We start from the raw sequence: 72,089 nt of genomic DNA on the forward strand, positions 1-72,089 counted from the left end.
TTAGTTTCAGTGTCTTTGTGCTTTTCAATTTAACATGTTCCTTTAGTAGAAGCATATACTTGAGTTTAGATTTTTCACCTAGCCTAGAAATCTCAGCCTTCTGAGAGTTTAGTCTACTTACTCGTACAGCACTGATTTAAATGTTTGAATTTTTATTTATTTTATGATTTTTATTAATAGACCATATTTTTAGAGCAGGGTTTTTTTTTTTGACATATTATTTATTTATTTATTTGAAAGAGAGCTGGGGAGGGGCTGAGGCAGAGGAGGAGGGAGAGAGAGAATCACAAGCAGGCTCATGCCCCATGCACAACCCAATGTGGGGCTCAGTCTCAAAACTCTGAGACCATGACCTGAGTTGGTATCAAGAATCGGAAATTTAACAGACTTAGCCACCCAGGCACCCCTAAAGCAGTTTTAATTTCACTGAAAAAGGAGCTGGAAGTACAGAGAGTTCCTATATACCCTTCACCCCTCCATGTACGTCGTTTCCCACTATTAATATCTTGCATTAGTGAGATACAACTGTTAAAATGATGGGCCAATACTGTTACATTATTATTAAAGTTCTTAATTTACCTTCTTCCTATTGTCATTTCTATTGCTTTTGACAAATGCAGAAATACATGTATCCACTGTTACAGTAATGTACATGATACTTTGCCCTAAAAAATGCCATTTTCTGCCTATTTTTACCCTCTGTCCCTCCCTTCAACCCCCTAGCCACCGTTGGGCTTTTTTACTACCTCCACTGATTTATGTTTTCCAGAATGTCATACAGCACATAAACCTCTCAGATTGGCTTTTTTTTTTTACTTAGCAGTATGTATTTAAGTCTTCCCCATGTCATATCCTGGTTTGTTAGCTCATTTCTGTTTAGCCTTGAACAATATTCCATCACTTGGATGTGTCATGGTTTATTTACCTACTGAAGGACATCTTGGTTGCTCCCAAGTTTTGGCAATTATCAGTGAAGCTGCTATAAACATTCCTATGTAAGATTTTGTGTGGATATTTGTATTCCAGATTTGTTCTGTATGCAAGTTTTCAGCTTATTTAGGTAAATGCCATGAAGTACACATGTTGGACTGTAGGCTAAGTTTTGTAAGAAACTGTCAAACTGTCTTTCAAAACAGCTATACAATTTTGCATCCCATCAACAATCAATCAGAGTTCCTAGTGATCTCTATCCCCACCAGCATTTGGTGCTGTCAGCGTCTTGGATGTCTGGTGTTCTAAAAAGCTGTGGAGTGGTATCTCAGTGTTTTGTTCCTCTGTTTTGAGAGAGCATGTATCTGCACATGTTGAGGGAGGGGCAGAGGGAAAGAGAGAATCTGAAGCAGGCTCCCTGTGGAGCGCAGAGTTTGACATGGGGCTTGAACTCACATCATGACCTGATTCAAAATCAAGAGTCAGAGATTTTCATTTTAAAATTGTAAATAAGTACTTTTATCTGCTTTTAACCAACTGAGCCACCCAGGTGCCTGTCTCATTGTTTTAATTAGCAATTCCCTGGTAACTTAAGATGCTGAACATCTTTTCAAGTGCCTACTTGCTATCTGTATATCTTCTTTCGTGAGGGATCTATTCATATTTTATCCAAGTTTTAATTAGGTTATTAATTTCTTAGTATTGAATTTTAGGAACTCTTTATATATATTGGATACCATTCTTTCACCATAGGTGTTTGCACATATTTTCTATCAGTCTGTGCCTTTTCATTTGCATAACAGTGTCTTTAAGATTTCATTTTATTTATTTGACAGAGAGAGAGAGAGAAAGAGAGCAAGAGTGGGAACATAAGCAGGTGGAGTGGGAGTGGGAGGCAGAGAGAGAACCAGACCTCCTGCCAAGCAGAGAGCTTGGACCCTGGGATCATGATGTGAGCCAAAGGCAGACGCTTGATGACTTAGCCACCCAGGCACCCCTGTGTAACAGTGTCTTTCACAGAGAACACATTTTTAATTTTAGTGAATTCCAATATATTAACTTTTTCATGGATCACTCATTTCAGATTGTAACAAAAATGCATCACCAAGCTCAAGATCATCTAGATTTTTTTCTTTCTTTCTTTTTTTTTTCTGAGTTTTATCCTTTAGTGTTATATATTTTGGTCTGTGGTCCATTTTGAGGTAATTTTTCTGAGAGATGTAAAATTTGGGTCTAGATTCATTTTTTGCATGTGGATGTCCAGTTTCAACACTATTTGTGTTAAAGAGACTTATCTCACTTCATTGTCTTGCTTCGTTGTCAAGGGTCAATTGAGTATATTTGTGTGAATCTATTTTTGGGCTCTCTCTTCTGTTCCAGTGATTTATTTACTCTTTTACAAACACCATACTGTCACTTTACATTAAGTCTCAAGTTGGGTAGCGTCAGTCTTCCAGTTGTGTTCTTCCCCTTCCCTGTTGTGTCAGCTATTCTTGGTCTTTTATCTCTTCATGCAAATTTAAGAATCAGTTTGTCAATAATCATAAAAATCTTGCTGGAATTAGGGTTATATTGAGTCTGTATATCAAGTTGGAAAGAACTGACATCTTGACAGTGTTGAGCCTTCTCAAATATGAAAATGGAATATCCTCAGATTTCTTTAGTTCTTTGATTTCACTCACAAGTTTTACATTTTTCCTCATGTAGCTTTTATACTTTTTTTTTAGATTTATAGGTATTTCACTTGGGGTATGTTAATGTAAGCGCTACTGTGTTTTTAATTGCAAACTCTACTTGTTCATCGTGAGTAGTCCTTTTCTTTTAATTGCTGTCTTTAGAAAGGATATTTTCTAACAATCTGTCTTTGATTTCATATATGTTTTCTTCTAGTCTGTTGTTAAGCCCATCTACTGAATTTTTGACAATAATATTAAAATTCTCAAATTGAAAAATCCCATTTGTTTTTAATTTTTATTTTTTGAGATATGTATGCTTTCTTTACATATTTTAATGTGTTTATAATAGTTTATTTGAATTCCTTTTCTAGTGGGTACAACATCTTGATTACTTCAAGTATTGATTTTTTTTCTTGAGTATGAGTCATTTTCCTGTTTGTTGATATGTCATTTGCTTATTTTTAATTTGAAAATTTTAAAAGAGTTATATATTTATTTTAGAGAGAGAGGGCACACGCAGGAGGAGCTAAGGGAGAGGTAAACAGAATGTCAAGTAGAGTCAACAATGAGCCCAGAGCCCAATGCAGTCCTCAATCTCATGATCCTGAGATCACAACCTGAGCTGAAACTAAGAGTTGAGTACAACTGACTGTGCCACCCTCGTACCCCTTAATTTCAGATTTTGAACAATAGATTGTGTAGTGTATCTTGCATATTTTGAACAAGGTATTTAGAAGTTCAGGGTCTGTAATGTCTCTGAAGAGTGATTTTCTTCCAGCATACAGTTATATTCCCTCGAAGATAATGGTAACTGAAATCTCTGCTGAGATTTTTTAGTTTCTGAAGGCTGCTTTTTCTTTGTTGAACCCCACCACCTCCCCCCCCTCACTGCCACCCCTGGCCCTTCCCTATGTTTATATAATTTAGTGGTCAGCAAAGGATTTGGATAAATATTACATGCAGATTTTGGCATTTACCTCACTTGATTTCCTTCTCCCCATGTTCTTCATTTAACTCTAGATTTGTACTGTGCTCCAAACTCTGTGCTCTGACATACCAAGCCAGGAAGGCTATAGCTTTCTGCCTTCCCAAGAAGCACATAGATTTGGAACTATAATTGAACAAAGACTTATAAATTTGTTATTTTGACAATATGGTTTCTTCTTTCAATTATAGACTCTTCTTTAGTATTAGTTTGCTTTTGCTTGCTTTTCATTGCCTATAAGTGGACTTTTCTGAGATTTTCTCTTGGAACATTAACCTAAATTACACTATGTTGATAGTGAAGGAGCTCAGGACACAGTATCCTAACACATGGCCCTTTGGAATAGAGATTATTTTGAGTTGAAGTTTCTCTCTGAATTCCTCTCATCTACCTAAAGAGAGATACTCCAAAGATCTCAATCATGATAAATCTCCCCCGGGTGTTTCATCACCCAGAGAAGGTTAATTATTGTCACAGAAAGAAAACGAGAAGTTGACACCAGTTTGGCACAGACTATCCTATCTCCCATCCATTCTTCATCATTGTTCAAAATCATTGGCTCTCCCCTAAGGTGCCTACTATTCTAGGGAAGAAAGTAGTGACAGGTTAGGTAGAGAAGGCAGTCAGAGTGACTGGAAGTTTGGTTACATTGTGTCAAGTTTGTTGATTGGGTAAATAAGTCAATACATTGGAAATAGTTGGATTTACACTTAGGTAATGCACTAACAAAGGATTCATAAACATGGCAGGGGCAAAGTCCAGTTTGAACCTTGAGATTTGGGGTTGAAATTGAAAATATGGGTATGAACTCTAATCATCTTTTTAAATATACAACTTAATCCCAATTATTCATGGATTACATGTCTCAGGATTCATTTGCTTGCAAGAATTTATTTGTAACTCCCAAATCAACCTACTCTTTTCATAGTTAATTGCAGACATGAATAGAGTCATAAAAAAATCAGAGTTGTCTAGCTTGCATGTTGCCAACTGAGGGCAAACAAAGCAATGTCCTGCTTATCATTTAAATGCCCATAGTGTGAACAAATTTTGTTTTTTCAGTCTGCTTGGTGCCATGGTTTTCATATTTCTGTATTGGGGGGGGGCAGATTTTGTTGCTTAAAATGGCTCCCTGAACATAGTGCTGAAGGTCTGTCTAGTTCTTTTATAAAAAGTTTTAATTAATTAACTTACTAATTAATTAAGTGCTGAAGGTCTGTCTAGTTCTTTTTTTAAAAAGTTTTAATTAACTTACTAATTAATTTATTTTTACTTTAGAGAGGGAGAGAAAGGGGTCAAAGAGACAGGGAGAGAGAGAATCTTAAGCAGGCTGCATGTCCAGCATAAAGCCCAAAGCAGGGCTCGATCTCACAACCCTGAGATCACGACTTGAGCCAAAATCAAGAGTTGGTCAGGTGCCCCTCCACCTAGTGTTCCTGGTACGAAGTAACTATGATGTGCCTTATGGAAAAAATACATGTTTTAGATAATTTGTTCAGGTTTGACTTACACTGTTACCATGAGTCTTATGTTAATGAATTAATAATATATATTTAAAAATAGGTTTTCAACCAGAAACATGCAGAGAATGTGGTCATGTATTGATCAATTGGTGGAAATGTGACTAGAGGCTGCCAGGGAATTAACCCTATATCCACAGGAACAATGATTCAGTGTTTCCTAATTTGGAACTTGCAATGACTTCATAGAATAAAGTCTATTTTTATTCTATAAATAATGAGAATCAGGTGTGTGTGTGTGTGTGTGTGTGTGTGTGTGTGTGTATTCACAGATGAGTATAGGCTTACTGATAGCCACTTACCATTATTTTTGGCTTCTAAATATCATCTTCACTAAGAAGACTTCTTGTCCAGGAATAACTTATATTAGAAAGTGAAAATGTGCTCAAAGAATGATAAACACATGTCAAGGTATATAAAAGCCTACTTGATGGTTCTGTCACTGAGTGTTATCTAGGACAATTGGGCATCAAAATAATTAAAACTATCAGATTATATCCCCTTTCATAAAACAGGAACTCATGAGTCCATACTAACACAAATATATAAGGGAGAAAAGAAAACTCTTCTTTAATAAAATAACAAAATAAAGAAGTAATTCTAGGCATTAATAACTGGGAAAATAATGCTGGTGGCCGAAGCTTTGTTAAGGAACAGTATGTTGGTGTAATACTGAAATAGCTCTCTTCACAATGATGATTTTACCACAAAGAAATCAGAGTCCGGTTAGGAGGAAACATCCTCCAGACCCAGGTAAGGGATCATTTTATAATGTGAAAACTTGCAAAAGTTCAAGATTGTTAAGGATATAAAATACAGGCCAGATTAAGCAACTCTCAGACTGAAGATTTATGAAACATGAAAATCATAAGCAACTATTTCCTGGGCAAGCAGCTGGACTAGAAATGGAGAAGGCACATTCATGTGATGGCTGGGAAAATTACAGTGACATCTCTGAACTGAAACATAACATCATAGGAATGTTGATTTCCTAAATGGAGGGTTGTATGAAGGTGCACACTAGAGTACTTTAACAGTAGGGCATTATACAGGGCATTATAATAGAAAAAGATTCCCTTTCTCTCTCTCTCTGTCTCCCTCTCTCTATTTCAATCTCTCTCTCTCTTTCTTTCTCTCTTCTATGTTCATATATTTGTATATATGTAATAAATCTATATAATCTATAATAGAGAGCAGTATTTCTTAATCATTTCACTCAGGGGAAATTTCTGGAGTAATTTTTAGGTTTATCCACATAAGAAGTTGTTATAGTCACAGCTTTTAGTAACTTAATGAGGTCGCTAATTTGTAGATATAATATTCCAGAAATAATTTGCAGTGCAACTTTAAGGAGAGAGTGCCATTTTCCTGTGGATGGGCTTATTTCGGCCAATTCATTAGCTCACTCTCTCTGTGTAGCTTACCGTCCCTATGAACTATATCCACATTATGTCACAAAGGCAGGTCATTGAAATTACAGTTTTTCCATGCCAAAAATGTATTCAATTAGATCTTAAATTCTTATCACAAATTTTTTCTGCGCCTAATAAAGCAGATAAATTGTACATGATTTATTTAGCGTCAGTTTGAAGGTTCCCCATTCTTAAAAGGCAAACTTCTTGGGAAGAACAAAAAAGGCTCTTAGGAAGAATTGACTTTTCTTTAATTTTGTTTCTTTGTATAAATTTTTAAAATTCATAAGGTAAATTTTAGTTTTTGTTAAATTACTGAAGTAAAATCGAAGTTGATTTTCATTAATGTCCTTGACAGTGTTCAATAGCAAATTTTAACTCAGCCATTATTCAAAACAATATGAAAATGAATTAGTCTAAGACACAGATTTATATGACTTTGAAAAAACATTCCTTACGGAGTGGCATCATAGAAGTGAGTTGTTAGACATAGTAATTACAGAATTACCATATAAAGGCTTTATTTCCTTGAACTCCTTTTACAAGCTTGTGGATGTATAAAAAGTATTTTTATGCTACAAGTAAAGAATTGAAATTTCTTTAATGTGAGACCTGCGCCTAGTTTTTGCTGCACAAAATACTTAATTCTCAGGCAAAATTGAGTTAAATGCAAAGGGATTTATTTTCAATTGAAGTGAAATAAATTCTACTCTTGCTCAGGATGCTTGTTAAACACAGCAGCTTGCTCACACATAAAAGAATGGGAAATGCAGCAAAATATTCACTGCTTCCTTATGAACGGCAAGACAGTCTTAACAGGAACTGTGACAGAAATACACTGCTGGCTTAGGACAAAGCAGTCATCTCAATTAGAGTGTCATCAGACTACATACTACGACTCACTGACATTTTCTTCTCAAAAAGTCCACTACTCTGGCCAAGCCAAAAGTTCAGAAAAAGGATTATACTCATTCAGTCCAGGAAGGAAGCTAAGTGTTCATTTTGTCCTGTAGTGCTTCCAATCCTTCAATAGGACTTAAGACTTGATTTCCTTCCTCACTCAAGCCTAAGCACAAAAAAACAGTTTCCCAGTGGTTATTGGTCAACATGGTTTTCCATAAGATTCCGTTTCCATTTAAATCAGAAGATTTTGCCATCTGAAGCCAAAACATTTTCTCCAAGGCCTTGCAGAGACTTAATTGGCTTCTGTATTAAAAAATGTCTCCTAAGACTAATATTGTAACAGAACTAATGTAAGTTCACTTCTTGGTGAGTTACAGAGAGTGACCATACCCGATAAACTTGTCATAGAAAGGATGCTTTTTGAAGCAAAGAAGATGTTGCAGAGGAAGTTACAAAGCTGTGAACCCCAGTTGGGGGGAGTGGGTTTCTTTTATTTAGGGTTAAGATGAATGTTCACAAAGGGGAGTGTTGTCATCACATGTCAGGTGGGCGTGATGTCACGCATGAGTGCTTAGGAAACATGCCTATACATGCATTGTATGCTATGTTCATGAGGTTTATAGTGCTCCTTGAGTGGAGATTTTAACATTGTAACGAAGCAGAGGTAGGAAGAAGGGAAGGAGGCTGCGGGCTTGTTCTGAGAGATCGTATAAACTAGATGGGGACTGGCTGTGATGAGCACTGGTGTCATATGTAAATGAATAACTAAATTTTACACGTGAAACTAATATTGCACTGTATGTTCACAAACTGGAATTTAAATGGCAGATTGATAGTAAAAAAAAATAAGCAAAATAAAAAGTAAATAACAAACTAGATGGGGTTTGGGACTCTTTGTCTCAGGTCAGGAATGCAGGGCCTCACCTACTTCTGATCCAGAACTGGGGCTTTTCTACTCATTTAGTGTCTCTGATATGGCTAGGCTCTTTCCTTGTCTGATAGACTGTTCATTTTTTGCAGTCCCTTTTTCTTCTTAAAGTCCTTACCTACCAAGATTGTGTGTGTGTGTGTGTGTGTGTATAATTCTGACACTTTCTAGGAGTTCTGCAACACATGTGCTTGGGCAATAGAGTATAGATCACAGAAAATCACTGGGAGCCTAAAATGGTTTTGTGTCACAGAAGCTATGTCTCCTTTTTCTTTTTCTGGGGACCCTGAACTCTTTCTACTTACAGTTTTTGAAAGGACTCTTCATCTTCAAAGCATTAAGCAAAATCTGTCCCATTTTCTTGGAAGTGTTCCTGTGATGCCCCTTTTGGCTAAAGCATCCTGCTGCAAAGTCTTCCTCTGCTACACTTTCTGATTTCTTAGCAGAGGATTTATGTTCTCTTTGTCCACATTTCACACCATTGTTAAATGTGTGCAAGTGAGCTGGTTCTTAAGGAATAGCAACTTTATGGCATTATCTAGAATTGTTTTTCAGTTTATCATCAAGGATTGTTGACACCAACATCTATGAAGAAAGTAGTTCTATACTGTAATGCAAGGGTCCCCCCTCTCTACACCTCACCACTCCCCCTTATTTTTAACAGCTGAAACATCTTGTGCCACAAACTCTGGACAGTACAGCAGAAATACTGATATCAATAAAGTCCTTCCGCAAAGGCATTTTGTTTCTAGATATAAGGACAGAAATAGTAAGTCAATTTCTACCTTTGCTATCCCAAGCAGTATTTTGCTACAAAAACCAAAGTGTTCCTTAATTTCACCATCCTTTATGGATATTTTTATTGAGGTGTAATTGACATATAACAGTATATTAGTTTCAGCTATACAACAAAATGATTCAGTATTTGTAGATGCTGCAAAAAGTTTACCACAATAAGTAGTTACTATCAGTATTCATACAATGATACAAAACATTTGTTTATGATTACAGCATTTAAGATTTACCTTTAGTAACTTCCAAATATGCAATGAAATATGATGTTACTGATGCTAATCACCATCCTATAAAATTACATCAGGACCTACTTATTTCATAACTAGAATTGAAACCATTTGACTCCCTTCATTCATTTCACTTACCCCCCCCCCCCCCCTCCTCTCCTCTGGCAACCACCCTTCTGGTTCTCTGTATCCATGAGTTTTGTTTGATTTTGTTCATTTGTTTTGTTTTTTAGGTTCCACATAAAAGTAATATTATATGGATTTCTCTTTCTTTTTCTGACTTATTTCACATGGCATAATACCCTCAAGCTTCATCCATGTTGTTGCAAATAGTAAGATTTCATTCTTTTTATGGCTGAGTAGTATTCCTAAATACCTCCCTATCTATCCATAGATCTATAGTATACACAGTATATGTGTACTCCTCATATTCCTTGTATATATTCCTGTATATATAAAACACAGAATTCAATTATATATATATAATGTACATGTATATACATATTACAGATATATGTATGTGTATACACACACACACACACACACAAACACACACACATGCCTTTACATCATCCCTATGCATTCATCCTTTGATGGATACTTAGGTTGTTTCATATCTTAGCTATTATAAATAATGCTGCAATAAACATAGGGGTGGATATATCTTTTTTTGAAATTAGTGTTTTTATTTACTTCAGAAAAATACCCAGAAGTGGAATTGCAGAATCATATGGTAGTTCTATTTTTAATTTTTAGAGGAACCTTTGTAATGTTTTCCATATTGGTTGTACCAATTTAAATTTCTAGTAACATTGCACAGAAGTTTCCTTTTCTTTATGCCAACACTTGTTATTTCTTGCCTTTTTGGGGGGACGGCGTGTAGAGGGTGAGAAAGAAGAAAGAGAATCTAAAGTGGGATCCATGCCCCACACCAAGCCTGAAATGGTGCTTGATCTCACAAGCCTGCAATTATGACCTAAGCTGAAATCAAGAATCAGATGCTTAAGTGACTGAGCCACCCAGATGCCCCCTTATTTCTTGTCTTTTTGATAATAACCATTCTGACAGGTATGGCATAATATGTCATTGTGGTGTTGATTTGCAATTCCATGATGATTAGTGATTTTGGCATATTTTCATGTTGTCCATTTGTACCTCTTCTTTGGGAATATGTCTATTCACATCCTCTGCCTAATTTTTAATCAGATTTTTTTTCTATTGAATTGTAGTTTTTAAAAATATATATGTTGGATATTAGTTTTTAAAAGTTTTTTAAATAGTTTTTTAAAATTTTTTAAATTTTTTAAAAATTTTTAATAGTTTTTAAAAATATATATGTTGGATATTAGCCCCTTAATAAGTAAGATACATGATTTGAATGGGAGAAATTACTGCAGTTGGTTGCCTTCTGATTTTTTTTGATGGTTTCCTTTGCTCTGCAGAAGCTTTTTAGTTTGATATAGTCCCGCTTGTTTATTTTTGCTTTTGTTCTTTTGCTTTTGGAGTCACATAAAAAAAAAAAAATCATCACTAAGATCGGTGTCCTGGAATTTACCACCTAGGATTTTTTTTTTTTTTTAATGAGTGTTTCATAGGTTCACGTCTTAGGTTCAAGTCCTCAACCATGTTTAAGTTGATTTTTGTATATAGTGTAAAAGAATAGTCTGATTTGTTGTGTGTGTGTGTGTGTGTGTGTGTTTGCATGTTGTCCAGTTTTCCAAATGCCATGTATTGAGACTATCCTTTCTCCATTTAATATTCTGGTCTTCTTTAACATAAGTTCTCATACATGCATGAATTTTTTTCTCTCTATTCTGTTCCATTGATCTATGCGTTGGTTTTCTGCTAACACCATACTATTTTGGTTACTGCAGATTGGTAATATAGTTTGAAATCAGGAAGCATGATGGCTCTAGCTTTGTTCCTTCTCAAGATTGCTTTGGCTATTTAGGATCTTTGTTGTTCCAGACAAATTTTAACATTGTTCTATTTTGGTTTAAAAATGCTGCTTCGGGGGGCGCCTGGGTGGCTCAGTGGGTTAAGCCTCTGCCTTCAGCTCGGGTCATGATCTCAGGGTCCTGGGATCGAGTCCCACATCGGGCTCTCTGCTCAGCGGGGAGCCTGCTTCCCCCTCTCTCTCTCTCTGCCTGCCTCTCTACTTGTGATCTCTGTCTGTCAAATAAATAAATAAAATCTTAAAAAAAAGTGCTGCTTGGGGCGGCGCCTGGGTGGCTCAGTGGGTTAAAGCCTCTGCCTTCAGCTCAGGTCATGATCCCAGGATCCTGGGATCAAGCCCCTCGTTGGGCTCTCTGCTCAGCAGGGAGCCTGCTTCCCTTCCTCTCTCTCTGCCTGCCTCTCTGCCTACTTGTGATCTCTGTCTGTCAAATAAATAAATAAAATCTTAAAAAATATATAAAACATTTTAAAAATGCTGCTTGGTACTTGATAGGGATTTCGTCTAATCTCTAGATGGCTTAAGGTAATATAGACATTTAAAAAATCTTAATTATTGGGGCATCTGGGTGGCTCAGTGGGGTAAGCCTCTGCCTTTGGCTCAGGTCATGATCTCAGGATCCTGGGATCAAGCACCACGTCGGGCTTCTGCTCAGCAGAGAGCCTGCTTCCCCTTTATCTCTGCCTGCCTCTCTGCCTACTTGTGATCTCTTTCTCTGTCAAATAAATAAATAAAATCTTTAAAAAATCATAATTGTTTCAATCTATGAGCACAGAGTATCTTTCAATTTATTTCTAATTTCTTTATCAACTGTATACACATTTTAGGAGACAGATCTTTCACTTCCTTGGTTAAATTTATTCCTAGATATTTTATCCTTTTGACGCAATTGTGAATGGAATTATTTTCTTAATTCCTTTGGAAGTTTGTAAATAATGGAGAGAAACAGAACAGATTTTTGTGTATTGATTTTGTACTCAGCAATTTTACTGAATTTCTTTATAAGTTCTCACTTTTTTGGTAAAATCTTTAGGGTTTTCTAAATATCGAATCATAGGTTCTGCAAATAGTGACAGTTTTATTTATTCTTTTCTGATTTGAATACTTGTTATTTCTTGTGCCTAACTGCTGTGGCTAAGACTTTGAATAATATGTTGAATAAAATTATCAGAAGAAACTAAAGTACTAGGTACTCCAGGCTTGAAAATACACACACACACACACACACACACACACACACACACACATGGATGCACGCATACTCTTTCACACAATCATTCACACAATCATACCTTAATTTTTGAAATAACCCATTTTATGGGTTATGGACTGCATGCCAGTGCAGGTCATATTTAGATAATTGTGTGGCTTGTCATTTTTCTAAGAACTCCAAGTATATTTGGATAAAGAAAAATAATTTGAACCACCATAATATTAGATCTGAAAAGTCAGAAGCTATACATTCTTTCTCTGCCAAGTTGTGCATTAATTTTCCAAACAGTAGCATTTATCAAAAAGAGAAATTGGTCATACATATCTTTTTCCTTTCTCTGAAGATACATTAAATTGAAAATAAATGAAGCAAAAGGGTATAATTTCATAACAAAAAAGAAAAAAATGGGGTGCCAGTAGTAGACAAAACATTTCAACACAGTTTAAAGTCCCAGAGAACAGATCAGTAAGGGTTAACCAATAACTGGGAGAAGAACAAGATTTAGCCTGGTTTCTGATACAGAAGTATTGAGACAAAAGTAAGGCATTGTCCCATGGATAACCTTGCAGATCAGTATTTTGAGAAGTTGGTAATAACTTGGGACAGACGTGAGACACGAAAGGAAACCTAAATGTGAGTGAAATGGTGTTTCAAACAATACACTTCTCCTCTTGAGTACTGACAAAATGTCTTCAACGTAGAAAACTGTATTCTGCTACCCAGGTAAAGAGAGAGAAATGAATGGCTCTGGGGTAGAAAGTTCTTCACATACCAGTACTTAGCCCCACTCTAAAAGCCTACCCTGTCCTTCAGTCACACAGGGAAACACTGAATCTTCATTGGTCCACCCCAACGCAGTACACAGTGCTCCTGGATTGTGCTCCCATGGTCTCATTGTTAAATATGAGCAGATAGGGCACCTGGGTGGCTCAGTTGGTTAAGCGACTGTCTTCTGCTCAGGTCATGATCCTGGAGTCCCAGGATGGAGTCCTGCACTGGGCTCCTTGCTCTGCAGGGAGTCTGCTTCTCCCACTAACCTCTCTCCTCTCATTCTCTCTCTCTCACTTTCTCTCTCTATCAAATAAATAAATAATATCTTTTAAAAAATATGAAGAGATGGTCAAGACCAACACAGATTTGAGGAAAGCCTGAAACCTGGCAGAGGGAGAGCAGGAGAACAAGATGGATAAGCAATCTTTCTCAAATGAATGTATCTTCAGAAAAAGCATGTAATGGAGTGTGATGCCATTCACCAGAAGTGAGACAGAAGGGTATTGGAAGGGGAGAAGAAATGAAAGTATCTTTGCTGAATAGCAATTAGTAAAAAAGGGCAATGGATAATATTCCAAGGAAAGAGAAATGGATGACACAGAGTACGCAAGTGGAAGGTGACATGGAGAATATCCATTGAGACTGTCTGACATCAATCTGACAGGGCTTCTCAGAAGGGCAAAGTGAAAAAACGTGTCTTCTTATTGAAGAAGCATCCCAAACCCATGAAAATAGAAATCCCAGTACTGTGATGAAGAGTTCTGAAATTGCAGAAAAACTAAAGAAATTTAGAATTTTTTTTCCTCTTTTTTTTTTTTATTTGTCTGGAGGAAGGAGAGTGAGGAGGCAGAAGATGCTGAGGAAATAGTTACCTGGGAAGCAGGGATCGTTTAATTAGCATTGGTATTCTCATCAGCAACACTGGATAACAGATGACAAAGGAGTAACTGTTTTTTGTTCCGTTTTGTTTTTAATTTTGAGAGATGATTTTAAACCAGCTGTTCACTACTCAGTATTTTCAATTAACTTTGAGTTAGAATAAAAAACAATTTCAGACATTCTTTCCACATATCTGGTCCTAGAACGTTACTTAGATGTTTTACCATTAGAAGGAAATAAACCATAAATAAAAGGTGAAAAAGGAAATGACATCAGAGTTCCAGTCCCCTGCAGTAGCAGATCTAGAGATGGCAGCCAGTCCAGACTACAGAGGCAAGGCTGCAGTTTCCAGGAGAAAGGGAGGTGTTTGGTGAATAAAAAGGAATAAGCAAGAGATTCATCTTTTTTTTTTTTTTGAGTTTTTAGAACAATTTAAGACAGGCAATGTAAGTTGGGAGTCTGGGAAGAATCACAGGGAAAAAGAGCTCTACAAGAAATAAAAGTTACAGAGCACTTTATGAATTGGGGGCAAAGAACAAAACATAATTTTATCAGATAAAACATCATGTTCTAAAAAAAACAAAAAAAAACCACATGTCCTGCTTAAAAAGGGTAACAATCAACTTTGGAAAATAAGAGAGTTAAGGATATTTGAGAAATAACCTAGTAGAGAAAAATCAGTGAACCAAAATTAGTAATAAAAGAACGCAATTTTTAGACAAAGGGTTAAAGGGGAATGGATCAGGGATTTTTTTTTTTAATTATTAAAAGTCCTGCGGTCTTTTGTTTTTTTAGCATTTGTAAGATTATTTTAATAATTCTTCAAGCCAATTTTTTTTTTTGCGACACCAATCACTAATATAATTTGCATTTCATCCTTTCAAAAATTGACACTCCTACTTAGAGTGTCAAAGGCAGTGACAAATATCATACATAATTGAAATATCAATAAATATAACACAGAATGCTTCCCTAAATCATATCTTCCTATATTCTTTTCAAAACCCATACAGTTTTGTTTTGCCATATTTACAGTTTCCTTTTCTTGCCTGGTTCTCTAGGGTATATATGCCAGCTGTCGTGATGTTTTGATTTTTCTTTTAAAAGAAAACTCATTATAAAACATTTGATGTCTTTCTATCTTTAAGCTAGAAGGCAGTCCTCAAGGTACAGAGCCATAGCATTTCCTTCTGGAACATTTAAAATTTTCTTAGACAATGAAGGCAATTGCTTACTGAAACAATTTTCAGCACATAATCCAACAAAAACAGTATTTCATTTGCATGAGCCTAACACACTTTCTAGCATCATCCTGGACTGTATTAATCAAACTCAGGCACCTGCCAATATTCCAGCAGCAAATTTAAAAATAAAACTCAAATCAGAAACTGAATTTAGTCTGAATTAGCTTCAAAGTCTAGTCACAACCTGTGTATCTTCCAAACGTTCTTATTTTGTCCATATCCGGTTTCACTGGCAGGAACCATGTTCCACATCTCTATCTCTCGTATCCGTTGAGTAGTTACATGTAAATGGCCTGGCACTATTCCTGGCACAGATTAAGGCTGTAATTCACAGCAGGGCAGTAAAGTGGGTGCTGCTGTCCGCTGTCCATGGTTCTGAGAAAACTTGTCATCATTGAGAAACCCAACTTTCTCCACAGAGCTTTTGATTTTTCCTGAGTGTTAGTTGACAGATGGGGTATCACTAATTCTCCCTTCAAGCTAAAAATATGCGTGGCTGCAGAAAAGTCATGAGTAGATAGATAGTTACACTGAGAGAGATGACATGATAAGGAATTCAGGGTTTTGTCACTGAGTCATATAACTGCTTTCTTTATGGCACTGGTGAAATGCCTTCATAGCTAATTCCAAATGAGCTGCTGCTCTGAAGATCTGTCATCCATGGAGAGTGAGTGTCAGGTCACTGACAACTTAGGAAGTCAACTCACAATTGATTATATAAGTTCTGTTATGTCTCAGAAAGCGTTTGTTTTATACTCTTCTTTTCCTGATGACACATTACAGAGACTAGATTGAAGAGAAAATAGATAGTAATTGCAGGTTTAAAAATTTATTCATAATACTCCTTAAACATATAAAGGAAATCTAGCATTTTTGTTATCTGTAAAAGATCTAAAATTGTTAGCAGTTTTCCATTTTGCTGTGTTTTAAAAGAAGAAAAAAATGTGACTTTTGAACAACAGATTTGGACTGCATAGGTCTATTTATGTGTCAACTTTTCCAGTAGAGTACAGTACTGTGAATGTATTATTTCTCTTCCTTGTAATTTTCTTAATATTTTCCTTACCTTCTTAATGATAAGAATGCAGTATAGAATAGCTATAACCTACAAAATATGTGTTCATAGACTGTTTAAGTTATCCATAAAGCTTCTTCTCACAGGCTTTTAGTAATTAAGTGTTTAGGGAGTCAAAAGTTACACTTGGATTTTCAATTTTACAGGGGTTAGTGACCTTAACCCGCACATTGTTCAAGGGTCAGTCATGTAGTTTAACCTCCGAACATACGATCTCACAGTCTTCACAAGAATACAAACATATTTTCAATGATTTAGTCACTTTTGGATAAATACACTGCCTTTCAGGCCAGTGGGTACATGCAAAGGTGCTCAAGTTCAGACTAGAATGATGTATCACCTCAACCTGTTAGGATGGCCATTATTAGAAAGATGAGATAAGAAATGTCAGCATGAATGTGAAGAAAAGAGAATCCTAGTGCACTGTTGGTAGAATTGTAAACTGGTGCAGCCATTATGGAAAACAGTATGGAGGATCCAAAAAACTAAAAATAGAACTACCCTAGGATCCAAAAATTCCACTCCTGGGAATATATCCAAAGGAAATCAAAACATTAACTTGAAAAGATAGCTGCACCCCCATGTTCACAGCTGCATTGTTTACAGCAGCCAAGACTTGGAAACAACTTAAGTGTCCATTGATGGATGAATGGATATGGAAGTTATGGTCTATACATAGACAGTGGAATATGATTCAGTCACATACACACAACCAGGAAATCTTACCATTTTCAGCAACATAGATGGACCTTCAAGGCATTGTACTAAGTGAAATAAGCCAGACAAAGAGAAATACTGTACGATTAAAAGACAAATACAGTATGATCTCATATGTGGGCTCTAAATATATATGTATCTAAATATACAAGTAAGCTAAAAATACATAAAGAGATCAGACTTGAGGATTTCAGAGGCAGAGATTTGGTGGGGGGAGGAGAAATGGGAGGAAATGGTCAAAATGTACAAATTACCAATTATAGGATACATAAATACTAGGGACATAATTTACAACATGACTACAGCTAACACTGCTGTAGGATATATAGTAAAGTTTAAACCAGTTTAAAAAGATTAAACCATGAGACTTCTCATTACAAGGAGCACTTTTTTTTCTTTTTTCTCCTTTCTTTGCTTTTTTCTGGATCTATATGAAATGATGGATGTTAACTGAACCTCTTGTGGTAATCATTTCACTATACATGTCAATCACACCCTCATGATGTATATTCCTTAAACTTACACAATGATGGATGCCAGTTATTTCTTACTAAAATGGGGGTGGGGGGACAATTCTGACTTTCTGATGCTTTCTTTTTGTTCTCATTTTCTTCAAGATGAGGTCATGACATAACAAGTCTTTCAGTGTTCTTAGAGTCACAAAGGATAAGAAGGCCTTGAATCTCCTTTTGATTTTGAGCACCCCTCTCATCTTTGCCGTGTTGTCCCTAGTGTGGTCCAGACTCTGTGCTTGTGATCAGTGAGATGTGACTTTCTGGCTGGTCTTTGGGGGGACAGTGTTCAGGTATCTACTTTTGGATTCCTTGGTGCAAACTATTTGTCCTCAGTCAAGAAATCCTTCTTTGAATCTTTTTCAGCCTGACTCTAAACCTTTTAATGTCTCCATTACCACACTAAAACTTCTGAGTATCTTACTTTATCATCACACATATATTTTCTGGGCTTCTTGACAGAGCCTGTCATCTTACCTACTGAGCTACCTCAGTTGGCACTGTTGGATTTTTGTTTTATAACATTCTGGCTATGCAGCTATTAGGACAGTATTTTCTAGTGCTTACTGAATTAAATTTTCTAGGGGGAGGTACAATGATTATCAACCTTTGTTGTTTTTGTCTTAAATTCTTTAAATCCTAGTTCTCTAATACAGTGCCTATCCACAAGAATTAGTAATAATTAACTGAATTAAACAAATCATTAGTCAATTAATATGTTGGCAAAGCTTCTTAATTGAGGAATGGGAAAAATCATAGGATGGAAAATTGCAAAAAGGTAAAGAAAGAGATGCAATAAATAGGATTTTGGTGTGCACAAAGTGTGAGCTCATTAAGATTGATCATTTCCAAACATGAAAAGCATGACCCATCTCTTCAAGGGTGAATTGAATGATATAAAAATGGTCTTGAAATATCGAGAAGTGATTGACATTTCAGGTTGCAGAGGGTCATTATTGCAGACGGTGAAATTGTAAAAATATCTGACAAGGTAGGAGATAGTGATAAAAGCCAGGAGCTTGCTGGTGAAGTCATCAATGAGAGGGATTGCATTTTGACTGTTAGTTGCTGACACCACTTGTGAAAAAGCTAGTGTGAAGCTTTGGTAACAATTTCAAAAAAGTGATTGCTGTCTCATGGAGGCAAAAGCATGGTCTGCAATTAGCATGGAAATCTACTCAGTCTTCTAATGAATTAGAAAAGATAGAAAACAATATTCTCTGGTGAAGAGAGTTGGAGTAAAAAGTAAAATTTCAGTTAAAGAATTAAACTATTGTTTATAAAAATAATCCATGATACAAGAAAAGATATTTTAATAGCATACTGTCACCTTAGGCTCGTTGGAGAAGCCCAGGGATAACTATGAAGATGGGCATACTGAGGTGAAATCATGGTAGGAAACCTAATGTGTCAGGGAGGTGGAATTTTCCTACAGTAAATGAGATGAAGAAAGCAAAAATACAGGAACAAATTCACAGTGGCATGGAATTAATAATGGAATGGAAAGGAAAGTGAATAATAAACAGGAACTGTGTTCATGAGAGTCTTGGAGGCTGATCAAACTCAGACTGTAAAGGTTTCAGTTTCTGTGTGGCCAGATTGCTAAGAACTTGCGATAAGGTATCTCAAATTTTAAGTCATGGAAACTATCATATATGAGGCCTTGTTTTAGGAATAATCAGAAGTATCTGTGTTGTGATTAGTGCTGCCCCTTCATTAATTTGCTTTTGTAAATGAAGGGCTAATGAATTAAACGGAGGCAACTATCAATTTTTCTTAAACGATGCATTTTACTTTTTCAGACACAGGATTTATACCAGTACTCAATAAATACTTTACTGTCCACTGGTTAAACCATGAAAATCTTTATTCAATAAGTAAAAGTAAATTCAGGATTACTATACACAAATGGAGCAACAGGTTGACCTCTAAAATCTGCAAAAACTAAAAAATTGGTAAAATGAAAACACACAATACCACTGAAGTATGCAAAATACAAAGTATATAATATACAGAAAAGGAAATCTGGTGGGGCACCTGGGTGGCTCAGTCTGGTTGAGCCTCTGCCTTCAGCTTGGGTCATGATCTCGGAGTCCTGGGATTGAGCTCCTTATCAGCTCTCTGCTCAGCAGGGAGCTGCTTCCCCTTCTGCCCCCCCCCCCCCCCCCCCCCACTCTCTCTGCCTGGCTCTCTGCCTACTTGTGATCTCTCTCTCTGTGTCAAATAAATAAAATTAAAAATAAAAAAAAGCAAATCTGGCAAGATCCTTTTTTTAAATTATTTTCTAGACTCTGAGGCACCAAGCTGAAATTTTGGTTTCCAAAAGTTTTAAATGGAAACCCCAGTAACCCAGAAGATAGTTTCTAAGAGTTACAGGCAACTCTTATTTTCTATTTCTTTCATTTTAGTCCAGATGGGGAATTCTCCTCTGCCCTGTTTTTCATTCAAGTTGTTCTTATCCCTTTCAAATTTATCCCTTGTATAATATTTTCTGTTTAGAAATGCTCTAAGAGATTCCTTCTTGAGTTCCACAATTTCACTAGAAGTAAGAATGTTATTTTCCTACCATTGTACAGATGAAAGCAAAGATTTGCATGATGAGTTTACATTGTTGGTTCATATAAATTACTGGAGCCAAAATAAGAAAATAAGCTTTCTATTTTAAGTTATGATATTACATATAAACCTTTTACTTCTCTCTTTGATCTCTTCCACATAAAAAATCTAGCATCATCTTCAAAATGAAATCACTCTCTACCTCAGATGTAAAATGCATTTTTTTTTCAGGTCAACTTTTCACTGACTTTCTCAGTGTGGCTATCATTGACATCTTTTCCTATGTGAACATTGTGAGCATGTAAAATGAAATATTCCTCAGCCTTAATTGTATACAATATGCTATAATGACTCCATCCTAGAATTATAAGATCAAATGCAAATTATAGGTTCTGCTCAGAAAATGAAGATTTTTCCCAATTCAAGGATTTGTCACAAATCTGCTTTCCCTTACTGTTACAATGCAACAAAGTAACATCACTTACCACACTTAAACCACACTAGAGCATATATTAAATATTGAATAAAGTTATCAGAATTTTTTCTTGGGCTGATAAGCCACAGTCAGAACTCCATTTTACCTCATGATCTTTGTATGAGGAGTTCAGTACACTCCCTGTAAGTCAATCCATATTTTCTTAGAGTACTTTCAAAATGCATTGCATGAGCCTCTGTATTCTCTATGAAATTGCTTTGTTGAGTAGAAAATAGTTATCATATCAGTGATTAAATTTCTCCAAGAGAACTTGATTTTCTAGGTCCAGATAACAAACACAGTTGTATTCAAGGATAAGACCACAAAATTTCTTTGCCTCAATCAAATCCTAGCATCCCTGTGGCCAAGGTTCATCTGGAGGTGTTACTGGTGCGGTACATGGAACATTCTGATCTTCACAGCCACTTTATCACCTTCCTATTTTCTGAGCCATAGTGGTGTTGTTCCTGCTGGGCACAGTCATTTTAATCATGTTTTTGATGTGCTACTTTCTGCCGTGCTCTCGATTATCACGTACACAAGTCCTCACTGCTTTATTCCTTTGAATCTGTTTGGAAACACAGTCTCCTGGCCTACGTTTTTTGTTTTCTCTTTTTTAATTTTTTTGTATTTTTTTTAAATTTTACTTTGTGCCAAGTACTTCACCATCTGGACATCTCGTAAACTGACATCTGTCAAACTGAGGTCTCAAATTCAACATTTCTGTTCTGAGACATGCGGTGTTTTTTAGGAAAAAGTAAGAGGTGAGACACAGGAATTAGCATATGTTTCTTTAGTTCCTGACCCTTTGAATTCTGAATCAGCATTTTTACCCTGATATTGAATAGTTCTGCATTTGCTGATGTTTGTAATTTTGTAAGCCTTGCGGAGTTAACTATTTTATGGCATGAAGGCGGGAAGAAGATTTACCACGTACTATTAAGACCTGCTCTCTATGCACTGGTTAACTTCCCTTCGTTTTGGTTACATGTTCTCCTCGGCACTACGTGAAAGTGAAGACGTTCATTGTTCACTTCTGTGAACTTCCGTTTTTGTCAAATTCATCTATATAATTAAAAGTTTTTACCCACTCACTTGCCTCTATGACTACACAAGAGATCAGGAATATGTTTCTCCGGTCTTTTAATAAAGCCATAATATAATAGTGGTATCTTTAGAAGTTAAAGGAATTTGAGAATCTGGAAATGTAAACTCTCTAGACAGACAGTCAAATCAACTTCCACATATGCTTTTTTGATTGAAAATAATTAAGAATATTTTTGTACTCTCCCTTTCTAGTGCCCTTGCCCTTAATATGCGTATGTGTGTGCACACGCACTTTATTGCTTTCGTTCCTCAGTGCCCATGGATGATATGTTCTTGCTGTTTCAAATCCTTCTCTATGCACAGCAGATGAAAACTGCATTGTCACTGCTAACACTATAAATCCCCACAGTGTTGAGTGAAATGTATGTGGGTTTGGGTTTTCACAGGAATAGAAATTCAACACTGCCACTCAGTGATACAAGATTGTCTTCACAAGTACTACCTACAAGGCCAAACCATCCTGTCATCAAATTTCTACTTAATATGCGAAATTAATCAGGGTGATTATCAGTTGGTTATCACGGCTTTTGAAAGGCAGACATAGGCGTACACAGCATGGGTTACATGGGATTGTGCTCACTCAGCATTTAGGAAGACATACTTAACTCTTAAGTGTGTCCTATTTCCTATGGCCCATTGTCCTCTGCTGTGCTGAGGCAAAGCTGTTGTTCTGCATTAACAGCTGTATTTCCTGTGCTGTCACCATCTGGAAGAGGAGAAAGAAAAAGGAAGTATTAATGTAATTTTCTCTTATCCAATATGTGCTCAGTCTCCAGAGAACCCTAAGACTTTAAGGTATAAGGGATATCTAAAGATCAGAAAACCTATATCCTTACTTCTGTTTGATGCTGGAATCTGCTCTGACAGTTTTAACTCATTTATTCACTACTTCATTATTATTTATTATTAATAATATAATGATAAATACAATTTGTTATTATTAACTAATTTATTCACCAATGATTTCAGCCAAACAAGATTTATGAGATTCATTCATTTATCCATTTTTCTTTGAATATTCATTTCATACTGTGCTCGGAAGATACAATTGAGAAATAGCAAAAATCCCAGCTCTCATGAATTTTACATTTGAGCAGAAAAAGAAAGACCAAAAACCAAAAATAATTAGCAAAAAGGTATGACGTCAGGTATCATTAAGAGTCTAGATGAAATAGGGAAAAGAATTGCCAAAGGGAATGATGGGGCTCAATTTCAAATCAGATGATTAGGAAACACCTCACTGAAGAAGTGTCTGGGGACAGAAGCCTCGAGAAGTGAGCATGAGTGTTATCCACAGAAGAGCTTTCTAAGGCAAAGCCAAAACCCTAACCCAAACACTTATGTCTATAAAAGCTCTTAGGTGTATAGTGCCTGGTGTTTTTGAAGAGCAAAGGTCCTGTGTGGCTAACACACAAGAAATAAGGGAGATAATAACAGGACACATGGTCAGAGAGGTAATGTGATTAGAGGAGAATGATATGCAGATCTCCTGGGACATTGTAGGCTACCGTAATGATTTTTGCTTTCTCTCTGACTAATAGAGCAAGTCATTGATAGGTTTTGAAGGATGGAGTGGCATTATATTGACATTCTAAAAGACAAATATCTATATATTTATATATTGGTGTCAATATAAATATAGATATGGATAATTGCCCCCAGCTTCAGTGTGGAGAATAGATAACTGGGTTGAAATCAGAATCAGGGAACAAATGAGGAGACCATCATAATTCATAATTCTCTAGACTAGAAGCATGGATGGCTTGGATCATGTCACTGTGGTGGATGTCGTGAGCTACAGAATTTTAAACATATTTTGAAAGTAGAGCTGATAGGATTGGTGGCCAAAGAAGTGAATGCTGGCTATAAAAGAAGAAGAATTAAGGATGACACCAAGATTTTTAGCTTAGGCAGCTGAAAAACAATGTAGCTATAATCCAGATGGAGAAGATGTCAGGGGAAGCAGGCTTTGGGAGATAGGACAAGGTGTCTTTGACTACTTAGGTAAAGACAGTAGGTGGTGTTGCACAGGTCTGGAATTTGGGGATTTAGGGGAGAAATCCAGGCTGGAGAATACTTTTAGAGTTCACTCATATTTAGATAATATTTAAAGCTATGATTGTAAAGGAGTGGATTTAAATAAGAAGAAATATCCAAATATTTTGTTTAAAGGTTCTATATGTTAGGAAAATGGGAAGCTAAGAGGAATAACCACTGATACAGAAAGGAAAACACTGGGCGGGGAAGAGCCCCAGAACACCACTGAAGAAGGATTTTTAGAAAATGGCTATGCCTAAAACTACTATAATGTTACAGGTCAATTCTCTCAAGTTAGAAAAGTGGGAGTGAATAATATGTAAAATTCTGCTGATAAGTAAAGGATGGGAAAAGCTGAGGACTCCAGCATCTAGCAATGTGTTTCTAGGTGATTCTGAGAGAAGTAGTTTTGGCATCAAAGTCTCACTGGAATATTCTCGAGGAGACCAGGCTGCAGAGAATAAGTTTAACCAATTGCTTTGAGAAGACTGTCTATTAAGTAGAGCAAAGAAAGAGTGATACTTAGGGAGAAATGGGGCCTGTGTATGGGTGTGTGTGTGTGTATGTGTGTGTGTGTGTGTGTTTAAAGACAGCACATATCACAAACAGATTTTATTCTTATTCTCTGGGAATGGTACCATATGAAAGTCAACTCATTCCATCTTTGACCTGTCTGACTTTTACACTTTATTTCAATCATCCACCAACATCTCTCACCACCATCTCTGTTAAAATCTTCTTGAATTAGTGACCTTGCTGAGTTATTTTTTTCCTCATACCACCAAACCATCAATAAAGGTTTGGGTTGCAAACTCCAGTTTCATTGTAGTATGGGAGCATCTTAACATCTATACAGATGTCTTTCCGAACAGCAAGTGCAGAGATCTAAACTCCCCTTTTCTACATCTCAAAAAATAAACACTACAGGGAGTAAAAGACAGGGATGTCTCCATTTTAGTCAGTAGTTTGGCTTCCTTTTTTACCAGTAACTCATACTTTCAGGGACATACTTTCAGTTTGAGTATTGCAATTGAGGTTCCTATGTAAAAATGTGCATACATAATTATTTTAAAGAAGCAATTTGTAATTCTCTTTGTATTATGCCACAAGAGAAATGTTCATGAGGTAATGCCTTCTTACACTGAAGATTAGAATACACCAAAAGGTTTTCTAAACTATAGAAGGGACTTGGCAGTATCTACAGTTTTTGTCAATTATCATCACAAACACTACATAACAAACCACTTACTAACCTATGTGCCCAGCATCCATGAAATGGAGAAATGCTGTAGACTCTTAGTAGACAGGACTGCTGTCTACTGCTACTTAGTAGACAGGACAGGCAGACAAAATGGGAAGGTGTGAAAAATAATGCAATTCATTTTTTAGTGCTGTTGCAATTTGCTGTGTTTTTCTAACTAGCTCAGGATATATCCTAAGTAGTGACTATTAAAAAGAAAAATGATGGTATGAGAAGTAAACTAATATAAATCTAATTATTAAATATGGAATAATGTTGTGGTTGTGAAAAGTTCTTGAAAAGAGTTCATTATCTCAGCCCCTTCACTCAGTTAACTGTGTGTCCATAGACAAATGTATCATTTTTTTTCATCAAATTTATGATAACGTTTATATATTTATATGCGCTTTTTTTGGTCTGCTCCCCCTAGTTAACTGAAAACTCCTCAAAGACCTAAACCATATTAATCTTGATCCCCAGAGTATCACTAGCCCTTAGCACATAATAGTACCCAGTAAGCACACACTGAAGGAAAGAGGGAAGGAAATGTTGAGTAAGCAGGAGCCAAATGAAAGAAAGAGAGAGGAGACTGATAGGCAGAGGGGAAAACAGAATAGTGGGTTCTGAAGAGAGAAGGAATGTGGTATGCAGACCTGGAAGCAGTCTGTCCAGTCCAGTATGATTGGCTGACAGGAAAAGGACAGAAAGGGCTTAGAAATAATCCATACTCTGAGGGCACAAGATGTAAAGGTCATTCTCAATAGTTTGAATGGCAGTAAGATTCTACCGCTATGTTCTATAAGAGAAAGTTGTGTAGCAAGATTTCTCTTAAAAAAAAAAAAAATTAGTACTCTGGTGTCTCCCACAGAAGTTCTGGGAAAACATGGCACTGAACACATACTCACCCAGGTGTACACACATTTCTCTATCACTTCTCCTGAGCCAATCACTTCAGGGAGCTGGGAGGCTTGGAGCTTGGAGCCCATTCCAGGGAAAAGCTGGTGCTAGTCTTTCCCTCCAGCAGAGCCTGGAGAGTGCTGTTCAAGGGAGCCTGACTGGACTGTGTGTACAAGCTTGACTGGCCCTTTGGGAGATAAGGAATACCAGCTGCTTGTGATGGGTCCTGGGGCTACTTCAGGGTTTGGGAGTGCTCTGAGCTTCCCCACGATGCTCCCACTGCCCAGCCAGGCCCCAGGAGAAAGCTCTCTGTCTTCTGTGTAGAAAACAAAGCATATCACATCCCACCAAGCACATTATGGTAACTGAAAAATGTCTTCCAGAATAACAAATTCAAGTCCATAAATGGTGGGGCAAAACCTCTTGTCTCATAAAATCAAGTGGAAACAGTATTTTAAAGTATCAAGAATGATATAAAACACATGAGAGAAAAAAAAATCTGAAAACCAAATAGGATGATATTCAGATTTTCAGGAAGAGAAAAGAATTGGGCAGGCTATCATAGTTAGCTATAAAACGACAATTTCCCTAACCTCAAGAGAAAAACAAATAGGCACTCTCAAAGAGCAAGAATGTAAGTCCCAAGAGAAGTCTGCCCGCCTTGTTCTCCACCGAATCCCCAGAGCCAGAAAAGTACCTGGTACATAGTTGGTCCTAAATGGATTTTTGTTTTCAGAATTAATAAACTTGAGATTTGCTTCTGGCTAAATTTGATGAAATTCTTTGAAGGCATGATGTTAAATGACTTGTAATCTACTTAGGGTAAAGGGTATCAAGATGGAGGAAAAAATGCAACTGTAGTAAAAAATGAAACAAAATGGAACATTGAGGTTTCCTTCAATATGCCTCGAAATTTGACTCTTAACCAAAAGGTAGTAAATTATTATTGATCACTCATACAGGCCATAAATATCAGTCAGTCATGGTGATACCATAACAAACTACCAGAGTCAAAAGTGATTAGAAGGTACATTTAGACTAGGGGCTGCCTGGGTGGCTCAGTGAGTTAAGCCTCTGCCTTCAGCTCAGGTCCTGATCTCAGGGTCCTGGGATCGAGTCCCACATCAGGCTCTCTGCTAGGCAGGGAGCCTGCTTCCTCCTCTTTCTCTCTCTACTTGTGATCTCTCTCTCGTTCAAATAAATAAAATCTTGGAAAAAAAAAAAAGAAGGTACATTTAGACTAAATAAAAAAATGCTTAAACAAAAACTTTGTAAGACTCAAGTACTTGGCATGTAATTGTATGAATAAATGTTTGTTATTTTTAGCAACGAAGTTCATATTTAATAGAATACTTAATTTCCTTTTATAATATCCAAATACTTGTTAAATGTCCAGTAATGGGCTTTGTGTCAGCATATAGCCATTAATGCTATGGGAGTGGAGAGGTTGTCAAGGAAAAAAAATGCATCCCTGTTGTTTCACCCTGAGTAGAATATCTCCTGTCCCTTGCTGAGTGAGAGAGGGAACATGCTAACAGGAGTAGTGTAAGGGCCTATTTAGCCAGAGCGGCTCCACCCCGGTTGAACTGCCATTTTGTTGTTTATGTTGTAAAACTGAAATTGACTCGCCCCACCCCCACCCCCCCCAGGGGAACTTACTTAAAAACAAGTCCCAGAAACCAGTCCCAGGTAACAAAACCCAAATACAAGGGTGGGTCAGGCCAGGTAGAGACATCCAATCAGTGGGGGGGCGCATACTGTCTCCCTAGTTACCAAGGAGTATGGGCCCTGCCCTTTGGGCACCTTTTGGACACCAATTCTGACCAAGGTGATAGGCTGGTTCAAATGTCTACTAGGGTAAATTGTAATTCAATTGGTCACTTATGTGTGACCTAACATGACTATGCAGCTTTCTCTGTGTGTTACAATTTCATTGGCCACCTGTGCATGGCCAGGCCCAACCACATGGCCTTTGCCCTATAAAAGTTAGTCTGTGAAACAGAGAGAGGTCTCCCTCTCTGTAAGGGACGGCCCTGACCAGTCTGTTTGACGGTTGGTTTGATTCTTGATGCTTGGCGCGAAATAAAGCTTTGCTTGATCTTCGCTTTGTATCAGTCTCCTTTAATCACTCCTTTAATCACTGACCCATTATTGGGGGACCCAACATTGGGGACCTAATAGTAGAAAACTGAATTTCATGGTCTCTGGGTGACTTTCTGTACGTACAATGGTATGATTTTCTGTCGATGACTGCAGTATATAAGGATGATCGCTACTTCTTAGGTTCTTGGAAATTTTACAGAGCAATTTCTCATTCTTTGGGATTTTAAGAACATTTACACTAGTCAAAAAACCATGGATCGCCATCTAAATATTTTTTAAATGGACTATTTTTAGAAAATCCCCAAACACATACTGCAAACTATATAAAGAAGTATTACATTCTCCTTCTCTGAATATGTTTGCCAATAATTCCAACAAATTTTGTACGTCTCCCATTTCCCCTTGGTATATAGGAAAGTATGTAAAAACAAATAACAGCAACTTTTCAGACGTCTCTCAGGATGATGGACATCTCCTTTATGGCTCTTATGGGACAGAATCACTCTTATCATATTTTTAACATGTTCTAATAGTAAATGTTTATTGACTTATTTTACTCCCGCCAATTTTGTGTGTATCACCCATCACCTTGTATGATGCTAATTCATTCCAGATGATGAACTGTCCCACTGGAAGTATGAGTGTGTAGCACTGCCAAACTCAGAAATGCCAAAAGAACATTTTATTGGTACCACGTACTCATCTGGGGAAGGATGGCTACATTGTTCTATAAAAAAAATCTCTAAGACACTTAATTTATCACATTGCTTGGAGCCCAGACTGTATCTTTGAGGTTTGCCCTGTGAAAACATGTGCAGTATCATTAGGCAGAATGAGAGAACAATTATATGGAAAACAAAATGAAAACTTTCTTGTTTCTGACCCTTTGGAATCATATTCCACTATTGATGAGGGAACAGAAGGCAAGCGGAGTACAAGCACAGGCTGCCATCTGCACCCTCCCCCCAGCCCCCCACTCCTGGGTGGGACATGGGGGATACTCTTCCAGAAATCTCCCCCAACTATCTTGATGTTAATCCCTTGCTAGAGGAACAACCTTGAAAAGGGCAAGTCCTCTGGTGTCTGGTTCCTTGTAGGTCCTGTTTAGCGTATGAAAGTTCTTTAGAAACCTCCCTTTCCTTTACCTCCCCCCAAATCAGCCACCAGTCACAACCCCTGTGCAGCAGCTCTTTCTGTCCATGGATCCTATCCCCAGGCTTTAAAAAACTACCATTTTGCACCAAAGACGTCTCAAGAATCCTTTCTTGGTGGTCAGCTCCAGACCCCACCGACCACCCTCACTTTTACATTCTAAAATGTCATCATTTGGCACCTGAACATGGGGCTTTGAGTCTTTACATGTGGACGCTGAGCTTTGGTGCAAAATTGGTGAGTACTTTCTCTCCTCTTCGTTTACTCTCATTTCAGGGGCTTTTCTTGGAGTGTGGTCTTATTGGAACACTTGCATCTCGATTGCTCAGGCTGTAATCCTCTAGTCTATGGGTGCTCTGTGGGGAAGAGAAAGACTGCTTTTTGGCTGGAAGTTAGTGTAAGGACTTATTTAGAAACTGTCCCTGCTCCCCGTCCCCCAGAGGATTTACTTGGAAACAAGTCCTGGAAACCAGCTCCAGGTAACAAAGCCCAGATACAAGGGTGGGTCAGGCTAGGTGGAGAATTCAGTCAGTGGGGGGGATGCATACTGTCTCCCTGGCTACCAAGAAGTATGGGCCCCGCCCTTTGGGAGCCTTTGGGCGCCAATCCCAATCGAGGTGTAATAGGCTGGTTCAAATGTCTACTAGGGTAAACTGTAACTCAATTGGTCACCTAGCATCACTGTGGAGTTTCCTGTGTGTGTTACAATCTCATTGGCCACCTGTGCGTGGCCAGGCCCGACCACATGGCCTTTGCCCTTAAAAGCTAAGTCTGTGAAACAGAGAAGGGTCGCCCTCTCTTGTAAGAGGTGCGGCCCCGAGCGTTCGGTTAGATTCTTGATGCTTGGCACGAAATAAAGCTTTGCTTGACCTTCGCTTTGTATCAGTCTCGCTCCTTTAATCACGGACCCATCAATGGGGCATAACAGTATCTTGACTGGAATGGGTAATAAGACACAGAAACTTAATGCCCTCTCTTTATTCCCTCCCTTCCTCTCCTTTCTTTCTTTCCTTCCTTCCTTCTTTCCTTCCCTCCTTCCTTCCTTTCCTTTCCTTTCCTTTCCTTTCCTTTCCTTTCACAGAGAGAGACACAGCAAGAGAGGGAACACAAGTGGGGGGCGGGGGAGAGGGAGAAGCAGGCTTCCCATTGAGCAAGGAGCCCAATGCAGGGCTCAATCCCAGGACCCTGGAATCATAACCTGAGCCAAAGGCAGACCCTTAATGACTGAGCCACCCAGACGCCCCTTTATTCCTGTTCTTATACAAAGTTGTCTGTTTTGTGGACAGACAGCCACCTAAGTCATCAGGACAGCTGCCAATCTTAAAACTCCTGTGTGCGGTTTCCTCCTGATTGATCTAATGTGATCCCCTCCACATCCCTGGTCTGGCCACTTCTGACCATGGGACCTTCACTGGGGATGAAGTTTTAGAATATAGGTGAGGTTCAGTGGGATGGAGCCTGGAGCTGATGACAATAAAGAATTCTTGAGACATCTTTGGTGCAAAATGGTGCTTTATTAAAGCACAGGGGACAGGACCCATGGGCAGAAAGAGCTGCTTTCTTTAGGGTTGGGGTTGGGAGGTGTGGCAGGTTACATAAAAAAAAAAAAAAAAGTTCAATAGAACTTTCATATGCTAAAGACGACCTGTAAAATACCTGGATACAAGAGGCCTTGCCATTGTCAAGGTTGTCCCTTCTAAGCACGGTATTAATATTAAGATAATTGGGAGATTGCTAAAGAATGTCACATATGTCCCACCCAGGCGTGGATGTGGGGGAAGATTGCAAGGTGTCAGCCTTTTGCTTTGTCCTCAGCCAGCATTCTGCTCCCTCATCCCTGGGAGCTGGGTGAAACCAGTACCTGATTGAATTAAAACCCAACCGAGGACCCTTTCTTAGGGAAGTTGGCTGTCAGGACCATGTGTGTGGGAATGTCACTTAGACCATGATGGATTTCAGCCTTTATTATTTCTTGTCAGTGTCCTCTACTAACTACTTAAAACTACAAAATTTGGTAATTTCCCCTTGTAAATCTTTTCTAGTATTTTCCATGGTTAAAATAACAGGACAGTACACAACCTTCAGGACAGATGGTGCCACGGCATGGCATGACATTTCAGTCCATTCACCAGGCACCCATCTGTAGCCTAGGACTTGATGGGGAAAGGAAGGGATGCTGGCACCCCTCCAGGGCCTTTGATGGCAGGAATGCCTTCACAGGGAAGGCAGGATCATGGTCAACAGCTATGTCTTGACTGAGGGACGCCTCCATTTGCCTTTGACACAGTGGATCCTCTGATGTATCCCACGTGGGATGCTAGCCAGGAGTCCAGGGGGATTTGGTAATAGACTTTCTTTACTTTTCCAGGAGTGTGGCCTCATTAGACTTCTTTAGTTCCCAGGGACTCTTGGGAACTAAAGGTACCCCACTCTCTTGGGGTGCCTTTTAACCCACTGGAAGCTAGCTACATTGCAAAACTTAGGAAAGGACTGAGCTCCTGGAAAACTGCATGGCCTCAGTGGGATCTATCAGTTAGGTCTCCTTCACAGCAAATAGGGCAAAGGTACCTAGGGGACCTTCGTGGCTCATGCCTAGGCCTTCACAGCTTTACACCAGGGCCTCTTGAAGAATGTGTTTACCTGGGTGTATCTGGCTGGTAACCCCCTTCTGACATATTGGATGATGATTATGTAACTAAGCTGCCTCCTAGTAAACCCAGGTTGCTGGTGGATACACAGGCCATCCCCAGCAAAGGGGACTCTGACTTTCTCTCTCTCTCTGTTCCTCCTAACAGATGTGGGGTCTTCTCCCTTACTCATTTCCCAGGTTGATGGCTGTAACTAGAGCCAACTGGGGTTAGTCTCCCTCGGGACAGAGACATTAAGGAATATCTCCAAGTAGCTGCAGAAACTCACTTTGTTCCAGAGAACACAGAGAGTATCTACAAAGTCAACTTGGAACTCTCTTAGAGTACTTTGACTTTTTTTTCTTGACAGTCATCATCATGTCTAAAATAATACATTTATACTTCTAATTCTTGATCTTTCAACTGGAATGTCTTTTCTTTCATTTCTTAGGTTGGATCTGCTGTTTTCTTATTACTTCTTGGCTTACCTTTTTGAATTTGCCAGAGCACAACTTGAAGCAACCTCCCTAAGAAAGGAGTGTAAAAGAGGTAAATTTTCTGAGTTTTCCTGTTTGAAAATGTTTTTATTCCATACCTGTATGGTTAATAGTTTGGTAGCTGATGAAAGTACATGTTGAATTTTTTTTATTGGTTTCTAGGTAATTGATAGTACTTTTTGAATATCATTTATATTATATTGAAAATGTCTTTTATTATCTCCACTTTTACACTCTTTGTTTTATTTCAATCCTGAAATTTCATGATGATGTGTCTGTATATAAGTCTGTCTAGAAAGTATTAGATTCTCCATTGAGCCTTTTTCTTTTTGTTGTCACTCTCTCTTATATATCTATATTGTGAAATGTTTAGTTAACTCTTCAACCTTATATTTGATTTGAAATTTTTTTAAATAATTTTGCCAGTCATGTTTAAAAACATGATCCAGTGCATTCAAGAAAAGAAATCTCAGTAGGTCTTTGAATTGTTGAATTTTAGAGGCAAAACCTTTTTTTTTCCCCAGGGGACATAGACCCTTACCTAGGACCAAAATTAAAAAGTAGTAGTAGTAGTAGTCTTTCCCTTCCTCTCCACCTCCCCCTCTTCCTCCTCTTCTTCCTCATTCCACTATTGGTGATGATGTAATGCTGCCAGGGACATAAATTAATACAACCTTCTTGGAGGGTGCTTGCTTAGTAGAGACTGAAGCTTTAACCGGATGACTACAACCTAACTGCTCATACATACAAAGTCTACCTCTAAAAATGTATAACCAAAAAATTATAAGAATACCATAAAAATACATTCAAGAATAGGATAACTCATGGCCAAGATTGAGAAAATACATCAGTTAAGTTACACTTAGGTGCAGGTAACCAGTGAAAAGTTCCTGAATTAATAGAGTGACTTATTTCAAATTAAATATATTAAAATGGGTAGAATCGGCATCAGTTAACTCAGTGGCTTATACATATCATTAAAGAAGTTGGCTTCATTTCTCATATTGGCCTGTGGTACCTGTCTACAAATAAACTGGCAAGAATTATGCTATGATTAGTAATTGATTAAACTAAACAAGATTGAGAGTAATTTATGAAAAAGTTGTCGAGTTTATATTGGTAATTAGCATGTGGTCAGGCTTGCCACTGCAATTGATTAATTAAAGTTTTGGAATTTTACATGACCATACAGGAATGGATCTCACAGAGGTCTACATCTAGGACCCACTGACCTTTGTTTTGGGGTGACAAACTTTAACTTTATTAAATCTCAAAGAGAGTTCATAATAGTTGGTTTGTGCTTAGAGCTTAGTGCAATAGACAGAAAGATATTCAAGTCTCCAAAGCAGCTGAGACAGAGTCAGGCAGGGGCTTTGAGGGATGAGTAGCAGAACACAGGAGTACAAAACAGGAAAGGCAAGTTCAAAAATCCATCCACATTCTCACCATGTATAAGCGGAATGATTCCCTTACATCTCACAAACCACTTACACCTCACATACCTGAAGTGAGCTATTTTGGGGGTCTAGACGTTGACCCCCGGACAAATTCCTCCTTTGTTCAGTCATCCCCATAAGCTTACATAACTTTTGTCACATTGAAAAAGTCCCATCCTGTGTCCCTCAGTATTTTTCTATCATTGATAGAATTATCTGTGCTAATAATCATGCAGGTGCTACACTGTGCAAGTCTCGCAATTTTAAGAGAATTGGAAAATACGTAGGACAAACGTTTAAGGATAGAAACTTCTATCTTACTAGGACATTGTGCTTACAAAATAGTGTTATTTTCAAATTAATTGGGACTGGATTAGTAAGATTCAGTCTGACTTAGAACTTCAGATGAGCAGTAATCTGTGTGTACCAGAGACACAAATGCTTATGTCTGTAAAATTCACTGGGAGTTGCTAAAATTTATATGATTTTGAGAAACTCTTTGGAAAATTCTGCAGAGCTGAAGAAAAACATCATAGAGACAATATCAACATTTAGAGAAAATAATTTGAACTTTGCTTTTTGGTATAGGGATGTGACGACAATGATGATAATAATATATCAACGACATGTATCTGTTTAATCTCATCCATGGAGTAAGTGATGCTTTTGCTGCTGAAAGGAGAAATTCATTGGAGCTTTAAGTTTTCACCTTTTTAAATGCAAATGACAGTAGTGCTGACATAGCAAACTGAATACAGGACAATACATCACTAAGTAAGCTTTTTAATTCAAGATAAAGATATAAAGCACAAGCAATATCAAGGACTGAACATGAGTAACTTCAAATAGTCTGATTTTAGCACATCACAAAGTAAACTCAGAATTTTCGTGAGAGGAAGGGATCCAGTAGTCATCTGTGGAATTTGAAATTGTGTAACTTTACAGCAAAGGAAGAGACATAAGCTTGATCCACTTGCCAGGGTCTATTATTATAGTGTTATTTTCCCTTATTTTCTTGCATTTTTCCTCTAGTTCCAGTAATTTGAACAGATTCACAAGATACTTAAATAGCAAAGAATATAGGCTATACTCACACTCAACTGTCAAGCACAGGTCAAATAAATGAGGTCCTTTCTTCTGCTAGAAAAATACATCTGTAAGATGTCAAAAATGTCCTGTATCTTTAAAGATAGGTTATAGAGGTGAATGGCTAAGTGCATAACCCTGAGATGTCATGACCTGGATTTGAATCATAGTCAAAACATTTACTAATCATGTAATTCTGGTCAGACCTTTTAAAATGCCTAAGCTTTTTTTTTCCCCCCCTCTCTATCCACCTGTATTCATTGGGTCATTATGAGGAATAAGTTAAATAATGTATATTGAAAGTTATATAAAGTTTTCTCACAATCTTAGCAAATGGATCTAGTGTGGATCACTATACAGGCAAACTTCATGAAAACTATTGGCAAGCCATGACCAAAACATCATTATATGTCAAATATTTTTTCAAAAAATGGTAAAAAGGAAGCTCTGTCTCAAATTAGAAAGAGGAAGAAGAATTTCAGAGTAAAGAAATCAAATTGACACTGGTGATCCTTGCCTGGCCCTGAGGACTGGGTTTCCGTGTGGACTGTGGTAAACAGTGACATGGCCTTACTTGAAGGAAACTTGAAGGTGGCTATAAAGAAGACCACTCACAAAGTCAGGATACTTGAAGTGACAATCTCTAAAAATGAAGGAGACAAGCTACAGAACAGAATTCTTTCCCTTATGCTATGGATGGGAAAAATAAAAAGATCTTTGAAAACTTGAATCCCTAGTCCTGGACCACACATGAGAAGAGATCAGAATTTCCATAAGACAACACAACTTTAAAATATTACATAAGAGAGCAAAATCAATATCTAGAAATGAAAATACAGAGTGATTTTAATATAATAAATAGCCTAAAAAATTGTTAAGTGAAGAAAATTAAAAAACTGTTAGACATGGGAATACACGCACATAAGAAGAGAAAGATAAACATGAGAAATGGGAAGAAAAGAGAGGGTTCTAGCACATTTATAATGGTAGTTTCCAAATGGAAGAATACACAGGATATTTTCTGTAATTTTCCATATTTACTTAGGGAAAATTTCAAACATGAGAGCAAAATGAAGCCATTTTTCAGGAATAAGGCATAATATTAGTTATAATCTGACTTTAACAGAATGAAAATGTCTTGAATAAGAAGTGAGTTATCAGTAAGAAGCAAGACAGTCAGTACAGAAATTCAACTTTTGGCCAGGATGGAGTAACAGGAACCAGATCTATGCTTCCAAGTGAAACTATTTAAAAAATGAACGAGATTATGAAAAAGTGGTTTTCAAGACACTGGGCATCACAAAATGAAGAAAAATGATCCCTTAGAAATGGGGTGGGGAGGAACATGAGCCCTAGAAAGACCCAAGCTTACTGCATTAAGCCTTTTTAGTCTAGGGCATTACAGAGGACAGACCCAAGTCTAGTTCTAGAGGTCTCTGCATTAGCAGTAGCTGGGAATCTGGAAGGTCAAAGCAGCAGGGGTTCATGGTAGGGAATCCTGTGAGGAAAGAGTTGGAGAGAGAAAATTTCAGAGATCAGTAGAAGGTTTCTTTGAATATTCAGCTGAGTACTTACCAGGCTTGCATGTGAGAAAACTCATCAAGGCCAGGAAAAAAGCACCTGGAAGAATTAGAAGGAACAGTGATTGATGTTTACACAGAGCTAGGAATAGGGTCTGCTCCCCTCTGATACTGGAAAACTTGGTGATTCCTAGAACATGACACAAAGTGTTTCTTTGAGCTTATGTACTAAAGGTGTAACAATTCATTTAATGTTCTCTTTCCTCATATCCAATATCTATCAGTTACGGGTCATTTTTTATTAGGTGATATTTGCCCTTCCCAAAGGTGGTATTTTCCCACATTCTTCCAACTTTTTTTTGGCTTTCTCAACTCAGACCATGAAGCTAGCATTACCTTTATATAAGAGGTACTCCTAAATTTAGCATAAAAATCAATTTATAGCCCACTTGTGGTATATTATAGATTGATTGATCTGTTCATGAGCCCTTCCTAAACTTTGAGAAACTTTTAGGGTATATTAAATATATTAATGTTGTTTGCTTTGAATTCTGATAAGCAGGTTAGGCTAATCAGCTGTCAAAGAAATTACCTCCAAAGCCCTCTAATGAATATGCTTGCTTATTTATTTATTTATTTATTTATTTCAATTTGCTTTCTTTACTCTTCCAGTTACATTGTCCATAGCAGTCTTTCAAAATACTTCAGAATTTGTTGATTTCTCCAGGGCCGAAGGATCTTGACTGAATGTGCCTATATCTGTGCAGAAAGGGTATTCTTGGATGCTTCCATATGTTAATACATTCATAGAAAAATAGAAAAAACCTTCTGCAGCTTTTACCTGCACAAAATAGGCACTAGAGTTTGAGGAAGCATTCTTACTTTTCCTATTACAGAGTTCTTCTTTTTTTTATTTTTAAAAAATTTTTATAAACATATAATGTATTATTAGCCCCAGGGCTACAGGTCTGTGAATCGCCAGGTTTACACACTTCACAGCACTCACCATAGCACATACCATCCCCAATGTCCATAGCCCCCCACCCTCCCCCCCCCCCCCCCCCCCCGCCATCCTCAGTTTGTTTTGTGACATTAAGAGTCTCTCCTAATACAGAGTTCTTTAAGCAGGAATTATTCTCAGTGTTAAACAACAGAATAAAAAAATTATCAAAAAATTTATAAATTATAAATTATAAAATTTTAAAATTATATTAAAAAAAAACCCTATTCCAGAGAAAATACTGTTTTTATCATAGAACCCACCCCTCCAGATGAGCATACATGTTTGAAGACATAAGTCCTTTTTCCAATCTAACAAATTCACAGAAAGAAAAATTCTGTGTGGGCTATACCAGTAACTTTCTCATGTATTCAGGTACTTAAGACAACAACACTGTCAGTAGGGTGCTGAATTTACCAGAATAGCAATACTGTGATGAACCAGACTGCCTTAGACTGTACTGAGAAATAACTGTTCCAATTTCTCCCTCCCTGTTCACTCTCAGCTGCTCAGAGGGAAAGTCCTTCCCTTTGATTTTCGCCTGAGTTCCCTTATCTCAGCAGAGCCAGAACACTTACACTGAAAGACTTTGGAAAAGCTGTGGGAGCAGCAGGGATTAGGGCAGCTGTGGAGTCCACTGGATGGCAGAGGAGCAAAGCCCAGAGGAACTCAATGATTTTCTGACCTGCCTTTCCTCTCAGCAGCCTCAGGACTTGTCCCCGTGTCTAAAAGACAACTTTGTATCAAATCACAGGTTTTCAAACCCACAAGGATTCTTTGAGATTTCTTGGAAACACCTCTAATGATGTGCTTTTAACAGGGACAAGGGGAATTTTAAGGGCCGGTGGGTCTTCTATTTTAATAGAGCAGATTTGCTTTTAGCTTTTTTTTTTTTAATATTTGGACTTTATTACAATTTGAATTAAAAAGTTTTGAGAACTACTAATCCAAGTGACCACCACAGTCCTCTCTATCCCTGTCATGCCAATGAAATTCTAGAATTCGAGTGAGGTTCATTGGGGTGAAGCCTGGAGCTGATGACCAAGAAAGAATTCTTGAGACATCTTTGGTGCAAAATGATGGTTTATTACAGCACAGGGCAGGACCCATGGGCAGAAAGAGCTACTGCCCCGAAGTTGTGAGGAGTGGTGATGATAGACTATGGGATTAGGGGAGGTAAAGAAAAGGGGGGCGTTCAAAGAACTTACATGTTTTAAAGGAGACACACAGGATATCAGAGGCTTGGCTGTTTGTCAAGTTAAGGTGGTTTTTCCTTTTAGTAAGGCATTAACGGTAAGATAGTTGAGAGCGTCCTAGGGGAATGCCACACTCCTGTCCTTATCAGTGAGCTTTAGGTTTAGAAGAAATTTAACTTTACTTACATTTCCCTCTGCCTCAGGCTCCCTCAATTTTAGGGAGGGGAAGATGGTGTTAGGGCTTTAGGAACTGAGTTATGAGTCTTTGGAAGTTAGGCTGTTGGTAAGAAAGCCTCTTCCTTGTAAATCACAAGGACATTTGTAATGTGAGGGAGACTCAGGCCTTGCAGGATTGTGATATCTAAAAGTTAACTGTTTTTCCTTGAGGGCAGCCAGGAGTGCCTGAGGAATGTCACACAAGTCGGAGGGCAGGCTGAAGTGGGTGATGTAGGGTGCCAGCTTCTCCTTTGTCCTCAGCTAGCCTTCTGTTCCCTCATCACTGCTCTAAGGCTTTATTCCATTAATACCCAAGTAAACAGCCATCCTCCTGACCTATCATCTTAAACTATTTGACATTCATTTTAACACTGATGTCACCCAAGTAACCTAGTCACAGATTTCTAAACAAAGTAAAAACATTCTGCTAGCCTTGAAAATTTTCTTTAATTCACAATATACTATTTTTAGACAAATTCAAGAACCTCTGTTTCTTACAAGTTTATGTCAATATAGCTTCTCTATTGAAAATGTGGAAGATTGCAGATTGATGTTCTCAAACCCTGATATAACATTGGAAGGATTCAAGCTCTAGCAGAATAACTTACTGTCATCTATTCTTTACTCAAGGAAATAAAATACAAATAGACTTTATTTTGGTTTTGTCCTGTTTCTCTCCTTCCTGGTCTTTAGTGAGGCATCTTTAAGCAAATATCAATTTATTGATAATTCATTTGGAACAATATCGTCTGTTTCTGCCAGAGTATTGTCTTTGCTGCCAGTGGACTTCAGTGAGGTAGCCAAACAACCGGCCATAGATGTCTTTCACTTAAGGTCACTCCCGATAGTCCCATTTTATCTGGAGTAAAAAGATACTCTTCCTTGAATTACTAGTGCAGGACTGAGAAGAGATTGTGGTATTTAGCAAGACTTGCTCAAGGGTTGAGAGGTGAGAAGAACCTGTGTTCCTGGCCTGACAGCCTGTCTTACCTTGAATAACTGATAAGACACAGACCAAATCTGATTCATTCAGTTTTATAAAACTGTATGAGATTAATTATTCCATGCCAAATTATAATTTGCACAGTTTTATACAGATACATTTGAAAACCTAGGTAAAATACATAGCAAATTCTTTTAAAGTCTTTTTTCTAAATATGTTAATATTTATATTTTTTCCTAAAATAATTCTCCTCAAAATCTATCCCCGTAGAGACAGAAAATTCAAAGAGACCAATGCCAAAGAAAAACTAGGAAAATAATAGTTAAAGAAAATCTCACCAGGGATTTTCACAGGGGAAAGACACCAGGGAGATGCACAGGGGAAGTAAACAAATTCTTCTGAAAAAACAACCCTAAACTGCATGAAGTATTATAGAATATATGAAAAAGAAGTTTTTAAGAATTTCTTTGGCATGAATACAACATGGATATCAAAACCTGACAAAAATTACAGGTGATTTTTTTAAAAAATGTTATTATAGTTGACTTATAATGTTACATTAGAAATAGATTTAACAGATGTAAAATACTGGGGTAGTTATGTGTAAAAAAAAAAAAAAAAAAAAGACAAATGGATCCATTCTAGACCTTTTGAGAGTAAGCATTTGAGATTTTGAATAAAGGATCCGGCAGGAGGTAAGGAAACCAGCAGAACTTTTGACAATATCACGGGGTTTTAGAAACAAAACGTCTGGAGCTGTCAAGGCAGCCAAATTTGAGGAAACCATGATGCCAGAGAAAAGGAGGTATAGGTGCACCTGAAAGACCTCATGGATGCACGGGGCTGGCTCTGAGACACCAGCCATGCCGGAAAACAAAACAAAACAAAACAAAACAAAACACAGAGTTCAGGTCTGGACCTGAAGGAAGAGTTTCTGGGAGATTTTTCAAGGGCTGTACCCGACGACCTGGGTCTTTATTTGGCAAGATAAATAAATGCATTAATAAATGCTTAGCCTTAAAAGAAATACGAAAACTTAGACAAGATTGAAATGAACAAACTCTGCTTAAAGATACCATCCTTAGAGTGAAGAGTCAAGACACAGAGTAGAAGAAATAATGGACAGTGAATTATATTTGAAGACTAGTAACCACAATGTAAAATAAACTAAAAATAGTTAAAAATTGAGGCACAGATAGCAAATGTGCAAAACAGTTGAACAGGATCTTGGTACTGAGTTCATACATAAAACCAAAAAATGTATTAATGAATCATTAGGGATATAGTAATTAAAACTTCAATAGGATACTACAACACATAATCAAAATGCCTAATTTTAAAAATATACAAACATGTCCAGCATTCACAAGGATACAGAGCAAACAAATTGCCCATACCATGCTGGTAGAAATGTACATCAGTGCATCCATTTTAGGAAATTGGATCTGCTGGATCTACTAGATCAACATCTACTAGAGCTGAGCAAATACAAATCCTATGGTCAGCAGTTCCATTCTTTGTCATGGACTTGACTCAGTGTTTGACATTCCATCAGTAAAATCAATATAAACTGCTTATTGTTGCACTATTACTATAGTAAAGTTGGAAATAAGCAAAGTTTTCATTAATAATAAAAAGGATAACTCTATTTTTTATATTTACAAAAAGAAAAGTGAGTATATTAATGAAGGAATGTTGCTACATTCTATTTTTTTATAAATATAAAAAATACTATAGTTTATATTAATGAAGGAACAATGGGTCATGCAACAGAATGGATAAATTTCACAGGCATAATGTTGAAGAAACAATAGAGAGTGGATATATTTAAAGCTAAAGACCAGGCAAAACTAGAAATCCCAATCGAGGTTAATTTGGGGAAGTGAAATTTTTCTTGTACACTCCAGTGTTCTATTTCTGCAGCTGCAGTCTCGTAATGGAAGTCTCCACTTTGTAAATGATGATTATTTTACTGGCAACTTGTTCAACTTTCTGTATTCTTCAACAATTTAAAAACGATGTCTGATTCTCGACCTTCATTAATAAAGTTAAATTTGTTAATGAAAAATCATACATGTTTATAACTATAATAAATTAGTAATTCTAAGTATCTCACAGCCAAAATTATTACAGGAAATATGGGAAATCACATTTTTTTCCTCCCCAGAGACCACAAAAAAAGAAAAAAAAAATGATCCATACACAATACCTTTCATTAAGCTTCAGATAGACAGACTTTGGGCAGCTACCTTCCACAAACTCAGTGACAGTACTTGCTTTCAGGAAAGGCATTTAAAGGATATCTTTTGGGGTGCCTGGGTAGCTCAGTTGGTTGAGCAACTTCCTTCAGCTCAGGTCATGATCCCAGAGTCCCAGGATCCAGTCCCACATAGGGCTCCCGGCTCTGTAGGGAGTCTGCTTCTCCCTCTAACCTTCTCCCCTCTCATGCTTTCTCTCACTCACTCTCTCTCTTTCCCCAATGGATAAATTAAAAAAAAATTTTTTTTTTAAATAAAGGATCTTTTGAGTACCAAAATAGCATATAAAATCACATGTGTATTTTGTAAAATATAAGGGTACAAAATAAAAGAATGTATCTATCTTAATTACCTACCTACAGTTCACTTTTAAGGAGTTAAATTAGGTTTATTATTGTGGAAGATGCCCATCATTTAAATGTTGGAATTGTAACACACAGGTGTTGTTTTCTGTACTAGCATTTTTAAGAAGATATAAATACTTGTGCTTTTAGTATTTGTTTCTATTTTTTCTTTATTTAAAAAAATATTTACTTTAGAGAGAGAGCTTGTGCAGGGAGCAAGGGCAGAGGGAGAGGAAGAGAGAACCTCAAGCAGACTCTTTGCTGAGCTTGGAGCCCCTTCGCAGGGCTTGATCTCACAATGCTGAGATTATGACCTGAGCTGAAACAAAGAGTCTGATCCTTAACCAACTGCGCTACCCAGATGCTCCTGGTGTTTCTTTTTTTTGAACTCATGAAAGGCTTCAGTTTTAGTATTACCTGTTTTCTAATATTACAAATACTAACAAAAATATGCTGGTGCCTTTGTGTAATCTTTAGCAATATCTTTAATCTTTGGAAATTTAAAATGTGTCTACTTCTATTCATTCTATGTCTATAGAGAGAGACTCAGAGGTAGATGGCCCAGTTTCACAATATTTAAGTGACACAAATTACATTTCAACAGTCATATCTCAAAATAAGGCTATGCTAAAACTCAAGCCTTCAAGACAAACAGACTTGTATAGGAAAAACATAGCAAGAGGTTGAAAAAGCTCAAAGAATCAAATGAATAGGGCAAGAGGCTTGGTCAACATATAAACTAAGAACATCACATTTAATATCATTCTGCAGGAGGAACATGGACTTGCAGGGACAATATGACTTATGCATGCCGTGCTGAAACATTGTGCCAAAGGAAACCACATCCATTATTGTAAAGAAACTGCAGGTGGGGGGCTACTTAATAGCCATGAAATGATATTCTCAGCCCAGTCAAAGACCAAATCAAAACCTTAAAAACTGACATCTTGCCATTTATTCTTCTTTAACAAATAAAATGTCTTATTTTACCTGTCACTGCTCAAGACCACAGCCCAGCCCTCTGCTTTCTTAGAATTCTGGAAGGAAAATCACCACCACAGTAAAAATGTTCTCTTTCTCTATGTATTTAACTTTTTCATAGGCAGTATTTATAAAATGTAGTGTTTTTGAAAGCATTTCTTTTGCCTAAAGGAAAAGAAAATAAAATTGCAAGTGATTTTTAGCCTAAAAGCAAAGTGCGATTTTCCCAATTGGCACTTTTATTCAAAATTGAATATGAAAATCAAATAGCTCCTGGCAAAGACAGTGATGATCAAAGGTAGAGATTATGAAAACCAAGGTTCTGTTAAAAAAAAAAAAAAAAAAGGAAACTACTTTGCCTTGTCATTAAAAGTGAAAATGATATTAACATATTAGTCTTAATATGGACTGCCGGATATGGCAGAGAACAATTGATCTGGGTGGCAAATGCATAGTGGAAATCAGAAATTGTTGTATAAGGAGATAAAGAATTTACAGCAAATTTACAGCAAGATGCTCTCAAAACATGTCCTCTTTCTATTAACATTTGAATCCTGCTGGCTATACATGTGTATCTGAGGTTGAGAGTAATGAGACTTCTGTCATTTTATTCCTCAGGAATAAGTTACTCAGCTCCTAGTAGATGGCAGGCCCTGGTCCCAGTCTTACAAATGCAAAGATAAGTGAGACATCCCCACACATTGCTAGGAATCAATTATATTTAAAGGAAAAAACTTACTATGAGTGTTCCACCTGCCAAGAGTTTGAGGGTGTGTGTTTTATATAGGAATAAAGGAGAAATTAATACTGCTGTTCAGCAGATAGAATAGATTTTTATTAAGAGCATATTGTGCTCAGCATTGTCCAGGTTGTGGCATTACAGTAATGAAGAGTTAAAGCATGATTTTCATATGTATTAAGTTTTTTTTAAAGATTTTATTTATTTGGTAGACAGAGATCACAAGTAGGCAGAGAGGCAGGCAGAGAGAGGGGGAGAAGCAGGCTCCCTGCTGAGCAGAGAGCCCCATGTGGGGCTTGATCCCAGGACCCTGAGATCATGACCTGAGACAACGGCAGAGGCTTTAACCCACTGAGACACCCAGGCACCCCTACTGAGTAAGTTTTAAAACTTGCTCAAAAAAATTAAAAGATTCCCCACATAAGGAATACAAAGGTTAAATACAATAACAAGAACCAATATTCTGTGAAACAAAATAGTGGCATTATGAGCACAGAAGTACTGGATAAAATCTCTATAATATGGACCCAAACAAGGGTGTCTACTCAAGCTCTCATATTCAATATGCTGCTGGAAGTTCTTGCTAGAGCATGCCAGCAAAGACAAGAGTAAAATGTATTAGAATTTAAAAGAAAGAAGTAAAATTGTCTCTATTTGCAAATGATATGTTTTTATTTATTTATTTATTTATTTATTTAAGATTTTATTTATTTATTTGACAGAGAGAGAGAGATCACAAGCAGGCAGAGAGGCAGGCAGAAAGGGGGAAGCAGGATCCCTGCTGAGCAGAGAGCCCGATGCAGGCCTGGATCCCAGGACCCTGAGATCATGACCTGAGCTGAAGGCAGAGGCTTTAACCCACTGAGCCACCCAGGCACCCTCAAATGATATGGTTTTATATATAGAATCTCAAGATTCAACCAAAAACCATTAATCAAAGAATTTAGTAAGTTTCAGGATACAAAATTAGCATAAAAATCAGTAGCTTTTCAATACACTAACAGTAGATTTTCTGAAAATTGAAAAAAATCAATCCCATTTACAATAGCATCAAAAATGATACTTAGGAATCAATTTAATTAAGGAGATAAAAGATCTTTACTCAGAAAACTGTAAACCAAACTTTTTAAAAAATTGAAGGAGACTCAAATAAATGGAAAGTTATCCCATGTTCATGAGTTGGAAGAATTAATGCTGTTAAAATGTCAGTACTACCAAAATCCATCTATAGGTTCAATACAAATTCTATCAGGATTGAATGACACTTTTTACAGCAGTAGAAAAAAGACTCTTAAAATTTATATGGAACCACAAGAGAAAAATTACCTTAAAATGGATTAAAGACTTAAAACTAAGACCTAAAACTGTGAAACACTTAGAAGAAAACATAGGAATAAAACTCCTTGATGTGGATCTTGGTAATGATTTTTTAGATATGATACCAAAAACACAAGGAACAAAATTGAGAATAAATAAGTGGGGCTACATCCAACTAAAAAGCTTCTGCACAGCAAAAGAGAACATCAACATAGTGAAAAGTCAATCTATGGAAAGGGAAAAAAATATTTGCAAACTATGTATCTAATGAGGGGTTAATATCCTAAATATATTTTTCTTTTTACAGTCTTATTTTATTTTATTTTATTTATTGTTCCAGGATTCATTGTTTATGTATAACACCTAGTGCTCCATGCAATCCGTGCCCTCCTTAATACCTACGACCAGGCTCACCCATTCCCCCACCCCCGCCCCTCCAGAAGCCTCAGTTTGTTTCTCAGAGTCCACAGTCTCTCATGGTTCTTCTCCCCCTCCAGTTTCCCCCAATTCACTTTTCCTTTCCTTCTCCTAATGTCCTCCATGTTATTCCTTATGTTCCACAAATAAGTGAAACCATATGATAATTGACTCTCTCTGCTTGACTTATTTCACTCAGCATAATCTCCTCCAGTCCTGTCCATGTTGATACAAAAGTTGGGTATTCATCTTTTCTGATGGAGGCATAATACTCCATTGCATATATGGACCATATCTTCTTTATCCATTTGTCTGTTGAAGGGCATCTTGGCTCTTTCCTCAGTTTGGCGATTGTGGCTATTGCTGCTATGAACATTGGAGTACAGATGGCCCTTCTTTTCACTACATCAGTATCTTTGGGGTAAATACCCAGTAGTGCAGTTGCAGGGTCATAGGGTAGCTCTATTTTTAATTTCTTAAGGAATCTCCACACTATTTTCCAAAGTGGCTGCACCAACTTGCATTCCCACCAACAGTGTAAGAGGGTTCCCCTTTCTCCACATCCTCTCCAATATTTGTTGTTTCCTGTCCTGTTAATTTTGGCCATTCTAACTGGTGTAAGGTGGTATCTCAATGTGATTTTGATTTGAATCTCCCTGATGTCTAATGATGAACATTTTTTCACGTGTCTGTTAGCCGTTTGTATGTCTTCTTTGGAGAAGTGTCTGCTCATGTCTTCTGCCCATTTTTTGGATGTGACTGTCTGCTTTTTTGAGTGTTGAGTTTGAGGAGTTCTTTATAGATCTTGGATATCAGCCCTTAGTCTATAGTGTCATTTGAGAATATCTTCTCCCATTCCATGAGTTGCTTCCTTGTTTTGTTGACTATTTCCTTTGCTGTGCAGAAACTTTTGATCTTGATGAAGTCCCAAAAGTTCATTTTCACTTTTGTTTCCTTTGTCTTTGGAGACCTGTCTTGAAAGAAGTTGCTGTGGCTGATGTCGAAGAGGTTACTGCCTATGTTCTCCCCTAGAATTTTGATAAATTACTGCCTCACATTGAGGTCTTTATCCATTTTGAGTTTATCTTTGTGTATGGTGTAAGAAAATGGTCCAGTTTCATTCTTCTATACATAGCTGTCCAATATTCCCAGCACCATTCATTGAGGAGACTTTTTCCACTGTATATTTTTTTCCTGCTCTGTCAAAGATTACTTGACCATAGAGTTGTGGGTCCATATCTGGGCTCTCTACTCTGTTCCACTGGTCTGTATGTGTTTTTGTACCAGTACCATGTTGTCTTGGTGAACACAGCTTTGTAGTAAAGCTTGAAATCAGGCAGTGTAATGCCCCCAGCTTTGTTTTTCTTTTTGAACATTTCCTTAGTGATTCAGGGTCTTTTCTGGTTCCATACAAGTTTTAGGATTGTTTGTTCCAGCACTTTGAAAAATGCCGGTGCAATTTTGATTGGGATGGCATTGAAAGTATAGATTGTCCTGGGCAGTGTGGACATTTTTTTTAAGATATTTATTTATTTATTTATTATTAGAGAGAGAGAGAGGTAGCGAGTGAGCTCACAAGCAGGCAGAGTGGCAGGCAGAGGTGTAGAGAGAAGCAGGCTCCCTGCCAAGCAAGGAGCCAGATGTGGACTTGATCTCAGGACCCTGGGATCATGACCTGAGCTGAAGGCAGCAGCTTAACCAACTGAGCCATTCAGGCATCCCAGGGTGGTATGGACATTTTAACAGTGTTTATTCTTCTGATCCATGAGCATGGAATGCTTTTCCATCTTTTTGTGCCTTCTTCAGTTTCTTTCATGAGTGTTCTGTAGTTCCTCCAGTACAGATCCTTTACCACTTTGGTTAGGTTTATTCCCAGGTATCTTATGGTTCTTGGTGCTATAGTAAATGGAAGTGATTCTCTAATTTCCCTTTCTATATTTTCATTGTTAGTGTATAAGAAAGCAACTAAAAGCAATCTGTGCATTGATTTTGTATCCTGCCACATTACTGCATTGCTATATGAGTTCTAGTGGTTTGTGGGTGAAGTCTTTTGGGTTTTCCATATAAAGTATTATGTCATCTGCCAAGACAGAAAGTTTGACTTCTTTACCAATTTGAATACCTTTTATTTCTTTTCATTTTCTGATCACTGTTGCTAGGACTTCTAGTACTGTGTTGAACAACAGTGGTGAGATTTGGTGTCCTTGTCGTGTTCCTGATCTCAAAGAGAAGGCTGTCATCTTCTCCCCACTGAGAATGATAATTGCCATGGGTTTCTCATAGATAGGTTTTATGAAGTTGAGGAATTTTCCCTCTGTCCCTACACTTCAAAGAGTTTTAATCAGGAACAGATGCTGTATCTTGTCAAATGCTTTATTTGCATTGAATGAGAGGACCATGTGATTCTTCTCTCTTCTCTTATTGATTTGTTCTACCACATTGATTGATTTGTGAATGTTGAGCCACCCTTGCATCCAAGGGATAAATCCCACCTGGTTATGGTGGATAATTCTTTTAATGTACTGTTGGATCCTATTAGCTAGGATTTTGTTGAGAATCTTAGCATCCATATTCATAAGGGATATTGGCCTGAAAGTCTCCTTTTTCATGGGGTCTTTGACTGGTTTGGGAATCAGGGTAATGCTGGCTTCTTGGGGCTGGAAGTTTTCCTTCTGATTCTATTTTTTGAAACAGCTTCTGGAGAATAGGTATTATTGCTTCTTTGAAAGTTTGGTAGAATTCCTCTCGGAATCCATCAAGTCCTGGGCTCTGGTTTTTTGAGAGGTTTTTGATCACTGCTTCAATCTTGTTACTAGATATCAGTCTATTCAGGTTGTCAATTTCTTCCTGTTTCAGTCTTTGAAGTTGCATCCATTTCTTGGAATGCATCCATCTCTTCTAGGTTGCTTAACTTATTGGCATATAGCTGTTGATAATAATTTCTGGTGATTGTTTCTATTTCCTTGGTGTTAGTTGTGATCTCTCCCCTTTCATTTAAAATTTTATAATTTGAGTCCTCTCTCTTTTCTTTTGGATTTGTTTGGCCAGTGGCTTATTGATCTTATTGATTCTTTCAAAAAACCAGCTTCTAGTTTCACTGATGTGTTCTACTGTATCTCTAGTTTCTAACTCATTGGTCTTTGCTCTAATCTTATTTCCCTTCTTGTGTGTGCAGTTGGCTTAATTTGTTGTTGGTTTTCCAGTTCCTTAAGGTGTAAAGAGAGCTGGTGTATTCAGGATTTCTCAATTTTTTTTTTTGAGTGAGGCTTGGATGGCTATGTATTTCCCCCTTAGGACTGCCTGTGCCATATCTCACAGGTTTTGGACCAGTGTGTCTTCATTTTTGTTAGGGTCCATAATCAAAGGAGTGAGACTGATACAAAGCGAAGGTCAAGCAAAGCTTTATTTTGTGCCAAGCATCGAGAATCAAACTGACCAGTCAGGGTCATCTCTTGCAAAGAGGCGACCCCTCCCAGCCTCACAGACTAACTTTTATAGAGGTAGTTTAGTTGGGCTATACACAGGTGGCCAATGAGATTGCAATACACAGAGAAAACTGCACAGTCATGCTAGGTCTGCAACACACAGAGAAAACTGCTAGGTTACACACTGGTGGCCAATTGAATTTCAATTTACCCTAGTAGATAAATGTGTGCCCCACTGATTGGATGTCTTCACCTGGCCTGACCCACCCTTGTATCTAGGCTTTGCAAGTAAGTTCCTCTGGGAGGGGCAGGGTCAATCTAAGTTCACTGCATAAACACAAAATGACTCCCTCTGGCTAAGCAGGCTCTTACCATTTTCATTGCCTTCCATGAATTGTTTAAGTTCTTCTTTGATTTCCTGGTTGATCCAAACATTCTTGAGCAGGTTGGTATTTAGCTTCCAAGTGTTTGAATTCCTTCCAAACTTTTCTTGTGGTTGAGTTCCAGTTTCAAAGCTTTGTGGTCTGAGAATATGCAGGGAATAATCTCAATCTTTTGGTATTGGTTGGGCCCTGATTTGTGACTCACTATGTGGTTTATTCTGGAGAAAGTTCCATATGCGCTAGAGAAGAATGAGTGTTCTGTTGTTGTAGGATGGAATGTTCTGTATATATCTATGAGGTCCATCTGGTCCAATGTGTCATTCAAAGCTCCTGTTTCTTTATTGATTTTTCTGCTTGGATAATCTATCTATTACTGAGTGTGGCGTGTTAAGATCCCCTACAATTAATGTATTAATATCAATGTGACTCTTTATTTTGATTAACAGTTGGCTTATATAGTTGGCTGCTCCCATATTGGGGGCATAAATATTTACATTTGTTGATCTTCTCAGTGGATAGTCCCTTTAAGCATGATGCAATGTCCTTCTGTATCTCTGACTATAGTCTTTTTTTTTTTATTTATTTGACAGAGAGACAGAGAGAGATCACAAGCAGGCAGAGAGACAGGCAGAGAGAGGGGGGAAGCAGGCTCCCCGCCAAGCAGATAGCCCAATGTGGGACTCGATCCCAGGACTCCGAGATCATGACCCGAGCCGAAGGCAGAGGCCCAACCCACCGAGCCACCCAGGTGCCCCTGACTATAGTCTTTAACTTAAAATCTAATTTATCTGATATGAGAATTGTTACCCCATCTCTCTTTTGGAAAAAACTACAATGCAAAAACCACCAACAGAAAACAAAAACAGAAAAGAAATTTTTTAAAAAATGGAGAAATAACAAAGACAGCTTATATCTCAAAATTCAAGCTCAGAGAAGAATTTTTTTTTCCTTAGAAAACTTCCCTAACTCAGAGGTGTTAGGGTCCGTGATCAAAGGAGCAAGATTGATACAAAGTGAAGGTCAAGCAGAGCTTTATTTTACACCAGTATCGAAAATCAAACCAACTGGTCAGGGCTGCCTCTTACAGAGAGAGCGATGACCCCTAGTTTCACAGACTAGCTTTTATAGAGCAAAGGCCATGTGGTTGAGCCTGGCCAATGAGATTGTCTCCACTTGGCCTGACTTGTCCTTGCATTTGGGCTCTGTTATCAGGGACTGGTCGACCATATTTTACTGGTTTCCCAGACTTGCTTCTAAGTAAGTTCCCTGGGGGGTGGGGGGTGTTTGTGGGTTGGGCAGGGTCAGTTTAAGTTTTACTGCATAAACAACAAAATCACTGTTTAACCGAGATGAAATCACTCTGGCTAAGTAGGCCCTTACAAGGGGCACCAAGAAATGGCCCATTATTAAAATAAGTGGTTTGGCTAATTATACTTTCAGTGAAAAAAAAAAATGATACAGGCAAATGGATGTCTTGAATTTAAAACCAAGCACTTTAAGAAAAGGAAATTTCTGTGCAATGTTACTAGAAATTTAAATTGGTACAACCAATATGGAAAACATTACAAAGATTCCTCTAAAAATTAAAAATAGAACTACCATATGATTCTGCAATTCCACTTCTGGGTATTTTTCTGCAGTAAATAAAACCAAGCACTTCATGTCTTACTACATCCCTTGGAACACTCACCATGGATTCCTAGAACACCAAAAAAAAAAAAAAAAAAAAAAAAAAAAAAACGAACATCTCCAAAAAAGACATTCCCTATTTCTTCACACCATGTATATCTGAGGCTGGGACACAGATTTGCCACTTGGGCTGTGTGATCTTGACTGTTTACTTGATTTCTCTGAACCTGATTTTACTCAGTTATGGGAGTAAGGTATGTTAACAAATAATAAGATGTGCTAACTCCTTGAGAATATGAAGATTAGGACCAATGGATTCATAATCATAACAGCTAACACTTAACATACTGCTCCCATGTGCCCCAGACTCTTAGGAATGCTCTACACGTGTCCACTTACTTAATCCTTGCAACAACTGTATGAACAGGTCCAGTTTTCAGATAAGAAAATTGAGTTCTAGAAAGAGAATATAACTTGCCTGAGATCATTAGCAGAGTTGACTGTCAGGCCTGTGTTCATCTGGCTTTAGAATTGCAGAAATTAATATATACATCACAAAGATCTATGTAACCTCCCATTATTTTTTAATTGCATAAGGTCACAGCAGTTGTGATTTTGACCAAGAGGCTATCAACCACAAAGATTACCTTTCTGCATCACTAAAAGAAATTGTGAATACAATATTCACATGATCAGCATATTCTTTCTCTTAGTTGAGCTATAGAGAAGCCACATATCTTAAAGGTAACATTTTTTAAAATGAAAAATTGTATTCACAGAAATAAAGTAAGTGCCAGATGCTAAAGTCTGCCTATAATCTGCATGCGTAGGCATTAAAAGATCACTAAAAAGGAGACTGACTCACAACAAAAGGACTTCTGTAAATAAGATGTTAATGGCAATAGATTGTGGTATAATTTTGCTGCAAGTTCTGGGAATCTACCCAGTCTCTTGCCTAAAATTGCCTACAGTCATCTCCACGTGGGATTTACATTTGTCATCAACACTGGCAAATTCACAATCCGTTAGCTAAGACTTCCTTTCCTGTGAACACCAAACTCAAGATCACGTCCCAAGTTGTCTTCTCCATTGGTGTTTCTCTTCCCTGTCTTTTCTGTGAAGGCTACAGTGTACTTCTATAACTTTAACAAAAGTTACTTTCTAGTTATGTTAATTCATTAAGCTATAAAGACTGTAACCTGTCGATGAGTCTTTCTATATCTGAAAAAAAAAAAACAAATATGCGCACATATTTGTCTATCAGGTATCTGTCTACCTCTCCATCCCTCCTTTCATCCTAATTCTGTTCAAAAATAAATAAATAAATAAATAATGACAGTCTAGTTTCTATTCCTAAAACTGTGAATTCTGAAATGCTACAACAGCTTGTACATTTGAAATTGTACCTGGCTGATTCCAGGACTGGTATAAGAAATATTCAGGGTGAGTCTGTGATATTTGTATAAGAAAGCAAAGAAATAATAAAGTCTTGATAGTTTTATATCCAAAGGACTTTGAAGGAACTCCCACTGAACAAGATGGGGAAACTCATGCAACAAAAATAAAATCAGATTCTATTCATTAATATAACTGGAGTATATATTTTAAAAGTGAGTTAATAAGGATACTTAGAAGATTTAGTCAAACAACAACAAAACCAAATAGAACACAAACAGAAACTTTATTGATTCCCACCTGGGTATATAGAACACCACTTCCTTACTCTGGAACTGACAATTAAAGTAAAATTTAATATCTTCCTGCTGATCTCCCATTAACTATATTTTAGTGCAATCAAATACTCTTAGCTAATGATGAAAAAGGGTTTTTTGGAGAAGAATTTAATAAGAAAAATCAGAATTAGAATATTGCCATTTTTCACTTTTTTTTTTAAAGATTTTATTTATTTATTTGACAGACAGAGATCACAAGTAGTCAGAGAGGCAGACAGAGAGAGAGAGGGAAGCAGACTGCCTGCTGAGCAGAGAGCCCAGTGCAGGACTCGATCCCAGGACCCTGAGATCATGACCTGAGCCAAAGGCAGCGGCTTAACCCACTGAGCCACCCAGGCGCCCCATTTTTCACTTTTTAATAAAATAATTGTTTTAGGCAGATGTGTAAACAATTTTTAAAAAGTGATGGGGAACTTTATAAAGGAGGAATTAGGCTGTTACCACCAGAACATCAATAATCAATCTTTCAATTATTGAAAGTGAGACAGCCAGATATTTTATACCTCTCAGAAGCATTATTCCTAAAGTTGAACCTGGATTTATGCAGACTTCTAGATAATAGTTCCAATTTTTAAGGAAAAAAAAATCCTCCAATAATTTAAATAACATTAGAAAGGAGACAGAAAAATTAAGAATGTAGTTCTTACCATTGGACAACTGACAAGGCTTTTGAAATGTGACAGCATGTGAAACAAGAAAAAGGAGGATTTGAATAGAAGAAATTCTAGGTTAACAATGACCCCAGAAACAGAGCAACCCAATCCAATGTATATAATTTGAACAAACTATTTCAAAATAGGTATTTTGATACAAATGATGAACTACCACATGAAATAGTATTAGATAAAAAGGAATTGACATATTTTTAGATCTGATGATGGGATTTTGCTAAAGAAAAAAAAATCCACAATTTTGTGAGATGTACACATCATTATATAGTCCCCCACCTTACTATTTTAACTTATTCTTTTTTTTTTAAGATTTTATTTATTTATTTGACAGACAGAGATCACAAGTAGGCAGAGAGGCAGGCAGAGAGAGAGAGAGAGGAGGAAGCAGGCTCCCCGCTGAGCAGAGAGCCCGATGTGGGGCTCGATCCCAGGACCCTGGGATCATGACCTGAGCCGAAGGCAGAGGCTTTAACCCACTGAGCCACCCAGGCGCCCCTTTAACTTATTCTTGATAACTTTTTTTTCCCTTGCCCTGAAGTTGGCTTCATCTGAAGTTAATATAGCTACTCCACTTTTCTTTTGATTAGTGTTAGCATGGTATTTCTATCCTTCTTTAGAGAGAGCCAAGTTTTTGATCTATATAATTTTCCCTTAGCCTGAAAAAAAGAACTGCAGTTTGGCATAGTTCCTGGTAATATAGGCAATCTAAGAATGAACTTAAAAATAAATAAAAAGTTATCTGATACCATTCCCTTAATACAATGATACAGAATTAAATCCATAAAGTATTTAAGGGTAAAAGAGAAATTAACTTATTTGGACGTTTCTTTATTCTTTTACTCTCCTAGATTTACTTGATTTAATTATAATTTCACAGGCCGGACCTTATGACAGCTACTATTTTTTTTTTTTAAAGATTTTGTTTATTTGTTTGACAGAGATCACAAGTAGGCAGAGAAGCAGGCAGAGAGAGGGAGAACCAGGCTCCCTGCTGAGCAGAGAGCTCAATGCAGGGCTGGATCCCAGGACCCTGAGATCATCACCAGTGCTGAAGGCAGAGGCTTAACCCTCTGAGCCACACAGGCGCCCCGACAGCTACTGTTTTTAAAACGATTTCTAGAACACAGTGGCTTCTCCATTGTCCTGTCCTTAATATTCATCCATCAGAGTGTGTATTTTCAACATTCACTGTATTTGTTTACTGGTTATTAAGTAAATGTATTCTTGGGAGCCTTTTCAATATATATTATTTGATCTTAAACTGATATTATATGTTACTGTACATATTATATACTATAAAATGTATGTTATATAACCTTAAACTGATGTCCATTTAGTTACTTACTTCTTATTTTCTGTTATTCCTGCCAGAATCTCACTATTGCCAATGGATGTATATTTATCATTTATAATCCCAGGAATCCCTATCTCCTTCCCACTTTTTTGTTTCTAATCAACTTGTGATCATGTTCTGGGAACTTGAGACTATTAACAGTGTTTTATCTGAATAATAGGAGAGGTATTGAATGTAAATTGAAAATATGGCTACTTCTCTCCCTGTCCTAAAATGTTTCTAGTAGAGATATTTCTTAAGCCTTAAGTTAACAGATGTTCTTACAGGGAAAGTCTTCATTATTCTCTGTATCCAGATTTTCCTAGTTTAGAATCCTCAGATGGAACATGTGGTAAACTGATATCTCCGAAAACTGTATAAAAATGGAGATAATTTCCAAAAGAAGCATTTCTGAAGCACTTTTCATTTATTTTAGCACCATAATGCTTATAACCATAATGAGTTCTATGTTGTAAACAATTATTTAGCTTCTCAAATTGAATAGCACCTTTCACCTATTGAAATTCTTTACATAAAATTAATAAATCAAACTAAGTTGTATTGAATTACAAAATATTATGGCAACACATAGTCTAAGTGCTTCAAAGAAATAGAGCTGAGTACACTTTTTTTTTTTTAAACTAGTTCTTATACAGGTTTGTAATCAGGCAACATAATGAATAACACAATGAACACTACAACCCACACATTGATAAATAATCATTATTTTGCTGTATTTGTTTCTTCTCCCTTTCTGTCTCCCTACACACATGCATATTGATGTAATTATGTGGGTTGGTATTTATGTATTTATTTAGATTCATATATATGTATAAATATAATTTCACAATAAGCTAAAGATATTGTGACAGTTTTCATCTTAAATATTATAGAACATAGTAAATGGAATCAATTCTCTAATTTCCATTTCTGTATTTTCATTGTTAGTGTATAAGAAAGCAACTGATTTCTGTACATTGACTTTGTATCCTGCCACATTACTGAATTGCTGTATGAGTTCTAGTAGTTTGGGGTGGAGTCTTTTGGGTTTTCCATATAAAGTATCATGTCATCTATGAAGAGAGAGAGTTTGACTTCTTCATTGCCAAATTGGATACCTTTTATTTCTCTTTGTTGTCTGATTGCTGTTGCTAGGACTTCTAATACTATGTTGAACAAGAGTGGTGAGAGTGGGCATCCTTGTCATGTTCCTGATCTCAACGGGAAGACTGCAAGCTTTTTCCCATTGAGGATGATATTTGCTGTGGGTCTTTCATAGATAGATTTTATGAAGTTCAGGAATGTTCCCTCTATCCCTATACTTTGAAGCATTTTAAACAGGAACGGATGCTGGATTTTGTCAAATGGTTTTTCTGCATCAATGGAGAGGACCATGTGGTTCTTCTCTCTTCTCTTATTGATTTGTTCTATCACATTGATTGATTTGCGAATGTTGAACCATCCTTGTAACCCAGGGATGAATCCCACTTGGTCATGGTGGATAATCTTTTTAATGTGCTGTTGGATCCTGTTTGCTAGGATCTTGTTGAGAATCTTAGCATCCATATTCGTCAGTGATATTGGTCTGAAATTCTTTTTGGTGTGGTCTTTGCCTGGTTTGGGGATCAGGGTAATGCTGGCTTCATAAAAAAAAGTCTGGAAGTTTTCCTTCTGCTTCAATTTTTTTTGAAACAGCTTCAGGAGAATAGGTGTTATTTCTTCTTTGAAAGTTTGGTAGAATTCCCCAGGGGATCCGTCAGGTCCTGGGCTCTTGTTTTTTGGGAGGTTTTTGATCACTGCTTCAATCTCGTTACTAGATATCGGTCTATTCAGGTTGTCGATTTCTTCCTGGTTCAATTTTGGGAGTTTATAGTTTTCCAGGAATGCATCCATTTCATCTAGGTTGCTTAACTTATTGGCATATAACTGTTGATAATAACTTCTGATGATTGTTTCTATTTCCTTGGTGTTAGTTGTGATCTCTCCCTTTTCATTCATAATTTTATTAATTTGAGGCTTCTCTCTTTTCTTTTGGATTAGTGTGGCCAATGGTTTATCAATCTTATTCTTTCAAAAAACCAGCTTCTAGTTTCATTGATACGTTCTACTGTATCTCTGGTTTCTACCTCATTGAACTCTGCTCTAATCTTGATTATTTCCCTTCTTATGTGTGGAGTTGGTTTGATTTGTTGTTGATTCTCCAGTTCTTTAAGGTGTGGAGACAGCTGGTGTATTCTGGATTTTTCAGTTTTTTTGCGGGGGAGGCTTGGATGGCTATGTATTTCCCCCTTAGGACCACCTTTGCTGTATCCCATAGGTTTTGGACTGAAGTGTCTTCATTCTCATTGGTTTCCATGAATTGTTTAAGTTCTCCTTTGATCTCCTGGTTGATCCAGAATTCTTAAGCAAGGTGGTCTTTAGCTTCCAGGTGTTTGAGTTCCTTCCGAACTTTTCCTTGTAATTGAGCTCCAGTTTCAAAGTGTTGTGGTCTGAGAATATGCAGGGAATAATCTCAGTCTTTTGGTATCAATTGAGTCCTGATTTGTGACCCAGTATGTGGTCTGTTCTGGAGAAGGTTCCATGTGCACTTGAGAAGAATGAGTATTCTGTTGTTTTAGGGTGGAATGTTCTGTATATATCTATGAGGTCCATCTGGTCCAGTGTGTCATTCAATGCTCTTGTTTCTTTATTGATTTTCTGCTTCAATGATCTGTCTATTACTGAGAGAGGCGTGTTAAGATCTCCTACTATTAATGTATTCATATCAATATGACTCTTTATCTTGATTAATAGTTTTCTTATGTAATTGGCTGTTCCCATATTGGGAGCATAGATATTTACAATTGTTAGATCATCTTGGTGGATAGTCCCTTTAAGAATTATGTAGTGTCCTTCTGTATCTCTGACTACAGTCTTTAGTTTAAAATCTAATTTATCTGATATGAGAATCACTACCCCGGCCTTCTTTTGAGGCCCATTGGCGTGAAAGATGCTTCTCCATCCCTTCACTTTCAGCCTGGGTGTATCTTTAGGTTCAAAATGGGTCTCTTGTAGACAACATATGGATGGGTCCTGTCATTTTATCCAATCTGCAACCCTGTGTCATTTTATGGGCACATTTAGGCCATTCACATTGAGAGTGATTATTGATAGATATGTTTTTATTGACATCGTGTTACCTTTGAAGTCTTTCTTTCTGTAGATTGTCTCTATATTTCTGTTCAATGATACTTTTAGGATTTTTTCTCTTTTATAGAACCCCCTTAATATTTCCTGCGGTGTTGGCTTGGTGGTTGCATAGTCTTTTAAGCCTTGCCAGTCTTGGAAACTCTTTATCTCTCCATCCATTTTGAATGTCAGTCTTGCTGGATAAAGTATTCTTGGCTGCATGTTCTTCTCATTTAGTGCCCTGAATATATCTTGCAAGCCCTTTCTGGCTTGCCAGGTCTCTGTGGACAGGTCTGACATTATTGTGATGGGCTTTCCTCTGTACGTAAGGAGCTTCTTTGTCCTAGCTGCTTTCAAGAGGGTCTGCCTACAATTATAATTCTTCATTCTTACTATTAGGTGTCTCGAGGACTTTCAAGAATCTATAATCTTGGGGGGAAACCGTTCTGCCTCTAGTACATGAACGCTGGTTCCATTCATGAGGTTGGGAAAATTTTCATGGACACCTTGTTCCACTATATCTTCTAGACTTCTTTCTTTCTCCTCCCCTTCAGGGATTCCAATAATTCTGATGTTGGAACACTTCGTGGCATCATTTATTTCCCTGAATCTGTTTTTGTGGCTTCTAAGCTGTTTGTTCCAGGCTTCCTCCTGGTGAGAGATGACTGATCGGATGTAGCTGGATGTATCGACTGTGGTGCAATCAAGGTGCACCCTGGAACGTTTCTGAGCAATCAGGATTCCCCACCCAAACGAGAGAAAAAAGAAAAGAAAAAAAAAAGAGAGAGAGAGAGACAGGAAAAAAAGGGAAGATAAAAGAGAAGACTCAGCCCAAATGAGCCCCAAGGTAAGATTTATGAAGTATACAAACAAAAACAGACCAACAAAAAGACTGATAAAAGTATATGACAAGAGAAAAAAATTATATATATATATATATATATGTATATATATATCAGAAAAAGGAAGAATTTCATCAAAAAGAACCCCAAGTATAAGATTTATATACTATCAGGACAAACACAAATACACAGAAACACTGGCAGAAGAAAAAGATGGGAGAGTCATTATAAATTCTCAGTGTGGGCAAGGAAGGTTATTTTGATATTTCCTGGATGTATCTTGATATCTTTGTTAAAGGACTCAATTTTCCTAAAATAAAGGGGGATTAAAAACTGGTTTACCTATAGGGGTAGCATTGATTGGGGAAAGGGGATTACCTTGAAGTTTAACTCTATATAAATATTAGAAAATAAAAATAAAAAAAGAATAAACTAGACTAAACTAAAATTTTTTTAAAAATTTAAAAAATAGAAAAGCAAAAGAAAAACACGGGTGTATGTATCAAAAAGTTCAGGTTAGAAGGTTATTATGGAATTTGATGTACTGGACATCTCACTGTGATGGTAAATAGGTTTAAAAATTATCTATATAAAAAAAATGAACCAGAGTAGTGGGAACGAGTTAAAAATAAAAGTTGTATCTATGAAGTAGTGGTGGTTGTTCTCTTGTCATCTTTTTTTTTTTTTCTTTTCTTTCCTGGTTGGTTTTCTGGGGGAGGGTCTGCCACATGGGTTTTCAGTCAGTGATGTTCCCTGAGTTAAGTCCTCCTGCCCCCCTCAAGGGGGTGGGCTCCGAGGAAACTGGTTTTTTTGGCTTTTGTTCTCTGGAGGTTTTTATGTTTGTTCATTTGCTTTCTCTCACCTTGACAGCATTTGATGGTTTTTGGAGGTTTAGAGGAAAGCAAACTGCACCCCGACCTCCCTCTCAGAGAGAAGCCTCAGTCTGTTCCCCTCTGGGTCTCCAGAGCACATTAAGATCCCCCTTGGCCACTGGCAGAGCAGGTTCTGAGTCGCGGTCCCTGGGGACGCAGGATCTCCTGCTTGTACCCAAAACCACGGCAGCGGTGGCTGTCTGGGCAGCTCCAGACCACCAGAGAGGTTCCAAGCAGCGATCGCACACTGAGATTTTCCTGCTGGCCCAGGCTGGGAGTGCCTGGTCTTTCCGGCTCTGAGAGCACCGGGCTGACACCTTCACACATGTCTCTCAGGGGAGGATGTGGGGCGCGTGCATCTCAGGCTCTGATAGCACGGCATGGCACTCACGTGGGGACTGTAAAAAGTCTGTGCTTCTGCCAGCTGGCGAGGGTTCCAGCCCCTCATGGGTGCCACACCCCACATGCTCTCAGGGGCAGTGGCAGCTCAGGGACCAAGACCCGGTTTCTCCACCGCACTCTCTCTGGTTCAGCGCCAGGGATGTCTGTCCTGGGTCTGGGGACTTAAGCCCCTGTCCCTAACCACGATCCTTTGCTCTTTTTGAGTGCTTTCAACCAGACTCCAAGTTAATGCTGGTCCCCAGTCTCAGGGCACTCTCGGTTTGGGATATTATTTTCCAATGGGTCGCCTCTGGTGGCTCCCTCCCCGTTTTGTTTATCTTCCGATATCAGTCCAATATTCCCACTCCGCCTTACCTGCCCTCTGGCGTCTTCTGCCCTCGTAGAGATCCAGACGTGTATAATTCTGATCTCAGGCTGATTTCATGGGTGATCGGGGTAATCCGCTCACTTTAGGGTACAGGTTGAAACAGTGCCTCCTCCTACTTCCCTGCCATCTTGTCTCCTCCCTACGTCATTAGTTTTGCCATAGTTGCTTGTGCTTTTGTTGTCATATCCAAAAAAATCATTGCCAAGACCCATATAGAGGAACATATTCCCTGTGTTTTCCTTTGGTAGTTTTACAGTTTGGGATCTTACATATAAGAATTTAAGCCATTCCAAGTTAATTTGGGGGAGTGGTGTAAGATAGGAGTCCAGTCTCATTCTTCTGTATTTTATTGTCCCGTTTTACCAACACCACTTATGGGAGAAACTATCTTTCCTCTCTTGAATCTTCTTCATTTCCTTGTGAAATACGAGTTTACCATATACGCAAGGGCTTATTTCTGGGCTCTAGATTCTGTTCTGTTGTTCTGTGTGTCTGTATGCCAGTACTATTCTGTTTTGATTACTACAGATTTGTATTAAAGTCTGAAATCAGAAAGTATAATGACTACCAGCTTTGTTTTTCCTCAGGATTCCTTTGGTGATTCAGAGTCTTTTGTTTAGTTTAGGAGTGTTCCCTCCTCTTCTGTTTTTAAGAAGAGTTTGAGAAGAACTGGTGTTATTTTTTTTTTTAATGTTTGGTAGAATTCACCGGTAAAATCATCTGGTCCTGGTGTTTCCTACTCGGTATAATGTCTACTCTTTCAGTTCTGAGTCTCCTTTTTTTAGTCTAGCTAAGGGATTGTCAACTTTCTTGTATTTTAAAAAACTACAATTTTATTTATAATATTTTCTATTGTCTTTTAAATCTCATTTATTTAAATCTCCTTTTATTTATTTAAATCTCCATTTATTTTTTTATTTTATTTTCAGTGTTCCAAGATTCATTGCTTATGCACCACACCCAGTGCTCCATGCAATACGTGCCCTTGAGAAGACGATACACCATGATCAAGTGGGATTTTCCCCTGGGATACAAGTGTAGATCAATACATGCAAATAATTAAATGTAATAAATTAATAAAATGAAGACAAAATCAGAGAGGGAGACAAAACATAGAAGACTGTTAATCATAGGAAACAAACTGAGGGTTTCTGGAGGGGAGTTGGGTGGGGGGATGGTGTAACTGGGTGCTTGACATTAAGGAGGGCTTGTGACATAATGAGCACTGGGTATTTTAGAAGACTGATAAATCACTGACCTCTACCTCTGAAACCAATAATACATTATATGTTAATTAACTGAATTTAAATAAAAATAAATATGGAAAAAATCTTATAATCATCTCAATAGATGCAGGAAAAGCATTGGCCAAGATTCAACATCCTTTCATGTTAAAAATACTCAAGAAACTGAGTATAAAAGGAATGCATCTCAACATAACAAAATCTATATTAAAAAAAAAAAAAAAAAAAAACCTCAATGGTGTAAAATTGAAAACTTTCCTGCTAGGATTAGGAATAAGAGCAAGGTGCCCACGCTCAGCTCCTATTCAGCACAGCACTGGAAGTCCCACTAGAGCAATTAGGCAAAATAAACATAAAATAAAATAAAATAAAATAAAAGGCATCCAGACTGAAAAGGGAGAAGTAAAACTATTTCAGTTTACAGAAAATACGATGTTACATATAAAATCCCTGAACAAGAGTCCATTCTGTTTTTCAGAGTCCACAGTTTCTCATGGTTCTCCTCCTTCAATTTCCCCCAGTTTACTTCTCCTCTCCGTCTCTCCCTGTCCTCCATGTTGTTATGCTCCACCAATAAGTGAAACCATATGATAATTGACTCTCTCTGCTTGACTTATTTCACTCAGCATAATCTCTTCCAGTCCTGTCCATGTTGATACAAAAGTTGGGCATTCATCCTTTCTGATGGAGGCATAATACTCCAATGTAGATATGGACCATATCTTCTTTATCCATTCGTCTGTTGAAGGGCATCGTCTGTTGAAGGGCATCTTGGGTCTTTCCACAGTTTGGGCACTGTGGCCATTGCTGCTGTGGACATTGGAGTACAGATGGCCCTTCTTTTCACTACATCTGTATCTTTTCTCCATTTATTTTTGCTCTGATCTTTGTCATGTCTTTTCTTCTACTAACATTGGGCTTAAGTTCTTCTTTTCCTAGTTCCTTGAGGTGTACATGTAGATTGCTTGTTCAAGAGCTCTCTTTTAACATAAACATTAACTTCCCTTTTAGAACTGTTGCAGCTGCATCACATAAATTTTGGCATATTGTGTTTCCATTTTCATTTGTTTCAAGTTTTTTTTTTATTTCTGTTTTTATTTCTTTGATGCATTGTCAGTTCAGGAGCATGTTTAATTTCCACACATTTGTGAATTTTTTTTCTATTACTGATTACATTTTCATAACATTGTGGTCAGAAAAGATACTTGGCATAATTACAGTTCTCTTACATTTGCCACCATGTGTTTTGTGACTTAAGATAAGGCATATCCTGGATAAAGGTCTAGGCATGCTTGAAAAGAATGTATGTTTTGCTGCTGTTGGTTGAAATTATCTGAATATGTGTTTAGGCCCATTTGGTGTATTTTAAGTCCAGTGTTTCCTTATTGATTTTTTGTCTGGGTAGTATATCCATTGTTTAAAGTGGGGTTTTCAAGTCCCTTACTATTATCGTATTATGTTTCTCTATAGTGATACATTAATATTTGCCTAGTACATTTACATGCTGCAGGACTGGATGAATATTTATTTATGGTTATCACAGTCTATTGATAAACTGACCTGTTTATTGTAAAATGACTTTTTTGTTACAATTTTTGTCTTAATGTCTTTTTTTTTTTTTCCCTTATGTAAGTACATCTACTCCTGCTTTCTTTTGGTTTCCATTTGCATGGAATGTCCTTCTCCCTGTCTCCACTGTGAGCCTATTTGTGTCCTTAAAGCTGAGGCAAGTCAGCTGGAGGCAGCATACAATTTATTTTTTAATCCACTTAGCCATTCTTTTTTTTTTAAGATTTTATTTATTTATTTGACAGACAGAGATCACAAGTAGGCAGAGAGGCAGGCAGAGAGAGAGGAAGAAGCAGGCTCCCTGCTAACCAGAGAGCCCAATGCGGGGCTCGATCCCAGGACCCTGGGACCACAACCTGAGCCGAAGACAGAGGCTTTAACCCACTAAGCCACCCAGGCACCCCCACTCTGTCTTTTGATTGGAGAGTTTAGTCTGTTTACCTTTTTAAAAAAAATATTTATTTGAAAGAGCATTTGTGTGAGCAAAGGGAGGGGCAGAAGGAGAGGGAGAATATTCAAGCAGACTCTCCACTGAACAGGGAGACCAAGGCTCACTTAACCAACTGAGCCACTCTTGTGCCCCTAGTCCATTTACATTTAAGGTAACTTTTAATAGGTAAAGACTCACTAATGGAATCTTAATTCTTTTTCTGGCTGGAGTCTTGCCAGTAGAAACCACTTTGGGACCATGGTATGTGCCTGGGTCCCCTAGAGACTACAGGGAGTGACCTAGGATAATGGGCATAAGCCTGGTGTTGGGACAAGTTGGCTCTGATGTCTGCCCTGAAATCAGACTCTGACTTTACCACCCTTTTCCCATGGGAGAACATCTCTCTCATTCTCTCTGTCTTTGATAGGCTGCCTAGACATGGGGGGGCATGTAATGGGGGACATGTGAATCTGTTCTTTCTATTGTAACCAATCCCAAATTTGACTGCCCCTTGCTCAAGAGGGCAGTACTCAAGAGATGAATTTTGATTGGAAGGAATTTGAGTTTTATTCAGGAGGCTGGCCACTTGGGGAGAAGGTGGACTCTTGTCCAAAAACCAACTCCCAGATTTCTACCTCACCCAAGTGTTTTTAAAGGAGTTTGGGGCAGTAAATCAGAGAAAGAAGTGTAGTGGCCTGCAGCTTTTCTTGATTATGTGGAGACTTGATGATGCCAGCTCCAAACATCTCAGTGGAAGGGGTTGTTGCAAGGGGCTCTGGTCCTTCTGATGTTCAGGGGTACTCTGTTCTTTCTGCAAAGGAGGGCCAGGTCTCCAGATCCACAAAGGAAGGTTAGTAAGATCATTAATGTGAAACAAAGAAACAAAGAAAAACATTTTCCTAAAAACATGCTGGGCTAATCAGAAAGCTGAGGTAACTTCAAATAGACTTGCTGACCTCTTTGGGTGAGATAAAAATCTAATCCTTCACTCCTCAAGGGCAGTAGTCTGCAAACTGTTCTATCAAACATAGTAAATTTGTTCTGTTACAGATCAAGGGTCTTAATGCAGCCGGTAAGGAGTACATTATCATAAAGTAACTCAACCCTTAAGACCAACTGGAGTGCTGTAATACGATCTTCCTCAGTGCATCTTCTTAAAGTTCTGTGTTCTACCTGTGTGCTATAATCCCTGACTTGAATCTTTGGTTCTGTGTGCAACATAGTTGTTCAAATCAATGTATGTGTGTGTGGTGGTGTGGAAGCAGATTGCTATATCACCATTTTGTCTAGTGGTTCATTTTAAGTTTACCATAAAATGTACATGTTTCATAATCAAATAATCATCTTTAATGTCATGTTGGACAATATTAAACAGTATTCACTTGGGGCACCTGGGTGGCTCAGTTGGTTAAGCGTCCTACTCTTGATTTCAGCTCAAGTCATGATCTCAGGGTCTGAGATTGAGCCTTATGTGGGAGGGAGGGTTTGCTTGGGATTCTCTGTCTTCCTCTCCTTCTGCCCCCCCACCCCCCACTCTTGCTTTCTCTCTAAAATAAATAAGTCCTTTAAAAAATATACATTTAACCTTCTTATGGAACTGTATGAATGAGTTATTAGTACCTAGTACTCACATTTAAGTCATTACTCCATCCATGCAGTTATTTAAGTTTATATAGGCTAATTTTTTTAAATTTTTGCCATTTTGATTTGCATTTGAGAGAAATTCTGAGAACCTACTCAATTTTAAAAAATTATTTTTTATTCCAAACCATCTGTTGAAATATAATACCCGTAATTTGGTTACAAGTTCTGAGAATTAGCACCAATATGTGTTGTTCAAAGTCCTACTTAATTAATGGCAAATACTCAGTTTTTTCATGTATTTAATTACTATAATTTGAATTGATAATTTTCCCAGTTGGTAACAGTGGTAATTAAACCAAAATGTAATTCACTTTGTAGGTGTCCATGAGAGATGTTATATGAATGAATTGAATATACATCCATTCTTTAAAGATAGTACTATATATACAAGATGTTGTTCTTCCAGATTTCTAGTGAATAAGAAATGTAACTATATTTATAATGCACATAAATATAATAGTCAATAAGTGAGTTTGTCTAACTAAATTGAAAAACATATTTTAAGGTTTCTAAGCATTTTCCATTAAAGGAAACCATGTATCATGGTAGTTCTTAAGTACATTTTTAAGCCTGATTAATAATTATTAAATTATGATTTTGTGATTGTACCTTGTAAACCTTTGTGGGTCTTTTTATGAGAAATTCAGTTACCCAATAGAATAGCTTCAAAACTGTGAGAAAATCTGTTTTTAGAACTGATTATCAGTCATATAATAAATACTACTGGGGTAAGAATGCAATTTAGACTGAAAACAGAAATACTAATTCTCCCCACACCTATAATCTTCTACTCAAAGGTCACTGAATTGGTACACATGTTAGAAGACAGATACAGATATAGGTAGATGACCAGAACTTGAACAGAAAATGTTGGTGAACAGCAGTAAAATCAATGACTCAACACACAAAACCAGCTCAATGAATAGCCTAAATTGTTTAACAAATGACCACATTTAAAATTCTTGTGAATGCATGAATAGTATTTGGGGGGAAAATCTATATACCACTTAGGGATCTCTTTTTTTCTTGGACTATGTGTGTGTGTTTTCTGGATACTTTTATTTTTTAAAACAAATTATAAGACTAACTAAGTCCATATTTGATTAAGTTACTCTACTACTCTCAATTCAATATGTATTTAAGCTCTAACAAACATTAAGATAATTATAGATTATAACAATATCTGCTATTATATGGTCATAAAGTTTTGTCTGTTTCATTATTTATTTTATTTAAGAGCAAGAGAATGAGAGCATGAGGAGGGGGAGGGTCAGAGGGAGAAGCACACTCCCTGCTAAGCAGGGAGCCTGATGTGGGGCTATCCTGGGACTCCAGGATCATGACCTGACAAAGGCAGTCAGTCACTTAACCAACTGAGCCACCCAGGCACCCCTGTTTCATTATATTTGTATTATAATTTATGAAAATAAAAGGGAAATATTCTATAATGTTTATCATGTAAATGAACTTCGTTCTTAAAGACTTTCAGTTATAACTTGGCAATCATTATATTTGTCTCTTTTATCAACTTTATTTCAGTGACAATAGCCTTTTCCACTCCTAAGTATCCCAATACTGAGTAGAATGCTTGATTTCCACATCATTATCTGCTTTGTTTTCTCAATATAAGTGACAAATCCATCCTTTCAGTGTTCTCATTTATTTTTTTTTCAATAGACTATTTTTAGAGCAATTTTACACTGACAACTGAATGGAGCTGAAGGTACAGAGATTTTCTGTATACTTGTTGCTCTCACTTTTACAAAGCCTCTCCTATTACCAGAATCCTATGCCAAAGTGCTTTGATAGAACTGATGAACGTCCATGAACACATCACTGTATCCAAGGTCTGTAGTTTATCATAGTATTCACTCTTGGTGTTACACCTTCTGTGTATTTGGACAAATGTATAATGACAAGTATTTGCCAGTATAGCATTGGACAGAGTGGTTTCACTGCCTTAAAACTGCTTCATGCTTGACCTAGTCATCCTTCCTCCACCCCAATACCAGGCAACTCTAATTTGTTTTTTTCTGTCTTCAAAGTTTTGCCTTTTACAAAATGTCATATACTGATAGCCATATAGTATATAGCATTTTTGGATTGGCCTTCCACTTAGTAATTTGTATTTAAGTTTCCTCAATGTCTTTTCTTCTCTCACTAGCTCATTTTTTTAAAGATTTTTTTTTATTTATTTGACAGAGAGAGAGAGAGAGAGAGGTCACAAGTAGGCAGAGAGGCAGGCAGAGAGAGAGGGGGAAGCAGGCTCCCCACTGAGCAGAGAGCCCGATGCGAGGCTTGATCCCAGGACCCTGGGATCATGACCTGAGCTGAAGGCAGAGGCTTTAACCCACTGAGCCACCCAGGTGCCCCTAGCTCATTTTTTTTTTTTTTTTTTAGTACTGAATAATACTCCATTTTCAGGATGTACCACAGTTTATTAATAAATTGATTTAATTACATCTGGGATGCTTCCAGGTTTGGGCACTTACGAATAAAGCTGCTAAAAACATCCCTCTCTGAGTTATTGTGTAGACATAAATGTTTGATGTTTTTGGATAAATAAGAAGTGCATGATTGCTGGATGACATTCTGGTGTTTCGTATTGTAATAAATGACCCAAATTTCTTCTAAAGTGGTTGCATCATTGTGCATTTTCACCAACAACAAAAGAAAGTTGCTATTGCTTCACAACACCCTTGCGCTTGGTGTTATCAGTGCTCTAGATTTTGGCCACCCTAACAGGTGTGAGGTGGTAGCTCACTGTTGTTTTTATTTGCATTTTCCCGATGGCATAAGATGTGGAGCATCTTTTGATGTGCTTATTTGCCATCTGTGTATTTTCTTTGGTCAAGCATGTGTTAAGGTCTTTGGCTCATTTTCTGATGAGGTTTTCTTACTTTTGGGTTTTAAGGCTTCTTGTATGTTAAATGTTATAACTGAATAACAATCCTGTATCAGATGTGTCTTTTGCAAGAATTTTTCTCATTCTATGGCATGTCTTGTCATTGTTTTCATACTCTCTTTCGTGGAATAGGCATTTTTTAACTTTAATGAAGTCCAGTTTATCCATTATTCTTTCATGGCTAGAGCCTTGGGTGGTATCTCCAAAAAGTCATCACAATACCCAAGGCCATCCAGGTTTTCTTCTTTGTTGCCTTCTAGGAGTTTTACAGTTTTGTGTTTTGTGTCTTCTTCAATTTCTTTCACTACTATCTTCCAGTTCTCAGTGTTCAGTTCTTTCACCTCCTTGGTTAAATTTATTTCTAGATATTTTCTTCTTTTTGCTGCAACTCCAAGTGGGATTACTTTCTTAATTTCTCTAATAGTTCATTATGAGTGTAGAAAAATCCAATAGATTTTTGTATATTAATTCTTTATCCTACAACTTCATTGAATTCATATATTAGCTCTAAAAGTTTTTTTGGTGGTGCCTTTAGGGTTTTTTATATATGGTCTCTCCAAATAGACAAGCTTTATATTTCTTCCTTTCTGATTTGCTAGTTACTCCAGCTAGGGTTGCCAACACTATGATGAATGTAAGTGAGAAGAGTGGGCATCCTATCTTCTTCCTAAGTTTAGAGGACGTGCTTTCAGCTTTTGACCATCCAGGATAATATTCGCTATGGCACTGTGATACACTGCTTTTATTATGTTGAGATATGTTCTGCCTAAATTCACTTTTGTTGAGAATTTTTATCATAAATAGATGTTGAACTTTGGAAATAGTTTTAGTGCATTTGCTGACATGAACGTAAGATTTTAGCCTTTCATTTTATTAATGTGGTATTTCACATTGATTTGCAGATGTTGAAACAGTTTTGCATCCATGGATTAAATCCTACTTGTTCACATTGTATGTCTTCTTTAAAGTATTTTGTTGAGGATCCGTGTTCATCTTTGCATCCGTATTCATCGGGGTTATTGGCCTGTAAGTTTCTTCTCTTGTCCTGTCCTTTCCTGGTCTTAATTGAGCAATTTATGATTCCAGGTTCTCTCCTTTTTTTAGCATATTGGCAAAAGCATTTGCATTGTTTAAAATTTTTTAGTGGTTGCTTAGAGTTTGCAATATGTGTCTGTGCCTAATCCAGATCCACTTTTAAATAATACTGTAACATTTGACAGGTAATAAAAGATCCTTATAATTACAAGTAACCACAATCCCTCCCTATCATTCCTTGTATTATGGCTGTAATTCATTTCACTTACGCATAAGCAAACCTAAGAACATATGAGAATGTGTGTGTGTGTGTGTATGTGTGTGTGTGCAAGCATACAACTGTCTTTGAAGACAAGTTTTTTTGATGATATCCAATGGATAGATTTTTTCATTTATGAATTATGCTTTTGGTATAATTAGAAAAGGCTTTCTTCTGGAAGTTTTATAATTTTAATTTTATTTCAAGTCTATTATCCATTATAAGTTTATATTTCTATATCATGTGAGATATAAGATTTGGGGGGGGGGTATGGGGCACCTGGGTGGCTCAGTGGGTCAATCATCTGCCTTTGGCTCAGGTCATGATCTCAGGGTCCTGGGATCAAGCCCTACATCAGGCTCTCTGCTCAGCGAGGAGCCTGCTTCTTCCCTCTCTCCGCCTTCCTCTCTGTCTACTTGTGATCTCTGTCAAATAAATAAAATCTTTAAAAAAAAAGATTTTTGGAGGGGTGCAGTAGGCATATAAAATTCTTCCAACACATGTATGTTAATTTTTACAAACTGGCTAAGACTTTCATTGGAATTTTATTGAATCTTTTGATAAATTTTTAGAGAATGAGTCTCTTAACAAGATTGAGTCTTCCAAATCATAAACAAATGATTTAACTTTCCACATTTGTTATCTTAATCTCCTTAGCAATTTTGGCATTTTAAAACTTCATTTCCAGTGTTTTTAGGGAGAAATACAATGATTTTTTATCATAATTTGTAATATGCAGTGTTGCTTAAGTTATTAACTTCTAGCAGTGATTTTATAGACTCATCAGATTTTCTACATAGATCTTCTTCTCATCTGTGAATAAAGACATTTTTATTTCTTCCTTTTCCATGTGGATACCTTTTAATTCTTATCCTTTTACTTTAGTGCCTAGACCTTCTATGTAATGTTGAATAAAAGTAGTAAGAGCAGACATCTTCTTTTTCCTGATTTTTTTAGGGAGAACATACATTTCTTTGTCATTAAAAATGTTATTAGCTTAAAAGAAATGTTATTAGTTGTTGGTTTTTGTAGATGCTCTTAATCATGTTAAGGAAGTTCCTTTCTATTTCTAGTTTTATGAGAAAAATATATTTTTGGATTTTGTCACACATTTGTTATTTGTCAATTGAGGTAACAGGATTTTTTTTTTTAGTTTATTAATATTGTGAATTACATTCCTTGATATTATAAAGTTAAACCAACTTTGCAAACTTGGGATAAACCCCAGGTCATCACGATGTATTATCTTTTTTTTTTTTTTTTAATTTTTTATTTCTTTTCAGTGTAACAGTATTCATGGTTTGCACCACACCCAGTGCTCCATGCAATCCGTGCCCTCTCTAATACCCACCACCTGATTCCCCCAACCTCCCACCCCCCGCCCCTTCAAAACCCTCAGATTGTTTTTCAGAGTCCATAGTCTCTCATGGTTCACCTCCCCTTCCAATTTCCCTCAACTTATCTTTTTAACATGTTGAATTAGCTGTGCTAATTTCCATTTAGAAATTTTGCATCTATATTTTTGAAGGATATTGTCCTGATATTTTATATTCTTATACTGTCATTCTTTAGTATTGGTATTACTATAATGCTAATCTCTTAACATGAGTTTGGAAACATTCATTCTTTTTCATTTTTCTGAAGAAGTTTCCATTGATATGGCATTATTTATTTTAATGTTCAGTATAATTCCTCAGTGAAGCCATTTGGTTCCAGGGTTTAATTTGTTGACAGTTTTAAAACTACAAATTTATTTTTTTAAGTAGGAGTATGGCTTTTCAAGTTATTTATTTCTTTTTGAGAGGACTTTGATAGTTTGTATTTCTCAAAGATTTTGTCCCGTTCAGTTTATTCACTTCTTCACGAATATCTTTTGATATTCTGTCTCTTGTGAATTATGTCTGTGTCAGCTAACTTCTTGACAAATTGGCATGAGGCTGTTCATAATATTCTGATTTTCCTTGAAATACAGATTCTGCAGTGTAGCATATAGATTCTGTAGTGTGACATCATCTCTCTTAGTGTGATATTGGTTAATTTGTGACTTCACTTTTTATCCTGAACAATTGGTCTGGAGTTTTATCAATTTTATTAATCTTCTCAAAGAACTGGGTTTTGAGTTACTAGTTAAGTGTTTTGCATCAAGTGCAAAAATATTTAAGATTTTTATGTTCTTTTTTTTAAATTAGCCAATGTATAGTTATCAAATCACCTTATTTAGCCCTGTTAGCATGTTTTGCCCTGAAACCTACTTTTTCTGTTACCAGCTTTGGTTTGACTATTGTTAACATAG

This window comes from Enhydra lutris, unplaced genomic scaffold (genome assembly GCF_002288905.1).
Source record: "Enhydra lutris kenyoni isolate GAN:26980312 unplaced genomic scaffold, ASM228890v2 scaffoldscaffold9, whole genome shotgun sequence".
In the NCBI taxonomy this organism is placed as follows: Eukaryota; Metazoa; Chordata; class Mammalia; order Carnivora; family Mustelidae; genus Enhydra; species Enhydra lutris.